The following is a 72,089-nucleotide window of genomic DNA, read 5'->3' as shown; positions in this document are numbered from 1 at the left end:
TTATTCTTATATATATTGGTATGTTTGTCCTATTCGCATTTTCATCACTCACATGTTATTATTTTTAATCAAGACCTAAGGAATTGTTCTAATATTAATCAGATCATTTAGACAACCTGCTAGGAATCTTGTAATATTGATTGCTTAATAACATACCACCAAAAATAGTCTTTTTTATGTGTTTAATCAATCAACTTTGATATGAATCCATATTTAATATAGGCTAGCGATGGGCAAACGTGGTTCATTATGACCGTGTTCATACTTCATACCCTCACGGCCTCACCCCCGAACTCACTTTTTGGTTCATGACCATTAGTGGAATCATGACGTGGAAATCTACATTGAATAAGTCCCAAAGATGTCCCTAAATTTCATAAATATTCAATTAGGTTTATCAGTCTTCCTCTAAAGACTTGTTGGCAACTTCAAAACGTATTTTAATAAACCTCAACAATGATGTAATCAAATACGAGGTCACACCGCATAGGCGAAGTAAAATCATGCCTACAATTTGGCGACTTTATTGTGGAGGATTTAAAAAATTATTTTTTTAAAATGAGTGAATGAAACTTGAAAAATACGATTTATCCTCTTTTTATGCCTTAGAATAAAATATTGTTTTCATATTCATGGCTATTGTTTAGGCCACCATAAGAGCAATATTGCCTCATTAGCGTATTATCTATGCGTGAGGCCACCTTGGGGGGTTTGCGCTTAGTCCTTCCGAAAGCTTCCTGAACGATAGTGTTGGATCTTAGTCATAAGCAAACCTACCAAACCATGGCATTGTTTTATTATTCCTGACTTGAGAATTGGAGTGCGTCTTACACATGGCCACCTTTTTATGCAAAGGTACGAAACGTGGGATCAATCTCTTAGTTATGAACCTTTTCAACCTTAACTTAAACCTAACATAGTTGATATGTAGAACTTGACTTTAGCTTGAGAACGTTTTTGCATCCATAGTATGTGACGTTTGATTGTGGTTGCGAGTATGCCTATTACTAACTTGCCAAAACGTTGATATGTATTGCACCTAAAATCGCATCTAAAAAGATCGTCATAATAGTCCAAACATTCGTCGAATTGACAAATTGCATGGCGGGGGAAATGCGCCAAACGCATTTAAGTGCACCTGGGGCACAGCTCCTGTGCCTAAAGCATAGGCTTCGTGTCGCATGGATTAGATTGGGTAGCGCATCTTATACGTCTTATGCTATTGCCACTTTGGCTATCGTTTAAAGTCCTAAAAAGATCGTTAATTAACCCGTCATTATGTCACGGTCTGTCAAAAATTGGTTGTTATGTCATGTCTGTAGTTGTGTCCTAAAATTATGTGAAATTAGCCAAAACCTTGTCTAAATCGCCAAAAAAATGTCAGGGAACAGTGCACCAAACGCATTAGTTTGCGCCTGGCGCACAACTCTCGCGCCGGACGCACAAGCTTGCACCACGCGCACCTTAGCTACGTGGAACACATCTTGTGCATCTCGTGTTTTTCTTTTTGCCGATTTAGTTGTCGGATGGTAGATTCCGTATTTTTTTCCACGTTTGCGTTTGCGTAGCTTCATGATCGTTCTATTAGTCTTTTTGGCTTAAAATGAATCTCACCTAATTCTAAAGATAAAAATCAATCCTTTTCTTTTAAGTCCAATCACTATCGAGTCTAGCTTAGGTGAATGATCATACCTAGGTTTTTTTATATTTTCTTTTTTGACAAAGTCGGATATTCTTATCCTCCCAATAAACTTATCCCCATAAAATTTCTCCCATCCTTTTTTTCAAAAACATAAATTTTCATCCATCCTTTTTCAAAAAACTCCTTATCTTTTTTCAAAAATTCATCCTTGATTTGTGAAAAACCTTTTGCCAAATCTCTATCTCATATCTCCACAAATTATTTTAACTACCTATAAGTGTCTATCTCACCACAAACTGCATCCTTATATTATTACCACAAAATATTTCCACAAAATGGCATTATCCCCTCATCATAAACTTATCCCATATCATATTCCTAAATCACAAGTCTATCACCATAACAAACTAACCTTCCCTCCACAAATATTTCCAATTTTATTTTCCCTCCTTTTGGCAGAAGTTTTGAACAAATTAAGTTATCATTTCCCTAATCTTGGTTATCATGAAGGGAAAGCTAATGTTGTTGCTGATGCATTGAGTCGAAAGTTGAGTCATTCGGTTAATGCAATAGTGATACCGAGTCAGTTTTGTGTCAAGTTTCAGAAACTATCATTGTAGGTACTGGAAGAAGGAGGTGTTGAAGAATTGTTGGGTTCTTTGTCAGTTCGACCCTCATCTATGATGAGATTAGGGGGGTCAATCAAAGTATTAAAAGTTAGAAAAGATTAAAGAGAAGATTCAGGATGGTCAGGTGTCGGATTTCAGATAGCTGATGATGGAAGTATCCGGTTCAATGGGAGGTGGTGTATACCAGGTAATAAAGAAGACTTGAAGCAGAAATTAATGGAAGTAGAAGCTCATAGCTCACCTTATTCTGTACACCTAGATGGTGGTAAGTTTTATAAGGACATGAAGCAAACGTTCTGGTGGCCAAACATGAAGCGAGAGGTAGTAGAATTTGTGGCTAAGTGTCTCACATGCCAAAAGGTCAAGTTTGAGCACAAGAGAACGCAAGGGAAGGTTCCGCCTTTGGATATTCCAAGATAAAAATGGGATTCTATATCAATGAATTTTGTGTCTGCATTACCAAGGACTAAGGCTAGAAATGATACAATTTCGATAGTGGTAGATCGTTTAACGAAATCCGCAACTTCCATACCTATGAAGAGTACTTGGTCGATGAATCAATTGGCTAAAACATATGTGAAGTGGGTGGTGAAATGTCATGGTGTGCCTAAGGACATTGTTTCGAATCGTGATTCGCGATTCTTGTTCAACTTTTGGCAGATTTTGTAGAAGGCTTTGGGAACTAATTTGTTATGAGTACAACTTTTCATCTGGCTAAAAATGGGCAAACAGAACAAACGATTTAGACTTTAGAAGATATGTTGCGATCTTGTGTTATGGAGTATAAGGGTTTATGGGAGAATTTCTGAGATTTGATAGAATTTTCCTACAAGAACAATCATCATGTAAGTATTGGTATGGCTTCGTTTGAGGCTTTGTATGGTCGGAAGTGTATAAGTCCAGTCTGCTGGAATGATATTAGTGAAATTGTGGTGCTTGGACCCGAGTTCCTCGAAGAGACAATGAAGCAAGTGAAAGTGATTTATGAAAAGATCAAGGCAGCTCAAGATCGGCAGAAGAGTTATGTTGATGTGAAACTGAGGGATGAAGAGTTTCAGGTTGGAGAGAAGGTATTATTGCGAATATCTCCAATGAAATTAAAGGGATAATGCGATTCGGGAAGAGGGGAAAGTTATGCCCAAAGTATATGGGTCCATATGAGGTGTTAAAGAAATTCGGGAAAGTGACATATAAGTTGGATTTGCCAAATAACTTAAGTCGGGTCAACAATTTTTTGTATATCTCAGTTAAGGAAGTATGTTCCGAATGTGTCCCATGTGCTGCAACTTGAGACCATTGAGTTCGATGATAGTTTGACTTACGAGGAAAATTATGTAAGAATCCTTGATAGTAAAGTTAGAAGTACTTGGACCAAGGATGTAAGATTAGTTAAATTATTATGGTCAAACCATCAGACTGAGAAAGCAACATGGGAAGCTGAAGCGGATCTGCGCAAGAAATATCCGGCATTGTTTTCCAAGGTTGGTTGTCGAATTACGGGGTCGTAACTCCTTTTAAGGGGTGTAGAATGTAATAGAGTTTTGCACTTTTACCATAATTATTGCATTTTAACATAGTTTTAAGTCATTATATACATTTTAGACATAAGCATTTGAATCAGAGACTCAAATTTTAGATTTTAATTCGTTTTTGGGGAGTGATTATGACTTTTTGTCTTATATTTCGAGGTCGAAACTTCTTTTAAGGGGGGTAGACTGTAATACCCCATATTTTTGGGTATTTATTCAATTAATTAAAAATTTTATTTTCTAATATAAGATTTTAAGCAAAGGGTGTTTTAGTAACTTCACTTGTTTTTAAAATATTTTGCCGTGAGATGACGTCAAAATTGGATTTGTTAAGCTTTTGGTTTTAAATCCTAGTCAAAATTTTATTAAATCAGTTTTCAAAAACAAAACAAAACAAATTTTTTTTGGGCCATATTTTTGACAGGATTCTATAGTAATGGGAAGGGGTTTTATTTCCTAAAAATACTAAATTTATGATGGAGGTCACAAATTTTGGTTTAATCTCCTAATTTATGGTGTAAATATTTAGTTTTGAAAATTAAGTACTTCTACTCCTATAAATACCTCATATCTTAAGCCGTCTTTTCCACACAAAAACTTTGAAGAATCCATGTTATCTTACTTCAAGGTTCTTATTTCTCTTTCTATCTATTCTAGTTTTATATTTCTTATTGAAACTCCATTTTTTTTTTTGGGTTAAGAAAAGAAATTGCATGTTTCTTACTCAAAAATATTATGCTCATGATAGGTTAGTCATGTTTAAGTTTTCATGTGATAAGTTATTTATTAGATTTTTATATTATTGGTTGGTTAGGAGATCGTTCAAGATTAAGACTGTGGAGATACTAGTAAACTTATTGTGCAAGATCAAGGTACATTATGTAGCTAGTTTTTTTGAAATGTGGTTTTATGTGGTAAAGTTTTTATTGATTCAATGGTTGGATTGGTTTGAAATTTGGTTTAAAATATTCATAGTATTTTGTTATTCACTCTTGTAAGTGAAAAGAAGGAATAATTTTATGAATTATTTTTATAGAAAATTATTGTTATCCTTTTTGGAAAATCAAATTGTTTTTACAAGGAAATCTTTGATTGGTTTTCATGAACTTTGAATAATGATAAAAAAGTTGTTTATGAGAAAAGGAGATTTCTTCATGACTTACAAGTCATATTATTATTATAAACGCTTGATTAACATGAAGAAAGGTTTATTCATGACTTATACGTCATATTATTATTATTACCGCTTGATTATTAACATCAAGAAGGGTTCATGCTTCAAAGTCTGCTACTTGTTGGCAATTATTGTTACCCCTTGAAATAGATTCGTGGTGGGATGACTAACTTGAGGGATGTACACACTTAGGAAAAGCAATAGGAGATAAGAAGTGTAATTGTTTTCAAGATTATTTTTAATCTAAGTTATTTGGAAAGAGTTTGTTCTTAAAAGTTATTCTTGAATTATTAGTTAAAGTGTTTGGAAAGAGGTTGTTCTTGAATTATTAGTGATGGAGTTCTGAAATATAAATTATTACGAACTAACAAATGTGTTACTTATCTAGTAGATTTCGTACTCGGTTTTATACTGTCGTGTATCTCTCGCTCGCACAGCACCCGACCCCCCTCGCACCCGCACTCTCGCTCGCCCCGCATAGCACGTACAACGAGTGTTCGTGCTCGTGTGCTTGTGTGTCATGTGTTTGTTGTTCGTTCGTTCTTCGATCGTTGTTTCGTTTCGATATCGTTTCTTCCGGTTAATTCTTAAACCTTCTCCTCTAAATATTATTTAATTATTATTCATATATTTTACTGATTTTAATTATTTAATGTTTTTAGTTAATATTAATAATTAAAATTAGTTGTATTATATTCTATATCGAATTTGAGAAATTTATATCGTTGAGATTATTATTATATTTCCAGAATATATATTTTATGTTTAAAGTGAGTTTTAAGCATGCATGATAATAATAGTTTTTCATATTTTTAAAGCCTATACTAGTAGTACTATGTTTCAGGGTTTGGAAAATATGATTTCCGTTGTCAAAAGGTTTTTGGAAATTGTTTTAGCATATTTATAAGTTTAGATATGCTGCTGGAATTTTAGAAAGATTATTAATTTAGAGTTATTTGTTATTTGGTAGGCAGAGATTACTCTTTAGGCAACTTCTAGTTTGAGAAAGTGGCCTCCCGTTCGGTCAACACAAGGTACGTACATTATTACGTGTTATGTGGCTTAGTATCATGTATAAGAACCTAATTTGTTCGTATATGTGATTTCTGGAAATTATTTTACATGTTTTATGCCTGTGTGCAACATGTGACTTAGAATTGTTTATGAATATTGAATTATATGTTTGTATGGAAGAATTGATGCAAGCATGTCAAGATAGTTTATTTATTAATTCGCATAAGAATTAGTATATGTTAAAGTGAATCATGTAATGCATGTATTCTTTGAGAAGTATCATTTTATTATCTTATGAGGACCGTGGACCTTATTTGGTAAGTTTACAAGTTATACCTATATAAAGGTAAGATTATTGTTGGCTAGGTTCAACAATTATAGGAAGTTAAGACTAATAGTCTTGGATTGTAAGTTGTGATCACTTGTTAAATACAAAGATAAAAGAAGTTCAGTTGTGAATGATTTTTATTTATATGTTATTGGTATGTGTGTGTGTGTCAACACAGAAATAATATGTAAATAACGTAAAGTGTAACGAGAATAGTTATAGACTTTAGACTTGTGCACGTCTAGAGTTGGACGTTAAGGGTTGGGGTTATGGTGAGCGTGCCATAGCTTTTCTAGGAATGGATTGATCACCATCCCTCTTTTATTTCAAAGGTTCATCGATATCGCAGGTCACTCTGAAATGCGGAGTCGCGCCCGCATTTCACACTAGTAGGCAAGACAACTCGTTCCAATAACTATTCCATTTAAGTAATAAAAAGATGTTTTGAGTTTAGTTCTGTAAAAATTGCCTGCAGTTTTTATATGATTATTTATTATTTATTCCTACACGTTATTGTTTAGTATCATGTTTAGGAATGTTTATGTTTGATATGTAGTACTCAGCTTTGCTGATTACGTGCTTTGTTTGTGTGTGTGATCATGGCGCATCTCATTGGGAATCTGGAGTGCAGAGACTGTGTATCTAGCATAGTTTAATTTCTGCTTTCGTAGGAACATGTTTTATTTCAGTTGTCTGAATATTTAAGTTGGTTTGTTTAGATTCTAGACATTGTCATTTATTTGGTGAGTTTTAATAAAGTTGGTTTTTGGTTAATCGTTTTTTCGCTGCAAAATTCTGAATAAGCCGATACGTTATCACACGGGCGATAATGCATGGGTAATTCTCTAAGTTTTATATTGTAAAGGTATTTCTGAAAAGAGAGAATTATCGGGGTGTTACAACCACTCACTTTATATGTCCGCTACCGCAACACGAGTGCACCACACAACCACATTTCGTCCCTCTGAAAAAAAAAATTTTTTTTTTTTTTCGGACTCCTCAACCTTTCGAAAAAAAAAAACACCAATTTCGAACCTTAATTTCCGAAAAAAAAAATTCGGTCCTTAAAAAAAAATTGATCCTCTAAATATTTTCGTCTCACTTTTCGAAATGAAACGTAGGAGCATACTAAGGTTTCCTTCAAGTAACCCATAAGCTAGGCAACTTAAAACTAAAGTCACTTAATAAGCTAGTTAGTTAGGCGCCTATAAGTCTTAAACTAACCTAAAGCTCCCAGATACCACTTGTAACACCCCGATAATTCTCTCTTTCTAGAAAATACTTTATAACAAACTAGAGAATTACCCAGGCATTATCGCCCGTGTGATAACGTTTCGGCTTACTCAGAATTTGCAGCGGAAAACTTATTAAAACAAAAATCAACTTTATTAAACTTATGAAACCAAATACAATGTCAAACTTAACACACCAACTAAATAAACCTCAAACTTAAATAAGATGTTCCTACGAAACAACTTAAATATACTAATGTCACAAAAGCCTCTCCATTCCAGATTCCCCAATGGTATGCATCTTCGAACCTGTAATGTCAATGCTTTCTTGACTCTGCTCCCCGAAGGATCACCACAGGATCAATAGGCAAAGCCATGATCACAAACACAGACAAGCACGTAATCAGCAAAGCTGAGTACTACATATCAGACATAAATAATCCTAAACATGATACTACAACATAACTTGCAGGAATAAATAATAACATAAGTAATAATACTGCAGATGACTTTACTGAACTAACTTAACTAACTTTTATTCACTTTAATGGAATAGTTATGGACGAGTTGTCCTGCAATAAAATGAAATGGGCGCGACTCCGCATTCAGATGACCTGCGATATCGAGGAACCTTTGAATAAAAAGGATGGTGATCAACCAATCCTAGAAAGCTATGGCACGCTACCATAACCCAACCCTTAGTGTCCAACTCTAGACGTGCACCAGTCTAAAGTCTATAACTTATTCTCGTTTCACTTTACGTTAATATATTTTATTACTTGTGTTGACACCACAACAACAAATAACACACAATTCAATAATCACTAATCAACAACATTCTTTTTATCTTTGATTAACAAGTGTTCACAACTTATCAATCAAGACTCCTTTTATTTCTTTTATCCTTTGTTGAACCTAGCCAACAGAAATCCGTACCTTTAATAGGTATAATCCATACTTACCAAATAAGATCCACGGTTCTTATAAGATAAATAATAATCTCCAAGAATCTATGTAACACATGATTCCAACTTACTTAAATTAATCCACTTACGAATTAATACCAAAACTGAACTTATTGCTTGCATCAAACTTCCATACAAACAAGTCATACTCATACATATTCTCAGTTTACATGTAGCACACAGGCAAGTAACATGTAAAGAATTCAGTAAATCATATAATGAACAACAAGGTCCTATACATGATACTAATAATAAAAACATCCCTAAGCATGTTTCTAACCATATAGCACGTAGACTATGTACGTACCTTGTATAAACGCAACGGTAGGCCACTTTATGCTCTAAAAGTCCCCTACAGAATTCTCCGCCTAGAAACATCAAATAATCAAGTAAATACTTGAACTAAAAAAATACAGCAACTTTAAAAACGTCCCAAACCCTTTTAAACGTCTTTAAAAATCGTTTTTATAATTTAAACTCTCGTATTTTTAATCCCTAGTATAGTACAACTATTCTAGTGATTAAAAATCATTAAAAACCTTAAAATACTAACTTTCTGAATTTCCAGCATTTATAAAATTTTCTAAACCTTCTGAAAATATTTTAAATGCATATAAAAATCGTATTCCAATCAAAATTCATATTCATACTTTAAATATACGATTTCTAGTGATTTAAAACCCTAAAAATCACATCTTTCATGATTAAAACTAAAATAATAAATCTGAAATTTTTTCTTTTATACATATGAAACCGAAATATTTTCATAATAAATAACTTCAAATCTATAATCATGTAAATAGAATAAAATAACAATAAAAATTAGACTTTAATGGAATCTTAAAGGAGAAGTAAAGAAAACAACCAAACAAGGAGGAAAGGGGCGCCGGACTGGACAGCAGCAAGGACCGGCGGCAGCAGTTTTTCGGCTTCAAGAAATGTTTGTGACGTTTCTTGTTCAACAAGAAACGTTACTTAGCGAAGAAGAAACGATTTTTGAGAGAAAAATGAAACTCACGCTCAAGAGGAAGAGGAGAGAGAAAATGTCGAGTGAGAGAGAGAGAACTCGAATCACGTGCAAGGGAGGAGAGAGAAAATAAAGTGTAGGGCAAAATATTTGGGTTTTTAGGATATTTAAATAGGCTAATCCTATTGGGCTTAGGAAAAGGAATTTCAATAATTAAAACTTTGATGACTAACAAGATGGGCTTATTAGGACTTTAGTCATCAAATATCCTTTCCCTTTTTATTACTTTTGGGCTTTCGATTCCATTAAGTTTTCTTTTCAAATATGCTTTTAATAATTAAATCTTATTTAAAACACGCTTAATTAAAATATTACAAATTTATTAAGCTAGAAAAATATTTTTAGTTGACTTTTAAAATAGTCAACCCTTTTTAAAAGTCAAATCATTTTCCAAACTCATTTGGATTTAAATATAATACATAAATACTTAATATATTTATGAAAATCCTTTAAAAATGTGGGGGATTACAGTCTACCCCCCTTAAAAGAAGTTTCGTCCCGAAACTTAACACAAAACCCTCGTACTTTCAAAAGTTTGAACTAACATTTCGAAAACTTTTGGGAAAAGGTAGTGCCTCTCGTGCACTTTCCCATTTTTAAAACACTTGTGTTACTTAGAACACTTTTCTTATGCGGAGACTCTACTTCTTTTGCACTAACATGTGCAAATTGCCCAACATAGGCATACATATACATGAAAATCTCATAAAAATAGACAAAAAGCGCGAAATTTATCGCATTCTACCCCCTTAAAGAAAACGAGTTACGCCCTCGTAACTCACCTCAAGGAATAGGTCTGGATACTTTTTCTTCATATCCTCTTCGGCTTCCCACGTTGCCTCTTCTGACTCGTGGTTAGACCAAAGAACTTTGACAATATGAACATCCTTGTTACGCGTACTACGCACTTTCCTGTCGAGAATCTTGACAGGTCTTTCCTCATAAGTGAGGCTACTATCTATCTGAACTCGTTCAGGCTCTAACACATGGCGCTCATCAGGGATATAGCGCTTCAATTGGGATATATGAAAACATCATGCATCTTTTCAAACTCCATTGGCAATGCCAATCTATAAGCTACTTTCCCAATGCGCTCCAAAATCTCATATGGGCCTACATATTTAGCACTCAGCTTGCCCTTTTTCCCAAATCTCATAACGCCTTTGGTGGGTGATACTTTCAGGAATACTTTATCACCTACAGCGAACTCATCTTCGCGCCGTTTTAAGTCTGCATAACTCTTCTGCCTATCTTGCGCAGCTTGAATTCAGCCTGAATCAATCTAACGTTCTTGACGGTCTCCTCAATGAATTCTGTCCCCAAAACTAATTCTCACTATAGTCATTCCAGCAAATGGGACTTCTACACTTCCGTCCATATAACGCCTCAAAAGGTGCCATCTTATACTCGCATGGTAACTATTATTGTAAAGAACTCAAATAATCTAATTGGTCCTCCCAACTTCCTTGAAAATCTATAGCACAAGCTCGCAACAATTCTTCCATAGTTTGGTTAGTCCTCTCAGTCTGACCATCGGTCGCAGGGTGAAAGGCGGTACTCATCTTTAATGTTGTCCCAAGGTTTGATTGGACCTTTTTCCAAAACTTGATAGAAATCTAGAGTCACGGTCGAAATAATGTCCTTTGGAACTCCGTGCAATCTCACTACATGCTTGATATAGGTTGTAGCGAGTTGCTTCTTCTTCCATGTCTCCTTAATAGGTATGAAAACAGCGGACTTGGTCAGTCTATCCACTATAACCCAAATGGTATCATTTCCACTCCTCGACTTGGGTAAGGCAGTCACAAAGTCCATAGAAATCGAATCCCACTTCCATCCAGGAACCTCTAGTGGTTGGACTTTCCCCATGGGCTCTTATGATCTATCTTCACTTTCTGACAGGTTAGACACTTAGACACATACTCAGCTACTTCTCGCTTCATGTTCGGCCACCAATATATCACCTTAAGATCCTTATACAGCTTGTCACCCCCAGGGTGCACAGAATACGGAGTATTATGCCCCTCATCCATAAGACGTCTTTTTGTGTCATTGCACTTCTGTGGTACACACCACCTCCTTTAAACCTTAGACTCCCATCATCATGAATCTTGAAGTCTACTTCCTTACCTTGCTTCATTTTCTCTTTATCTTATCTAGATGCTCATCCCACTTGACCCTCAATGATCTCATCGAAAACTGACACTCCCAAAGAAAGTTACTAAGTCTAGCCTCACTTTCCCCAGGATTTAAAATTTCTAGGTTCAACCTTTGCATATCTCTACAAACTCCTCAGGACTATCAAAGCACTCAAGCTATGACTCGATTTCCGACTCAAGGCGTCAGCAACCACATTTGCTTTCCCTTCATGATACTGGATGTCTAGATCGTAATCCTTAATCAACTCTAGCCATCTCCTTTGTCTCATATTCAAGTCTTTTTGTGTAAAATGTATTTCAAGCTCTTATGGTCTGTGAATATCTTGCAAGTTCCCCATAAAGATAATGTCTCCAAATCTTCAATGCAAACACTATGGCAGCTAACTCTAGATCATGGGTAGGGTAATTAGCCTCATAAGGTTTCAGTTGACGCGATGCATAAGCTATTACCTTACCATTCTGTTGCAATACACAACCCAAACCATTCTTCGAAGCATCACTATAGACCTCAAATCCCTCATTCCCATCAGGTAGGGTTAAGACAGGTGCAGTGGTTAAACGATCCTTCAAGATCTGGAAAGCTTCCTCACACTTCTCATTCCACTCAAACTTGGACTCCTTTTTCATCAGATTAGTCATAGGTCTTGCTATCTTTCGAGAAATCTCTCACAAATCTCCTATATAGCCAGCTAAACCCAAGAAACTCTAATGTCAGTCACACTCTTTGGAGTTGGCCACTCACTCACAGCTTGAATCTTAGCAGGATCTACAGAGACTCCTTCCTTAGACACAAAATGACCCAAGAATGCTACTTTCTCCAAACGAAACTCACACTTAGAGAACTTGGCATATAGTTGGTTCTTCCTCAAGGTTTCCAAATATATCCTCAAATGTTCATCGTGTTCGGTTTCATTCCTCGAATAAATCAAAATGTCATCAATGAAAACCACTACGAACTTATCTAAAAACTCTGAAAGATTCTATTCATCAATCCATAAATATAGCAGGAGCATTGGTTAACCCAAATGGCATTACAGTGAACTCGTAGTGACCATAACGCGTTCTAAAGGCAGTCTTAGGTACATCCTTATCAGCTACCCTCAATTGTGATATCCTGAACGTAAGTCAATCTTCGAGAACACACTGCTCCATTCAATTGATCGAATAGGTCATCTATTCTAGGCAAAGGGTACTTGTTCTTATGGTAACATTATTCAACTCCCTATAGTCATACATAACCTATACTCCCATCCTTTTTCTTCACGAACAAAACAGGAGCTCCCCAAGGCGATGCACTAGGTCTGATATAACCCTTATCCAAAAGTTCTTGCAATTGCGTCTTTAACTCACTCATCTCAGGAGGTGCCATTCTATAAGGTGCCTTAGATATAGGTGCAGTTCCAGGAACTAAGTCTATGGTAAACTCAACAGCTCTTGCAGGCGGCATACCTGAAATTTCACTCGGAAATACGTCCATAAACTCATTCACTATTGGAACATCCTCAAGTTTTAACTCGACTTCTTTACTCACATCTTGCACGCTACAGAAAAACAGCTCACACCCCTTTCTCATCAACTTCTGCACTTGCAGAGCAGAGATCACCCAAAGTTTTAGGTTTCCCAAATCGTCTATATGAGGTAAATTTTCCCGAAGGGTTTCTCAACACTACTTTCTGGACTTCACAATCGATCCTGGCCTTGTAATGACTCAACCAGTTCATCCCAAGAATCACATCTAAATCTCCTAAGTTAAACTCGATAAACTCGGATGGAAAGACACTCCCTCCTATCTTCAAAGGTAAGTTCTTAAACAACTTAGTACACTTAACGACTTCCCCAGTAGGAATACTAACAGACAAGTCAATTGACTCATACTCCACCAATCCCAGACTCTTTAAAACAGAAGGCGAAATAAAAGAATAAGTAGCCCCCGAATCGAATAACGTTTTAACGAAAACTGAGTTGATAGAGAAATTACCAGTTACCACATCCGCAGATCTCTCTGCCTCGTTATGACTCATCACGAACACTTTTCCTGCAGGTTTGTTCTGGGTAGGATTATCATTAGAGTAGGCCTACTATGGTTCCTTGGTTATTCTGACCTCCAGGCTTAGGACCCTGGTTCCCTATTTGATTAGACCCTGGTCTAGCCTGATTACCTTTCCCTGATTCTTCAATACCTTTCCTGCTTGGCGTAGCACTCAACTCTCTATGACCCTTCTTCTGGCAGTAATGACAGGTCACTAGTCTCCTTACAGTCTCCCAGGATGGTTTTTGTTGCACTCTTGCAATTGGTAACCCCTTCAGGTCTACCCTGACTACGGTTTCCTGGTTGTTCTTCCTTGGAAATTCCCATTCCCATTCCGGTTTTTCTTAAAGTTACTTTGGTTTCCCCAGTACTAACCTCCTTTCTCTTTTCACCAACTATTCCAGCCTTCTTATCCCTTCTCGATTGCAACCCATAAATATGAGAAGCTCTCCCATACACTACATCTAAGATGTAAAGGTTCACCCCCTAACCCAGCTGGATCTCATCAGTCAACCCCTTCGAACCTCTGAGCCTTAAGCTCCTCAGTAGCTACCACCTCAGGTGCAAACCTAGACAAGGTTATGAACTTACTATATATTCAGAAATAGTCAATACCACCATTCTAAGGTTATGAACTCTTGGGCTTTCTGCTTTCTCATGAAGGCAGGGTAAAACTTTCCTCTCAGCACAATCACAAAGGCTTCCCAATTGAATCCCTCAGCAGCACTCAATCTAGCCCCATTTTCTCTCCACCACAAATCAGCCTCATCCTTTAGGTATAAACAGCTGTCCTACTCTCATATCAGCAGGGCAATTACTACCTCAAACAACTTTTCAAATTCCCTAATCCAGTTTTCTAGGAAAGTAGGGTCAGCTTGTCCCTTAAAGTAAGGTGGTTTCACTTTGGACAGTCTTTCAAACATTCTCCAGCAGTCTCTGGACGTTCAACCTTGTCCTGATTCAGTTTCTCCGCCAAGAGCGAATAGCATCAGCTAGTTCAGTGTTGTTAGCCATTCTACTTCGGGACCTGAAAGTAATATAACTCTACTCAGGCTCCAGAAAACTCGTATAGTCATCTAAGCAAGACAATACTTGATTTGATCACTAAAGATCGCATCACATACAATTTCACTAAGTTTCAACATGGAATGTTCACTAATATTCATACAGTTGTTCACGTAAGTAAATTCATAGTCACATGAATTTAAGCAAGAAAATTGTAATCACATGATGAAATAATAAATAAAAAAATATTCCCCATTACGTGTCCAAAATAAATTTTTACTCCTTGAATAAACAAACTAAATTTTATTCTTCCATAGAAGGGAAAAGAAAAAGTGAAATAAAATAACACACTAGTATATATATATATTTCCTAAAATGCTAATCCATAAAAACTTTGTCTTATTGGCACATACCCAACATTATTCTTATAACTAAAACCTTATGTACGTCTATATATATATATAAAAAAAATATCTATATGTTTATAAACTATGGCACTACACTGCCATCCTTATCCTTATCTTCCTTATATTGTTGAGGTACAAAGTCTTCATCACTAACTTCGTCCTCTTCGTCAGTCTCATAGTAGTCAACGAATTTTCTCTTGATCTTAGACTGCCTAGTAGGTATGGTGTCCAAGTCTTCCTCAGGTTCAGATTCCACCCTCATACATGCATCATATATGTCTTCCCTGGTAGTACCTCTAGCATGATCCATTTCTATGATGACTTCATCATCCCTAGCATAATGTCTTCTCAAGATGCGAGCATTATCCAATGCAGTTCTTCATATTCCCTATGGTCAATGGGTGGATGATGGTCGTCGTCTTCATCGTCAGTCAGGACGATAGGGTTAAAATAGTTTCCTAAATTTGCAGCCATAATAGTAGAGCTACATCACAATAAACCAAAAGGTTTAGCACTCTTCCTTAACGTGTTCCCACCAAGAATCAAAGGGTAACAAAACAAAGGCATGTAAAATATAACATCTTAACAGGCAAAAAGGATATAACAATTAGCAGGGAAGAAAACATTCATGCATCGTTAGTAGGGAAGAAAAATAATAATGCACTTATTTGCAGGGAAGAAAATAATGATGATGCTGAACTAATTTTTCAATGCAGGCATATAATATTTCTATCCTATATGCCCTTCTATACTACCCATTCTCACAATGTCATCTATAAACCTTAAAGGCATGAAAATAATGCAGACACTTTTTATATAAACTTACTTTTGTGCCTAAAATAAATTTTCTAGGAAAAAAAATTTTGAACTCCAAGGTTACTCGAAAAAAAATGTTACTCGAAATTTTTTTTTTTTTTTTTCGAACTCAGCACGTTTTTCGAAAATTTTATTTATTTTTTTTTTTTCCGGACTCCTCAACCTTTCGAAAAAAAAAACACCAATTTCAAACCTTAATTTCCGAAAAAAATTTCGGTTCTTAAAAAAAAATTGATCCTCTAAATATTTTCGTCTCACTTTTCGAAATGAAACGTAGGAGCATACTAAGGTTTCCTTCAAATAACCCATAAGCTAGGTAACTTAAAACTAAAGTCACTTAATAAGCTAGTTAGTTAGGCGCCTATAAGTCTTAAACTAACCTAAAGCTCCCAGATACCACTTTGTAACACCCCAATAATTCTCTCTTTCTAGAAAATACCTTTATAACAAACTAGAGAATTACCCAGGCATTATCGCCCGTGTGATAACGTTTCGGCTTACTCAGAATGTTGCAGCGGAAAACTTATTAAAACAAAATCAACTTTATTAAACTTATGAAACCAAATAACAATGTCAAATTAACACACACCAACTAAATAAATGTCAACTTAAATAAATTTCCTACGAAACAACTTAAATAATACTAATGTCACAAAAGCCTCTCCATTCCAGATTCCCCAATGGTATGCATCTTCGAACCTGTAATGTCAATGCTTTCTTGACTCTGCTCCCCCGAAGGATCACCACAGGATCAATAGGCAAAGCCATGATCACAAACACAGACAAGCACGTAATCAGCAAAGCTGAGTACTACATATCAGACATAAATAATCCTAAACATGATACTACAACATAACTGGAGGATAAATAATAACATAAATAATAATACTCTGCAGATGACTTTTACTGAACTAAACTTAAACTAACTTTTTATCACTTTAATGGAATAGTTATTGGACGAGTTGTCCTGCCAATAAAAATGAAATGGGGCGCGACTCCGCATTTCAGAGTGACCTGCGATATCGAGGAACCTTTGAATAAAAAGGATGGTGATCAACCCATTCCTAGAAAAGCTATGGCACGCTACCATAACCCAACCCTTATGTCAACTCTAGACGTGCACCAGTCTAAAGTCTATAACTTATTCTCGTTTCACTTTACGTTATATATTTATTACTTGTGTTGACACCACAACAACAATAACACACAATTCAATAATCACATAATCATAACAACATTCTTTTTATCTTTGATTAACAAGTGTTCACAACTTATCAATCAAGACTCCTTTTATTTTCTTTTTATCCTTTGTTGAACCTAGCCAACAGAAATCCGTACCTTTATATAGGTATAATCCATACTTACCAAATAAGATCCACGGTTCTTATAAGATAAATAATAATCTCCAAGAATCTATGTAACACATGATTCCAACTTACTTAAATTAATCCACTTACGAATTAATACCAAACTGAACTTATTGCTTGCATCAAACTTCCATACAAACAAGTCATACTCATACATATTCTCAATTTACATGTAGCACACAGGCAAGTAACATGTAAAGTAATTCATAGTAAATCATATACATGACAACAAGGTCCTATACATGATACTAATAATAAAAACATCCCTAAGGCATGTTCTAAACCATTTAGCACGTAGACTATGTACGTACCTTGTATAAACGCAACGGTAGGCCACCTTTATGCTCTAAAAGTCCCCTACAGTGAATTCTCCGCCTAGAAAAACAAATAATCAAGTAAATACTTGAACTAAAAAAATACAGCAACTTTAAAAACGTCCCAAACCCTTTAAACGTCTTTAAAAATCGTTTTTATAATTTAAACTCTCGTTATTTTTAATCCCTAGTATAGTACAACTATTCTAGTGATTAAAAATCATTAAAAACCATAAAATTTCTGAATTTCAGCATTTATAAAATTTTCTAAACCTTCTGAAAATATTTTAAATGCATATAAAATCGTATTCCAATCAAAATTCATATTCATACTTTAAATATACGATTTCTAGTGATTTAAAACCCTAAAAATCACATCTTTCATGATTAAAACTACAAATAATAAATCTGAAATTTTTTTTCCTTTTATACATATGAAAACCGAAACTACGTTTTTCATAATAAATAACAATTCAAATTATAATCATGTAAATAGAATAAAATAACAATAAAAATTAGGACTTTAATGGAATCTTAAAGGGGAAGTAAAGAAAACAACCGAAACAAAAGGAGGAAAGGGGCGCCGGACTGGAAACAGCAGCAAGGACCGGCGGGCAGCAGGATTTTCGGCTTCAAGAAATTATTCGTGACGTTTCTTGTTCAACAAGAAACGTTACTTAGCGAAGAAGAAACGATTTTTGAGAGAAAAATGAAACTCACGCTCAAGAGGAAGAGGAGAGAGAAAATGTCGAGTGAGAGAGAGAGAATTCGGAAGTCACGTGCAAGGGAGGAGAGAGAAAATAAAGTGTAGGGCAAAATATTTGGGTTTTTAGGATATTTAAATAGGCTAATCCTATTGGGCTTAGGAAAAGGAATTTCAATAATTAAAACTTTGATGACTAACAAGATGGGCTTATTAGGACTTTAGTCATCAAATTATCCTTTCCCTTTTTATTACTTTTGGGCTTTCGATTCCATTAAGTTTTTTTTCAAATATGCTTTTAATAATTAAACTCTTATTTAAAACACGCTTAATTAAAAATTACAAATTTATTAAGCTAAGAAAAATATTTTTAGTTGACTTTTAAAATAGTCAACCCTTTTTAAAAGTCAAATCATTTTCCAAACTCATTTGGATTTAAATATAATTACATAAATACTTAAATATATTTATGAAAATCCTTTAAAAATGTGGGGGATTACACCCACCTCCTCATAATTCCTACAAGAACAACTAACAAACTTGTTGACACAATCAAAAGTGACTTGGTGTGTCCGTTGTGGATGCTTCTCAGGCCACACTTTATAAACTAATATTGTGTCATCCATAGTCAACAACTCACAAATAGTACCCAAAGAACACACAAATTCTTGCTTAAAATCCCTAAACATTGTAGCTGTGTAAATTTGACTAGCATGTTTCAACATACCCGTCATAGGAAAATAAGACTTGGGGATAGATTTAGAATCAACAAGTTCATCATTGGTTTCAATTTGTCTCCATCGTGACATAGTGTTTTGAAACATACCAAAAAAACCATACAAGCTTGTTGTATTGGAAGCTTGAAAGCCTATAGCATTATTAGTACTTTCACTACGTTGGGAAGACAAAATTCCAGCTGAGAAGAAGTCCTTACTCAATGTTGTGGACCACTTATCCTTCAACTGATACAAACGAGCAAACCACTTGTCTCCTTCTAGGCCATACTTCTTCATCATATAATCCCAACTTGCCTCAAACTCAACGCTATCATAACAACCACGAAGACATTTCTTAAAAGCATCGGAAAATGTGTCATCACTCTTCAAAGTCCCATAGTGACTAACTGCATTCTGATAAAGATGCCACTGGCATAGCCTCGCTCTCGTGTTAGGAAACACCTACATACCATAATTTTATTATAAACACATTTAAGATATCCGTACTCAGATAAATCCATTAAGTAACCATTTTATGTCATTTAATGACCAACATAACATAATCCCTAAACATTACATAATGATTAAAAGTCATAAATGTCAGTTTTCTATTAAGTACTCATTATTCCTTTAAAAGTTACCAGTTTAGTGCATTATGTGACCACTCTAAATAAAAAGACTCTGGTCTGTAAATATTGACACAGGACAAACTCCACCCATACATTTCTTGAAAACCTCAAAGAGCCAAACAAATGTATCAATTGTCTCGTCCGACAAAAAGCAACACCCAAACATTACATTCTTCCAATGATGGTTTATACCCACAAATGCACCACATATCAAATTATACCTATTTGTACGATAAGTGGTATAAAAAACAGTAACATCTCCATACAATTTATAATCATCCTTCACCATAGAATCGCGCCAAAACACATTACACAACCTACCCATGCTATCCAATTAAACCCTATAAAAAAGTCATCCTCATCAGCAACCCTTTGGCTAAGCTTATCGATGACAACTTGTGCATCACCTCCTTCAATTGCCTTCATCTTTAGCCTATTCACAAAATTGTAGTGGTCACGAGAAGTGTGACCAAGGTCCTCTGCACCACCATACTGGTGACATTCATATCGATATTGCACAGCAGGACGCATTGATGCTTCTGTAATAACAATAATTTCTTTCGCTTTGCCATCCCCAATGGCCCTTTCTGAACGGTGGTAATGTTGCCACTCAGTACGTGTAAGCTCATGATTATGCACAAGCACATGACCTATAACTTCATGCATCCCCGAATCATTTAACTTCACCCTCATCATTGCATTACACCCTGTCTTTGTAACAATAACCCTCCGTTGCTTCCGCTTTCTCTCATTGCCATCCTCATCAACAACAACATCCGGAACAGAAACAAAATCACTTTGACCATCCGGTTTTCCATGACACGAACAAACAAAATACTTTTCCTTCGTTAAATACAACATTTCCCTCAACCCTACCAATCCTAGATGTATTACTTCCTAATGCTAAAACCCAATGCTCCAGAATGCAGACGATACAATTCATACAATTCCTCAATTGTTTTCTTTTGCACACCAATAAGACTACCGCTAATATCAAGCTCGTCTTCTGCCACAAATCACAAAAAGACACCATAAAAACTTAATCAGTGACCACTTTAGGCCATAAAGTCACTATTATAACAAAATACATAATGTCATATTCAGATATAATATAACAACATATTTCTGCCAAAAAAAAAATGAAAAACGTATTCTGCCAAGAATTTCTGTTACCAGTGCATTCTTCAACAATTGAATCAACTGATTGTAGTTGATTATGAATCATTGCATCTAATGGTTCATTTTCATTATATATTGCATCAACTACTTCTAGTTGAGTATGAATGACTTGATTTGCTGATTCACTTTCATTATCTGCTGCATCCGCTAATAAAAATTCTTCACATACATTTCATAATCCATTCTAAAAAAAAATCAGCGATTGAATTCGAAAATTCTTCAAAACCGATTGCAATCAAAAATCTAACAATATAATTCAAACAAATTACTGATTTTGAACATAATAAGTTTGATTGCAACAAAATTGAACATAATACAAGCAAGAATACGAAAAAATACCTCAATCAAGCTAAAAAAGATACCTCAATCAAGCTCAAAATTGCAGCAACTATTAGTGAAGAAATTCGAAATTACATGCAGCAACTATACCCTAAAAAATTAAGTGAAAAAACCAGATTTTTATCCAGAATTGATTGTGAGGCAGAAAGCGAAGAAGATCGACATTAAATTGCAAAGAAAACGAAGAATATTGATGAATTATTGGAAGAAGATTGATGCAAGCAAACTTCCGCCGTTTTTTTTAGAGAGAAAATACTGAATTATGGTTTTATGGTTTAGAACATAATAAATATGGTAGCTGAATTTCAGGCTGAGGTGGCAAATATTTTTGACATGTTTAAGTATGAGTTGGATCAGGCTGAGAGTCATGAATTATTGGGCCTGGGCTGGTTTGAGAAGGGTTATATCATGTATTTGAAAAACTAAAATTGATTTCAAAATACCGAACCAAAGCAGACGAAACGCTTACCTAGTGTAACTTGGTCGCCAAAAGTGACCATGAAGAAGCAAAACTCCAATTCCGTTTCTCGGCCCTCTCTCCTCAATTTGGAAATCTGAATTCCCCATTCTCCCGTGTTTTGGATTAAACAAAAACAAGTATACCAGTACTACTAGGTGTCTTTGTTTCATCGATGAACGCGTCAAATTATATGGACAAGCAGATAATGGACTTGTCTCGATCAAAGAGTAATTCCCTCAACAACAACAACAACAACAACATCAACAGCAACGATTTCTTAGATCTGATGAATCCTCAGTCCGAAGAAGAAAGCGATAATAATGGAGGATCATCTTTGAAGAACAAAGATGAGATCTTACCCAACTATGATTTCCAGCCGATTCATCGTTCCACCATCGCTCTTCAGTCTCTCTCCTCCGATCCTCCTCCTCCTCCTCCTCCTAGTGCCGCCGTTAGGGCTTGGAATTCCGTCGACTCCAAGGTTAATTCCTCTCCACTAAGACTATTCTTCACTACTGCTTCTTTTCCGTATTTTGCTTGCTCAAGTTTCTTATCTGTTGTTTTTGTGTGATCCAATTGTATGTTCTGCTTTCATTTATGTTGATTTCTAGATGTTGTTTGCACTTATGTTCGAAATATTGGGTGTCAATGACGGAAATGTTACGTCAATTGGTCGGTTGGTACTAGGCGTATTGATTTACTGTCATTTTGATGTGTTTTGTTAATTTGAAGGTTGGATCGCGTAATCTGAAATTAGCGGATCACATTTCAGGGGCTACCCCAACTTAGAGGGGGTTATTTGGGAATTCTGTCTTGCCGGAGAAGTAGAAGTTAGCTAGTGACTTACTTTTAGGGTTTCTTGAGCTTGGGAGTTTTATACGTGTTTGAGAAATAATGACGAAGAAATAGTGGTGTTATGTGGCTTATTTTATATCAAGATGCATAAATTGGCTGTATAAGGTGGGTGCCAAGGGGTATAAATTTGTCATCTTCCTTAGTACTTTTCTTTTGGGGATTTTTGGTCTTTGTTTGCCTGCATAAGTGATGTATCTTGTAATCATACAAAGCAGGTTAATAAGACCGGAAGTTCACTGTTTTGACCAATGCATTCTTTCTTAAAACATGAAATTTTGTCGACTTCAGTTTGAGTGTATCTATTATCCCTTTGTCTGCTCAATATCTTCCATAAACTTTGGATACAAAGAGACAAGAAGTCAAGAACCAATTAGTAATTTGAGAAACATTTTAGAGCTTTACAGAGAGGAGACATGGAAGTTATGCTGACTATTTAGTACATGCTGAATATAATAAACTGTATCAGCCTCACTGGAAATCAATATATATTTAGGTTCCCTCAAAGTTTGGCGCATAGATGAAAACTGCTCTGCTCTTGAGAAGATAGTTATTGTTCTGCTGGGCTGCTACTGATATCAACAGATTCCGTTGATGTCTGTTGGAGCATGTACAGGTAAAAGATGGTAACTTGTTACTTCCTTAAAAAAGTATTTGGCATTTTTAAAAATAGCCACTTTCAAATTTTTTGTAGGACCTGCAAATGCATAAGTCCTGATTCCAAGTTCCCAACCAACTATCTTTCCTTTCCCTAATGGCTGATTAGGCTGTTAGCAACCCTGTTGGTTACGATGTCTGCTATTAACTTTGCCTTTGCTCGTCAATGATGACCTTTATATTAGTGCAACTTTCATCGTAAGCCATGTCGACGAGACTATTACTACATCTTAAATCCTCCTTCCTCATGATATCTGCCTTGCCACACTGTTCTTATTCATTACCAAATAGCCTTGGTATTATCTCAGATGAAAAAAAAAATAAGGATTTAAAACCAGAATGCAATCTATGATAATATTTAGTATGACGTAGCTCTGAGAATAGTTATGATACCAATGGCTTAGAAAGCTTTTTGAAAGGGCTAAATCTTAGTGATCTGTTGAGACAGTTCATAAATGAATGTGGCGAAGTCGCAAAGATGCATATGCTATGTTGGAAGTATGGACATACAAGAAAGGTTTGGTTGAGGAATGAGATAATCAGGAAGAAAGTAGGAGTTACATCTACCGAACATAAGATGCGGGAGAATAGGCTAAGTTGGTATGGACATGTAAGACGGAGACCAAGTAATGCATCGGTTAGGAGCCTTGAAGAGTCACAAAGTGATGAGATTGTAAAAGGTAGGAGAAGATATAACATAAGACGACTTGGATGACGCCGATTGAGAGTGATCTGATTCTACTTGGGACTTAGGAAAATATGATGTTGGATATGGTGGACTAGAGGGGTAGATCTATGCATATGCATATTTCCGAAAGGTGGAATGACTACCATTTTTGTATAGCTGCTAGGAAATCAGAAAGCAGGACCAACTGTTTATATTTATAGAATACTAATAATTGAGCTCTAGTTCCCTGGATTAAAATTCCCAGTTTGCAAATTGATTTGCCAACATAGCCAAGTGCAGGAGCAAATAACTAAACCAGTCGCATAAATAGTCTATTTTTGGGGGTAATGTTTGGAATAGGAAAAATGGGACTCTTATTGATGGATGGAGTTATGAATACTTTATGATATGGTGGTCCCTCTATGTGCAAGTCTACGAAACTTGGAGGAACATTGTTCAAGTAAAAGGATGATTGCCTTGCACCATCATTTAGTAGTTTGACTTTTTAAACTTGAAACTTGTCAATATCATCACTCATCATGTAACCAATGATAAAGTGAATGTTGTTATCTTCTGTGTGCTGTCAGTTATATGTGGTTCAGTTATGGTGAGATGTCTAGAGCTTACTGCTTTTGCCATTTACCACTTCGGCCTCCTTGCAGCAGTTATAAGCTAAAAATTGAATTAGTGATATTAATCTTTCTCTGATAATAGACGTAAAATTGATACTTGCTACTGCTCGTGTTAGATGGGCTAACTGGCTAAACCCCTCCCTTTCTTCTGGGATCCTTTTCTATCTTCTTTCTGATGAACTTTTTTTCCTCTGATATATGATATGCAACTTAGTGTTTACAAGTGAGACCGTGCATACTGTGTTTTTGTCCCTGAATGTCTATTCATTCAGTCTTTTGAGGTATATCATAGCTAGCTTGTTCCGGGGATCCACACCCCAAAAAAATTGCACAATATTTTCCTTAAACACACAGCAACTTTGTTTATTGGAGAGATGAATGGCAGAGCACTAGAGAAGGAAGCTCTTTCTCAGTTTAGCATATCATGGCTGCTTGAAATGTCTTCCTAGGAGAGAATTAAATTGTAGTGTGAAAATATTTAGAGTAATTCTAGAGTTCTGGGAGATATGAATAGAGAAGCTGTACAAGACGAGTAGGCTCGTTTTCTAAGCAAAGAGTTAGTGGTTTGTAGTATTTGTTGGATAAGCTTGCATTTTCTTCTACTTAGTCATGGACAATCTATGCCTATCTTCTTCATCTTCTGTCTTTTTACTACTAAAAATGTTGAATAAGAAAAAAAGTTGCTTCTTGTTCTGATTGCAGATCACACTGATTTTCGGCTTTTGTATTAATGCTGCTTGTGCAAGTACAATTTTTTCTGATAACTTTTTTATGGTTCTGTATGATGTAGAGCTACAGTTCCTTGGATCATGTGGATCACGTTGAACCTGACAAAATAATTCTGGAAAAATCTCAGAAAGCAAATGATTCAGCAATTATATCTGAGATAGATCAAACAATGAAGAGACATACTGATAGTGTGCTCCATGCTATTGATGGTCTAAGTGCAAGGCTGTCCCAGCTGGAGAATAGAACACGCCATCTCGAGCACTCTGTTGATGAACTGAAGCTATCAATTGGCAACAATCATGGAAGCACTGATGGGAAAATGAGACAGCTGGAGAACATTCTTTTAGAGGTATTTGTCTACTCTCTCTGTTTAATTATCTTTCTTTTGGGACATTGTCATCTGGATTTATGGGGGTGATCAGTTGCATGGTGGACATAATGTGTTTGGCTGTTAGGAACTTAGGATTTGTAGAAGTATGCCTTTTCCATATCTACTGGTATCTGGATGTGTGAGATGCATGGATTTTTTTTTTCCCACGGCTACGTATAGACTTTTATCTCACTGGTGTTTATGTAGATTGAAGGAAAAATAGCTGAAATAATGCAAACTTTTAGCTATCTGGGAATATAATCTGTACTGAGGCTGTGAGGACTGAGGAGCATTGGCTGCTGAATGTATTCTTGAAGAATATGATGTTTTCATTGATTTGTCCATGACGATGATGGTTCCTATTGAGAATATCGTATGAAAAAAAATTAGACCATGCCTAGAATCGTGAATTTGTAAATAGTATTTAGTAGTATGAACTATATATATAAGGTTACAGTTTTAGCCTGTAGGCGTACACATCTATATTTTGCATTTTTTCACCGCTTCATCTATGTTTGCGTTTAGTTTTTGTTTTCAAGATCCTCAAATTTGAAATTCCAGAACTTTGGCAAATGAAGTAGAATATATGAATCATAGTGCCTTCTTCTGGAATAGACTTGCAAACAAACGCGTTTGAGATAACCAGTCTGCTGCTACTGACACAGGCATCTTATCCAAAAATATATATTACCCAGTAGCCATTTCTTGTAAAAGAAGATAGTTGATAAAAAAAAAGGAAACTGAGTATTACTTCTCTAGTTCCGTAAACTCTCCTTTATTTACCCAAGAACCGTTCTTTTACTTTTACACGAAGCAACCATCAATAACATCTCTTCAACTGGTGTCCGTGTCATAAACTCAAAAACCCAAATTATGAAAGTTTGGTGTCAGCTGATGAGGAAAGAGAACAAGAGTTGGGCTCGAGGTTACCAGAGACGGGCAACCCTTGTTTGGCTTTGTTGTTGCTAATCAATAGACAGTTGACAGTGAGGGAGGGTTAGAGAGAGAGAGAGAGAGAGAGAGAGAGAGGGGGGGGGTTGTCTTGGGGAGGTGTCGTCATAGCTGTTTTTTTGGGGGGGGGGGGGTACATGCTGGATGTAAGAAAAAGCTGGGTAGGAAGTGATTTCTCTAAGGGGATTTATTCTTTTCCTCTTATTTTTTCATTCATAGCTTACACTTCAGTTTTATTTCATTCTTTAAACAATATGAAAGTCCTCCAAGTGTCAAACTAGCGTGTGCAATACCTCAGGGGTTGATCCAACACAAGCCCATTGTGGTGAATACTTCCTGCCTTCTCCCACAGCTTAGCAACATTTTTTTTCTTGAAACTGAAAATGTAGCAGCTGCATCTGAAACTAGTCCTTTTTATGTATATTTTGTCGTCATTACCAGTGTTGCACAAAAAATGCAATATTTTCTTCTTCTTGCTCTGTAAAGAAGTAAAGTTTGTTCAGGAAATTATGTTCCTTTACTATGTTACATTGCAAGTATCTGATATATTGGGTGATAGACATAGAAATTATATATTTAAGTTATCTATGTTGAGGTTAGACATTATACATTAGGTCATGAATTTTAGTCACTTTCAGATATGTTTAGGTGAAGATAGTAAGAGCCTAAGAGGTGGCCATATGGGGAAAGAATTTGACATGATCTAGTATGGGAATGGAGGTAAAGTGATAGAGACAATGGGTTAGCACGTTATAAACTCTTCGAATGGGGCTTTACTAGGTTATGGCAATTTAAAGTTTGGCGAGTCCAACTTCTCCACTAATGTTTAAGATCCTTGGTATTGATTTTTTTGCAGAAATAGGGAACACTGTCGTTTACTGTACAGTAACTTCTGCAATGCCAGTTTCAACTGTAGAGGTTTTGAGATGGCCCACATGAAAAAAACGGGACTAATAGGCATTATATGAATGATAATGTAAAATGACATGCAAATTTTGTATTCTTAAACTGTATGAAAAGTCAAACTTGGAAACTTTATTTGGAAATTTGGATTGGAAGGACGAAAAGTAAAGAGAACCAAATTGAAAGTTAAATATGTTAGAATTGAATGATAAATTCGATTTGGATTGTATCACTGTTTGCCTTAAGCTACCTTTCCTTATATTGGGGTTGGAAATTGCCATTACCAACCTCTGCGTGTCCATATTAATTCTGCGCTAGATAAGTAGAAACTAGAAAGTGCATCAATGCCAATGCAGAGGCAGGACTTAGGACTGTATAATTGAAAGTATATCTGAGCAAAGCTGACTTGGCTACCGGAATGGAGCTTAATTTGAGGATGATCTCATTGCACAGGTTCCCTGGCAACATTGCAGTTTGTTTCATGCACACCTTCAGTCTTTATGCACTTTTTTTCAGTCTGCACTGCACTACTTAGATTTTCTCCCTTGCCCATTGTTATAATTGATGTATCGTTTTTATCATTGTTAAAAGGAGCTACTTGCCAGATTTCTTCTCATGATTTTTGCTTTTTGTTTGTCTTGTTTTTAGGTGCAAAATGGTGTACAGGACTTGAAGGGCAAGCAAGAGGTCATGGAAGGTCATATGCAGCTAAAACTTAAATCATCTGAACTCTCGAATGCTCTCAATCCAGATTCTGTGCAGCAAACAGCAGTCTCTGCTCCTCCCCAGCAATCTGGTCTACAGCAGTTCTCTATTGCTGCTCCGCAGCAAGTTTCACCTCTTCCGCCTAATGTGCCTCCATCGTCTCAGCAGAATATTCATCCTTCTCCTGTGACCACTCAATTTCATCCTGGCCATACGCTGCCTGGGCCCCAGCAAGATGCTTATTTCCCATCGCCTAATCAACCTCAGGAAGCACCAAGTATGCAGTACCAAATGCCACCTCCAGCTCAGCACCAGCAACAGCCCCCTACTCTTGCTCCACCGCCTCAACAGTATCAATCATCGCTGACCCCACCCTATCCTGCACCATCCCAGCCTCCTCAACAGCAGCCCTATTCTCCAGCTTCCCAGCCTCCTCAACAGCAGCCCTATCCTCCACCTTCTCAGCCTCCTCAACAGCAGCCCTATCCTCCACCTTCTCAGCCTCCTCAACAGCAGCATCCCACTGTTGTGGGTGCTAATGCTCCTCAATTCCCACCTCCGTTGGGCCATCGCCCTGAAGAAGGCCCATATATATCATCCCAGAATTACCCACAAAATCTTCATCAGCCCGCACCCCATCCGAGCACTGTGCCACCTCACTCCCAACCATATTATGGAAGCGCATCCTCTATGTATGAGCCGCCACCAACTGGCAGATCCAGTTCCGGATTTCCGTCTACATATGTGCCACCTTCAGGGACTGGTGAACAATACCCTTATGGTGCATCTGCTTCACACTTTGGCAGTGGCTCATCCAATAAGGCACAGCCACATTCTCCTGTTGGCAGTAGCAGCAACTATCCTCAGCTTCCAACTGCTAAAATTCTACCTGCAGCCATTCCTACTGCTGCTGGTATCAGCGGTGGATCAAGTTCTGGAGGAAGTGGAAACAAGGTCCCTATTGACGATGTTATTGATAAGGTGACTAACATGGGATTTCCCAAAGACCATGTTAGAGCAACAGTTCGCAAACTAACAGAGAATGGCCAGTCAGTCGACCTAAATATTGTGCTCGACAAGTTGATGAATGACGGAGACATCCAGCCCCCAAGGGGGGGCTGGTTTGGCCGGTGACATGGTAGTGGTTGGATATGATCCCTTTGTACAGACGGCTTGATGATCATTTATCCTTTATTATCTTTCTTTTCTCGTGATTTGTAATTGTGTTAATGCTCTAATAATGCTTCTAGTCATAATTGTGGAGTTTAATTCATTGCTGCTGTTTTGATTTTTGTAACCTTTCATGTTTTGAAGAGGGCTACGAAGTTGCTTGATTTTTCTATTCGCTATTGGTTGTATTTTCTTCAAATCCAATGTGGAGCGTTACTGTTCTGCAAAGCTTGCAAAAAGGAGGGGAATTTAACAACCATGGATGTCACCAAATTTCACAATGCACTGGAAGCAGAGAGGTTCTTGAAGCATACATTTGTCTTCCTGCTGGACAGGGCAGAAACATTGTTTACCCTATAAGCTAGTTTGCAATGACACGACATACACTACAATAAAAACATGACATTTTTTAAAATTTTCTATAGAATAACGAATTTTAATAACATAAAAACAAGGTTATGTTTTAATTGAAAACTTTCATTTCATGCATTTTCCTAACTACAAAATAGGGCCTTGTACCCAACTCTGAGGTACACTTCACAAATTCTCTATCCTCTCCGGTTAGTTAGTAAACTTTCACAAGTCGTCTCTGGTTTTCTCTAAAAAAATACAAGCCACGCACAACCAATATTTAGCTAGTTTCTTCAAGCACCTTGCTGATTTTGAGGTTGTTATCTTGGAGTTATTTTTGGTTCGTCTTATTTCAAGCACAACTTTAAACACTTCGTAGTTTGCGTGGAACAGAAAATGAATAGTTGGTCGTCTAACCTTGTCTCTAAAGCTCATAAAACTATTTTTGATTCAAAGATCTTGAGGCCTTACAGATCTGTCTATTTTATATAGAGTTTTTAGTCCCAATCCCTTAGTATTAGTACTTTTTTGAACTCTTTTAAGCTCATATTTGTGCGATTTGATATGGTTGGGCTTGGTTTTATCCCTTTATGTTCTGTTGTGCAGATTAGCATTTCATGCCTTAATCCAGCCACGAAAGGAAAGTTCGATGATCACACATAGTCCGAATTAGAGGTGGGCATGGGACGGGCAAACACGCGGGTCGGTCTAGCCCGGCTCGAGCCCGCTACATGGGCCGTGAGCCTACTACGGTCAAGGAATTTTATTTTCGGCCCATCCCGGCACGAGCCCACCTATATGGCCCTTGGGCCGGCCCACGAGCCGAATGGTCCTTTTCTTTGTTTTTTAGTCTAATATTGCCAAAAAACTAAAAAAAAACAACATAAAACACGGGTTAGGCCCGCGGGAGGCACAAGCCCGGCCCGGAGTCCCGTGGGCCTGGCCGGATCGTGGACAAAATTTGAGAATTTCAGGCCCTGCTCGGCTCCAATCGGTGCCCAAAGCCCACGGGTGAAGCCCGTGAACGGGATGGGCCCGACCCGGCTCAGGTCTAGTCCAAAATCAGATCAAGGAAGTCATACAAGAGATTTGGAAGAAAAATTCACGTCAAGAGTGAAGAAAAGCTCTTGCCCGGTCGACCGGGCGGTTTGGCCAGACCAGGCAAGATGCGTTTACTGATGTGTATTTAATTAGCTCGATGGGCGAAAAGAGGGGCCAAAAACGTTTGCGCTCCCGGCCAAGCGGAATTCCAACTGAAGTCTTAAAATAATTTAGCGTCGTCCGACCAGGCAGTTTCTCGAGAACCTTATTTTTAGCATTTTTCAACCAATTTTGCAAACACTATATATAGGATAATAGAATTTTTTATTAATCCATCTTTTATTCCTCGTTTAATTAGGTTAAACGCTTAATTTCTCTCTCCAAGTTTTATATGCACTCTTTGCTTTGGAGATCATAAAGATCATTGATTCCGCTTTTGTTGTTCATCAATTACTCGGTATTGTTTCCTACTAAATGTAATCTAATGGATTCCTTTGCTTTGATTATGTTTTTATTGTGTTCTTTAACATCGTGAGTGAGTACTGTATTTCTAGGATTTAGTGAGGGAAACCATGTTTGTAACTCTTTGAATATGAATCAAAGTTCTTCAATGTTTGGATTGCATTAAAGTAATTCCTATTGATTTGTTATAATTGATTAATTCATGTAATTGTGCAATATCATGAGTTACCATTTAGCTAATTGGAGTTAGAATTGAAAGCTCATTAGACGCTTGGAGGACAGTTGCTAATATCATGTATTGTATTTTATTGTATTTTATTGTATTGTATTGTATTGTATTGTATAGTATTGTATTGTATTGTATTGTATCGTATTCTATTTAATTGTATTGTATTGTACTGTATTGTACTGTTTTGTACTGTTTTGTACTGTTTTGTACTGTACAGTATTGTAATGTATTATATTGTATTATATTTAGGAATGGCAACGGGTCGGACTTGGACCGGATCATGCATAATCCGACTCTGACCCTACAGGAAGTCGGATTTTAAATCTGAGTCCAACTCCAACTCCGACATTCGACTATGAGAATCCGAATCCGACCTGACTTAAAATCCGGACATCTGACTTAAAATTTGAACATCCGACTCCGAATTCGATCCGACTTATTTTTCTGCCAATTTTTTATAATAGAATAGTCTTCTGTAATACAATAATTTAATCATTACAATATATTATAATCATCATATTGAAACCTTATATAGTACAAATAATCTAAATATTACTATTATTTTAACAATCATTTCTTCAATTTGAAAATCCTATATAATACAATTGGCTGAAAGTCGATGTCAGATTATATATAAATAATACATTACATAAATAAGAAGAAAGAATTGATTGACTCAAAGTCGGAGTCAGAGTCGGATATCGGATTATTTTATGAGATTCGACTCGGAGTTGGATTTTTTGAATGGCGTCAGAGTCAGATTACCTTTATGTCGGAGTCGACTCGAATTTTTTCCTTCGAAACAGAGCGGACTAGGATCGGATTCGGACTGGATTGTCATCCCTAATTGTATTGTATTGTATTGTATTGTATTGTATTGTATTGTATTGTATTGTATTGTATTGTATTGTATTGTATGGTATTGCATTGCATTGTATTGCATTGCATTGTATTGTATTGTATTGCATTGCATTGTATTGTATTGTATTGTATTGTATTGTATTGTATTGTATTGTATTGTATTGTATTGTATTGTATTGTATTGGTATAAGCATGGTGGATCGAACAAATACCCTAGGTTTTAATTTTTGGATTTACATCCTTATATGATTTAGTTTACTTTAGTAAAAGTTATTATTATTCAATCTTCAGTTTTTCCTTGAAATAGTTAAGTAATTGAACATCAATCTATAGAACTCCTCTCCATATGGATCGACCCATATTTGCTAATTATCTACTAACAACAGATACCTAACACTTGCGGTATTATTTTTAAACCCATAAAGTTGTTGGTGTCGTTGTTGGGGAGACGGCTAGTTGACAAGTCGTTATATACTCGTCAAATATAACCTAAATTACCCAAGATAGAGTAAGTGTAAGTTCGAATCCACAAGGAAGTAGGGTTAATCAAGGGTTAATTAGCCAATTACAATGAGCTAAATCAAATTTTGGAGGATTTAATGAAGGTTTAACAATGACTCTAAAGTCTAATTAAACTAGAAAATTGGCAAACAAATTAATAAGTCAAGCAAAGAAGATAAATCAAGAGTAAAGGAACTGGGGGGTTAGGGGATTCACCAACATCCAGTCCAAGAATCCAAGAATCCAATAATCAATGGGGGATAACAAGGGAAAATCATGCAAATAAGAACTCTAATTAATCTCTCAAGCTAATTAGAGGAGCTTAATTAGTCACTTATGATCTATTCTCATGGCATGAGCAACTAATCTAGCTAAATCAAGAACAACATGATAATGAAGATTCCCTAAACTAGAAAATATCTATTTTCATGGAGATCCTAGTCTAGCAACCAAACTTAGTATATTCCTAGCTTCATCTCTCAATCCTTCACTAGGAATTCCAAAAATGCAAGTCAAGTGGTGATCAAGCACCCAACAAACCAAATCAAGCAAGTTTATTAACAAGTTCAACCCCAAATATTAACCCACTAACATAGATTTAGGATCCAAAGAGCTAATTAAGGTTACATCCCTTCCCCTAATAAGAAACTACTCATACATTATGAAAATAAAGCAAAATGAAGCTTGAAACAACTTCATCACTATAATCATGGAGGAAAGAGAAAATGGGAAAATCAACAACTAATAAACAAGATCTAATTAATAAAACATAACAGTAAACAAGATTAAGGAAAAAAAAGAAGAAATACACAAGAAATTACCGATTCCAAGCTTGCATAAGTGGTGAAAATGGAGTTCAAAAGCTTCAAACCTCAACTTTTTCTCTCCTAGAATTTTAAAGTTTTAATACTAAAACAAGATTTAATCTCTCTAATCTCAAAATAGACTTGCTTAACCTAAAGTAAGAGTCCCTCTTATATAGTCCTAATAATTAAACAGAGGTACAAAAGCATCAAAGTCACAAAAGCATTTCCGAAAAATAACCCGACCCGAGGGCTCGGGTGGCTTGACCCGGGTTGGTCACTAATGACCCAGGCGTGTCAGACCATCAGGATTGAAATTATACTTTCCTGCAGGCCGACCCGGACGAGTCACTTGACCTGAGCGCTCGAGTCATTTTTCAGTTTCGTTAGTTCATTTTCAAACGGCTATATCTCGCTCGTTTTGCATCGAAATTGAGCTTTTGACCATTCTCTGGAAAGATATTGAAACAATATTTCATCGCTAACTTGAATCGCTCCAAAAAGTTATCCATGCTGAAAGTTATAGCTATCTTAAGTTGACCCTTGTGCGCAAACTCTTCCAAAATAAAGCTTCTTTTATTTGCCCCTGGAACCCGGTTATGCTTCCTTGACCTTAGCTATTCGATATTAATATTCGGGTTGTGCAAGTGTCCTCCAAGCATGCTCCCAAGTCCTGAAACGAAACAAATCAGCCAAAGAAAGTGCATACAAAGAGAAACACTACACAATTTGAGGAAATAACTAACAAACTAGCCTAAACTAACAAAAAAAAAAACAACTATAATACCAACTAAAAACTGCCAAATTCAAGCTAAGTACCTCATCGGCACCCGCTCGAACGACATGGGGCTCATTAGCCCCTCATTCGAGTGGTGTTCGATCCACTTCGCCAATAGGAGAACCCCTCTCCTTTGCCTAGCCGCGCCCCTATACTTAGCCAATTTAAAGCTAAGTACTTCATTGGCACCCACTCGGATAGCATGAGGCTCATTAGCCCCTTAACCGAGTGGCGTTCGACCCACTCGGCCACTAGGAGACACTCTCTCCTTTGACGAGTCGCTCTCATACTTTGCCAAATTGCAGCTTAATACTTCATTCGCGCCTACTCAGATAGCATGAGGCTCATTGGCCCCTCAACCGAGTGGCGTCCGACCTACTCGACCACTAGGAGACCCTGTTTCCTTTGACGAGTCGTTCTCATACTTCGCTAAATTCAAGATAAGTACTTTATTGGCACCCACTTGAACGACATGGGGCTCATTAGCCCCTCATCAGAACGACGTCCGATCCACTCACCCAATAGGATACCCACTCTTCTTTGCTGACTCGTTCTTATACATAGCCAAATTCAAGCGAAGTACTTCATTGACACCCACTCGGATAGCGTAGGGCTCATTAGCCCCTCTTCCGAGTGAAGTCCGACCCACTCGGCCAATAGGAGACCCCCTCTCCTTTGTCGGTCGCTCTCATACTTAACTAAAGTTAAGTGCTTCATTGACACCCACTAGGACAACATGGGGCTTATTAGCCCCTCATCCGAGTGGCGTTTGATCCAGTCGGCCAATAGGACACCCCATATCCTTTGCTGAGCCGCTCATATACTTGGCCAAATTCAAGCTAAGTGCTTCATTTGCGTCGACTCGAACGACAAAGAGGCTCATTAACCCCTCGGCCAGACCAGCAATACCTCGGCAAGTAGCCTCTCGGCCAGCTTGAGGGAGCCTCTCGGCCAACCCGCAGTGCCTCGACAAGTAGCCCCTCGGCCAGGCATGCAGTGCCTCAGCAAGTAGCCCCTCGGCCAGCTCGAGGGAGCTACTCGGCCAGGCCAGCAATGCCTCGGCAAGTTGTGCCTCAGCCAGCTCGAGGGAACCACTCGGCCAATAGCCCCTTGGCCAGCTCGAGGGAGCTACTCGGCCAGGCTAGTAGTGCCTGGGCAAGTAGCCCCTCGGCCAGCTCGAGGGATCCACTCAGCCAGTAGCCCCTCGGCCAGCTCGAGGAAGTCACTCGGCCAGGACAGCAGTGCCTGGCAAGTAGCCCCTCGACCAGCTCGAGGGAGCTGCTCGGCCGTGCCAGCAGTGCCTCGGCAAGTAGCGCCTCGGCAAGCTCGAGGGAGCTACTCGGCCAAGCCAGCAGTGCCTCGCCAAGTAGCCCCTCGGCCAACTCGAGGGAGCCACTTGGCCAGTAGCCTCTCGGCCAGCTCGAGGGAGTCACTCGGCCAGGCCAACAGTGCCTCGTCAATTAACCCCTCGGCCAACTCGAGGGAGCCACTCGGCCAGTAGCCCCTCGGCCAGCTCGAAGGACTCAATCGGCCAGGCCAGCAGTGCCTCGGCAAGTAGCCCCTCGGCCAACTCGAGGGAGCCACTCGGCCAGTAGTCCCTCAGCCAGCTCGAGGGAGCTACTCGGCCATGCCAGTAGTGCCTCGACAAGTGGCGCCTCGGCTAGCTCGAGGGAGCTACTGGGCCAGGCCAGCAGTGCCTTGGCAAGTAGCCCCTCGGCCAACTCGAGGGAGCCACTCGGCCAGTAACCCCTCGGCCAGCTCGAGGGAGTCACTCGGCCAGGCCAGAAGTGCCTCGGCAAGTAGCCCCTCGGCCATCTCGAGGGAGCCACTTGGCCATTAGCCCCTCGGCCAGCTCGAGGGAGTCACTCACCCAGGACAGTAGTGCCTCGGCAAATAGCCCCTCGGCCAACTCGAGGGAGTCACTCACCCAGGACAGGAGTGCCTCAACAAGTAGCCCTCAGCCAGCTCGAGGGAGCTACTCGGCCAGGCCAGCAGTGCCTCGGCAAGTATCCCATCAGCTAGCTCGAGGGAGCCACTCGACCAGTAGCCCCTCGGCCAGCTCGAGGAAGTCACTCAACCAGGCCAGCAGTACCTCCTCAAGTATCCCCTCGGCTAGCTCGAGGGGGCTAATCGGCCAGGTCCGCAGTGCCTCGATAAGTATCCCCTGAGCCTGCTCGAGGGAACCGGACCTACTCGGTCAGGCTCACAGTGCCTCAGTAAGTAGCCCCTCAGCCATCTCGAGGGAGCCACTTGGCTAGCTCGAGGGACCTACTCGGCCAGGCCAGCAGTGCCTCAACAAGTATCCCCTCGGCCAGCTCCAGGGATCCACTCGACTAGTAGCCCCTCGGCCAGCTCTAGGAAGTCACTCGGCCAGGTCAGCAGTACCTTCGAAAGTACCCCCCTCGGCCAGCTCGAGGGAGCTATTCAGCAAGGCCTGTAGTGCCTCGGGAAGTAGCCCCTCAGCCAGCTCGTGGGAGCCACTCGGCCAGTTGCCCCCCGGCCAGCTCGCGGGAGCTACTCGGCCAGGCCAGTAGTGCCTCATCAAGTAGCCCTTGGCTAGCTCGAGGGAGCTATTCGGCCAAGCCCGCAGTACCTTGGTAATAGCCCCTCGGCAAGCTCGAGGGAACTACTCGGCCAGGCTAGTAGTGCCTCTGCAAGTACCCCCTTGTCCATCTCGAGTGAACCACTTGGCAAGTATCCCCTCGGCCAGCTCGAGGGAGTCACTCGTGCAGGCCAGCACTGCTTCGATAAGTACTGCCTCGGCTAGCTCGAGGCAGCTACTCGGCCAGACCTTCTCTTCTTTGTTGGCTGCTCTCATACTTAGCTCAATTCAAGATAAGTGCTTCCTTGGCACCCACTAGGACGGCCAATAGGACACCGCATATCCATTGCCGAGCCAAGTAGCGCCTCGGCTAGCTCGAGGGAGCTACTCGGCCAGGTCAACAGTGCCTCGTCAAGTAACCCCTTGGCCAACTCGAGGGAACCACTCGGCCAGTACCCCCTCGGCCAACTCGAAGGACTTACTCGGCCAGACTAGCAGTGCCTCAGCAAGTAGCCCCTGGCCAACTCGAGGGAGCCACTCGGCCAGTAGTCCCTCGGCCAGCTCGAGGGAGCTACTCGGTCATGTCAGTAATTCCTCGGCAAGTAGCGCCTCGGCTAGCTCGAGGGAGCTACTCGGCCAGAAGTAGCCCCTCCAACTCGAGGGGGCCACTCGGCCAGTAACCCATCGGCCAGCTCGAGGGAGTCACTCGGCCAGGCCAGCCAGGACAGCAGTGCCTCCGCAAATCGCCCCTCGACCAGCTCGAGGGAGCTACTCGGCCAGGCCAGCAGTACCTCGGCAAGTATCCCCTTAACTAGCTCGAGGGAGCCACTCGACCAGTAGCCCCTCGGTCAGCTCGAGGAAGTCACTCAACCAGGCCAGCAGTACCTCCTCAAGTAGCCCCTCGGCTAGCTGGAGGGAGCTACTCGGCCAGGCCCGCAGTGCCTCGATAAGTATCCCTTCAACCTGCTCGAGGGAACTGGAGCTACTCGGCCAGGCCCGCAGTGCCTCGGTAAGTAGCACCCCAGCCAGCTCGAGGGAGCCCCTTGGCCAGCTCGAGGGAGCTACTCGGCCAGGCCAGCAGTGCCTAGGCAAGTATCCCCTCGGCCAACTCTAGGGAGCCACTCGACTAGTAGCCCCTCGGCCAGCTCGAGGCAGTCACACGACTAGGCCAGCGGTACCTCAATTAGCCCCTCGGCCAGCTCGAGGGAGCTATTCGGCCAGGCCCGCAATGCCTCGGTAAGTAGTCCCTCGGCTAGCTCGAGGGAGCTACTCGGCCAGGCTAGTAGTGCCTCGGCAAGAACCCCCTCGGCTAGCTTGAGGGAGCCACTTGGCCAGTAGGCCCTCAGCTAGCTTGAGGGAGTCACTCGGCCAGGCCTGCATTGCCTCGGCAAGTACCGCCTCAGCCAGCTTGAGGGAGCTAGTCGGCCAGGCCCGCAATGCCTCTCTAAGTAACCCCTCGGCCAGCTCGAAGGAGCTACTGGGACTCGGCCAGCTCGAGGGAGCTACTCGGCCTCGGCCAACAAGGCTCGAGGGAGCTACTCGGCCTCGGCCAGCAAGGCTCGAGGGAGCTACTCGACCTCGGCCAGCAAGGCTCGATAGTCCCCCTCGGCTAGCCAGGCTCGATGGATCCCGTTAGCCAGCGAGGCTCGAGGGCACCTATAACCCTGGACTGCGACTCACTGACCAGGCAGCGAGATCCCCGTGCTTGGTTTATTCTAGCGATAGAAGATTTCCTCCACTACGATCCAGCATGAAAATTCGTGGGTTCCGCTCAACATCGACAAAAATGCAATCACCTTATTCCGCCAATCAACCGCACTAAAATAGCGATTTCCATTCCGATTACTTGGCGTGGGACTAATTATATGGGCTCATTTCTTGGACTAGCCCACCTATGACAAAGTTACTAAAATGCCCCTATATCTAGGGAAGCTAATCCTCCACCAGCTGGAGCTGAGTAAAATACTTTCATTTATTTGAGGTTTCATCCTCTATAAATAACGATATCTTATTTATCAAAAGGTAAGAAATTCTGAGCTACCAAACCCAGAACATCTCTGTCTACATTGATCACTTACTTTCTCTACCTCAATCATTTACTGACTTGAATATCGGAAAAGCGATCCCGAAACCACCACGGGGCAGGCTAACGTTATTTTGCAGGACTCCGACGTAAGGGTAAAAGAACTCAGACGTACCTTCTTGAAACCTACATCAGGTCTTTCAACATACTATAATCTCTTAATTTCTTGACGGGAACACGATGTAAATTTTTTTGACTGCAAAGTCCAACAGAATTCCGATGCATAGTAGGAGAGAGAAGTAGGAAAAATGAAAGATAAATTTTCTAAGGTGGGAGAATGTGAAGGAAAGAGAAAAAATGAATTAAAGTAGGTAGCATTAACTTTGGGAGTACAATAAAATTTGAATTTCAAATTCAAAATAATTCAGATTTTAATTTAAAATTCAAATGAAATTTTAAATTAGTAAACTTTAAACTTAAGAGTTTTGGCCAATCAAATTACTTATACAGTTATACTGCATAGTATATGTCATCTCCTATACATTCTGTGTATGTGTAACTTTTCTCGATTTAGTCAATCACAAATTTTTCTCTAGTTAAACGTATTAATCAGATCAAAAAAAAAAAAAAAATCCTTACATAAAGGACCAGAATGTTAACTTATTAAATCAAATTCGAGGTGGAAGTACAATTGAGCAAGCTCGCAAGCTAAACTTGAGCAACCCAAATGCGAAATAAATCAAACTCATGCAAGAAATATTAAATTAAAGCTGGTTCTAACTTGTATAATTGTTATTAAGAATAGCCCAAACAACCCAAACAAGTTAAATCTTGACTCTATTCTTTCGAGCTACAACTTGACCTGTTTGCAACCCAAACTCACTAGGGTAAAGCCGTAAAACTAGTCCAAATAAGTCTTACATAGCTAAAATGAAAAAGTATTTATGATCATGCTCTATTGCTTCTTGGGCAAACGCCTAGAAGAAGGATTGGGATGAGTTCCAGCACCACCTTGATCAGCTTCATTTTCGTCGCGCTTCGACTGAGGCTGGGCGGACCCAAGCTGATCAGCACCTTGAGATTGAGCTTTGTCAATATTATGGGCAGCTGAGAAGAAGTCTACTGGCTCAGACTCAGCTATTTTGCCTCCTTCTAGTGGTGTGCCGGCTTTGTATGCTACCCTTGTGGCGTCATCTTCTCTTAGCCTTGCTTGCGCCGTTCCATATTTCAAGTCTTCCTTGCTCGTCGCCATGTGCTCCTACGATGATTATGTTTTGAGGGGTTTTTATATAGGGGGAGTCGTTATCTTTTATTGCTTTATATATAAGTTTGAACTCTAAGCTCAGGATATGGAGTTGTATAAGCTTAACAATGGAATTATGAGCTGAGGGGGTTTGGGGGGGGGGGGGGGAGAGAGTAAGTAACGTGGACTGATTTCTTCAAAGTATGACACTCAGCATGATCTGCACCCTCCCACGTATGAGTTGCAGGAAAACTTCTATTGTTATGAATCGACAACTAGCGGGCACATAGTTTTTTTTTTCCGACGGGGATAGCGCCTAGCGGATTGATAATCAAATTTTTTTTTAAGGAAGTTGATAATCAATTCAGGAATCCAAGTTAGGGAGAAAACAGGGGATTATATATTTTTTGGATATTCATCATGTGTTATTATTGATTTAAAATAAATATAATTTTTTCAATTTAATTAATAGGAAAAGCTAACTCAAATAAGATATCCAAATTATATAAGTATAATTTGGGTTCTGAAATGTTTGGACCGTCTATATCACTAGTCTAAATAAAATGATTAAATGACAAAAGGTAAAAAAAAAGGATTTTCAAGTCATAAACGGGTCAAAACGCATAAATACCAAGTATATGAAAGGGATCTACATTTTCTATAAATTGATTTTCCCTCCTCTAGTTGAGAGAACCAAAAAATTATTCTTCTCAAAAGCTCATAAATTTCTCTGGAAATTCTCTCTACAAATAGTTACAAGCACATCAAATTTGTGCCGACTGCTGAGATACACTCAAACATTTTCGACTGAGATGTAAGTTTTTGTCAGCCCTCATTCAAATACATTCAAGCAAAACTATCAAACTGAAGTTGATGTTGACTGAATGTCATCCTGAACCCAAACTTAGGTTGACGTTGATAAAACGACATCTTAAATTCAAACTCAGGTTGATGTTTAGAAAATATCATCCCAAACTCAAACTCAGGTTAACATTGACAAACGTCATCTTACATTCAAATTCAGGTCGACATAAACACATTTCACTCTCCAACTATGGAAATGAATCACGGGACTTAGTTTATTTGTACTATAAACTGTCTACAGAAATTTTATACAATACATTGAAATAAAGTTTCTTTGTTACTTTATATACCGTTTTATTTATTTTGACTCGAAATTTGTGCATACAAATTTTGGCACGCTAGGTGGGACCTTCTTTACCTCTCATCTCTGTTTCACTATAAAAAAACAAATCTCAGAAATGGCTTCTAGGAAGAACGTCTCTGAATCTGGTGAAAACTCTACTGAAATCTCGCAAAAAATCTGTAACACTGAGTGACATTATGGATGACATAACTCTATCTTGGTTTTTGTATCAGAGGAATGAACAAAGTTATTCTCGTTGCTATTGTTGCTGCCAAGCTTTGCACTGTAACAATATCCTAGGTAAAGAAAACTCTTTAAGCCTCATGCTTCTGAATCGTCATTGTGCCTTCTTTCCATATCGAGCGTGAAGATTCTGTGTTTGGCCGGACTACTTTAGCTAAACACGAACCGTTATCTATTGCTTTCGACATCTGGTAGCAACTCTCATTGATAAGTCAACTAAGATAATTGTCACACCAGTCCTCTCTTCGACTCACTCTATGTGGAGAGCGACAATGAAAGAAGCGGTGATCTTGTTGCCTCATCACCCCTAAAGACTTTCGGCTTAGAGGAACCTTAGAATTCACGGTCAAACATATTTGTTGTTATGGTGACCTGACTTACTATAGTTGAGGAACAACTTGCTAAAATGAACATCCTACTCCAAAAATTAATGAATGACGGAGAGGAAAATGATGCTCATATCAAACTCCCAAACGAGCAAATCGCTGCTTTCAACGATAAACTTGGTAGAGTATCAGGCGACACATAATCAAACCAGGGTTGTAATGAAAGCGAAGACGAGAGTGGTGACAACCCTCATCGTCCATCATCAGCTCGACAGCTTGAATTGTTGATAGCTCATGGTTTGAAGAATCAACTTTGGGAAAGCTCTCAAGGTAGTCATCACCATGTATTGCCTTATACGAAGAGAATTGATAAGCTCCAGATGCCATTTGGCTACCAGCTCCCAAAGTTTCAACAATTCGATGGGAAAGGAATCTTAAGCATCACATTTCTCACTTTGTGGAAACATGCAACAATGCTGTTACTACAGACGATTTCCTTGCCAAACAATTTGTACGTTCTCTTAAGGGCTTGGCTTTGATTAGTACACAAATACACCCTACAATCAATGGATAGTTGGTATGAATCGGAGGAAGGGTTCTTATACAGGTTCTATAATACTCGACGAATTGTCAGCATGACTAAGCTAACTAAGACACACCAGTGGAAGGATGTGCCCGTCATTTACATCAATTGTTGTTGTTTTGAGCATGCAAGGTGAAGACCATTTTCCTGAAACTTCTGCATCCGAGATGTGCATCCAGGGGATGCATTGGGATTTGACCTACATCTTTCAAGGGATCACTCCCAAAACATTTCAAGAACTGACAAGTAAAGTGCACAACACGGAGTTTACACTTGCTTGTCTTGAAAATGAATCAAACTCATCTGACGCATCAATGAAGGATCTATCGACGCCATGATTATGAAAATTATTCTAGGTCTAAGATCTAGGAGGATCGAAACAAAGCCTCGTGGATACAAACAAAAGTGTTCCTCTAAAGCAAGAGGGTAAACTCCAAGTTTACAAATATTCTAACTCCTAAGCAATAGTGTGAACTGCATACCAAACAAAACAAAATAAAAACTCCCAAGCAAGAGTATAAACGGCACATAAAAAGAAAACTATCTCCAGAGGAAGAGTATAAACATGAGCAAAAAAAAAAAAAATGGAACTCCTAAGCAAGAGTATAAATTGCAAGCAAATAAAAAAAAAAACATAACTCCCAAGCAAGAGTTCCTACGACGCATAAAAAAAAAAGTAGTTATTTCACCGACAAAAAAATTACTCACCAAATACCCCCACTATTTTCAAAATTCACCATATACCCTTGACCTTTTAGAAAATTCACCAGATACCCTTTTATTGACGGATGTTAGTCCTCCATTATTGTTTATTTACAAGTTTGCCCTAAGTTAGCCTAATAATTAGCCTTAAGTCAACCTAATTAACCCTAAGTCAACCTAATTAACCCTAACTAACCCTAAAACTCTATCTTCCCTAACCCCCCACCCCTACCACCATCACCACCCCAACAAACCCAACACTACCATCCCCTAACCCTCTCCCACGTAACCGTAGTCGCACCTCCCCCTCCCCCGCAACAGTAGTCGCGCCTCCCCCGCAACTGCAACCGCGCCTCCCCCCTTTGAATCACGAGCCCACCACCCCACCCCTTCGAATCCCGAGCTCGCACCACCCACAGCTCGCATCAAATTCGGGGGAAACTAAAAAGTAGAAGAAACTTGTCGGCGAACTGGTGTTGAACTGACGAGATCGAGTGAGTGAGGGAGGTGGAGGCGCCAGCGAGATTGAGGGAGGGGGGATTAGTGTTGAACTGACGCGAACTAGTGTTGAACTGACGAGTGTGAGGGAGGGGGAGACGCGAGGGAGGGAGGGGAGAGGGAGGCGCAAGGGAGTCGAGGGGAGGGGGGCTGACGGGGAAGGGGGTCTGTATGGGGGCTACCGGGGAGGGGGGTATGTATGGGGCTACCGGGGAGGGGGAGGGGTGGGGCTAAGGTTGGGTGGTGGGGCTGGTGGGTCTAGGGTTGGGTTAGAGAGAGAGAGTAGGGTTTACTTGGGGTTTAATTAGGTTAAAAAAGGGTTTTTTAGGGTTAATTAGTTAATGGAGGACTAATGTCTGTTAGCCAAAAGGGCATTTTGGGTAATTTTTTTAAAGGTCAGGGGTATGTGGTGAATTTTTTTGAAGGTCAGGGGTATCTGGTGAATTTTTTTAAAAAAGGGGGTATTTGGTGAATATTTTTTTTGTCAGGGGTATTTGGTGAAATAACCGTATAAAAAAACTACCTAAGTCGCCTTAAAGTGAAACATTGTCATGTCAACTCAAAGTGAGGCTTTGTCATGTCATGTCACCCTAGACTTATAAATAGACCGATTATGGTGGATCGACCATCATATGACAAAATCTGATATGTTTTTCAAAACTATTTTGCAATTTTTTCATGCATAATGCTTTTCTGCCTTATATTGATCAATACATAATCATAAGTTTCCATAGGGAAAATTGATTTTTTTTTGGATGATCATCGGGAAAATTGGATGTATCAATGACTTGGTTTATCATCAATAAACTGATTATCAAAATAGGGTATTGACAATGTTTCAGTAAAAGATGTCACATCACATTTGCTTAGTCATTGAGCACTAGTAGGAATGACCCTTATTACCCTATGGATATTACTGAACTCTAATGTCCATGGCATGAACTATAAAAAGGGATATGGTTCTTCATTTCCAAATGCACCAACTTCTACTCTTCACTACAACATTCTCTCTACATTTTCTTCTTTCACACAAAGATGGCTTGACAATTTATTTACAAAGATGCTAATAAATTGAAGAATGTAAATAAGCAACAACTCTTCAGGATCAGAATTTGGAGTGTCAATCAAGACAATCCACTTCATCTTCCTGTTTTACCAAGGCATTCATGCCTTTGCTATCACTCTGTATCTGTTATGAGATGAATGCTTCATCCAAATTTTGGATGAAACTCATCATGTCTTCCGCTTTGGAGACAGAGAGATAGTATGTCATGTGGAAGAGGTCGAAGAGCTACTAGGCTTACCATCCAATGGGCCGATCATTACACCTAGGTCTTCTACTAGAGCTTGAGGGGAATTATCAACCATCTTGAGCATTCCCAATAACTTTCATGACAACTACCTACAATATGGCAAGGTACTTCTTCTTAATTTATTATTAATTTTTCAATTTGGTACTTGGCAATTCCCTAACATTGCCAACTATAAGATTGTTAGAGAAACTGCTTGTATTATTATGCTTTTTGGAAGTACCCTCACAAATGGCCTTTAAATGCGTGCCATGCACGATGCATTTCATTCATCTCTCATATTGCTGGTGGCGGTCGTCTTGGATCACTTATTTTCGGAGAAATGTTTCTTGGTATAGATGAACTAAAGCAAAACCCTCAAAGCTTTGTTAAGGGATGTCCATTAGCCCTTCACTTGTGGTTATTGAAGAAATTTAGTCTTATGAAACTCCTATAAAATCTTTCTTAATTATAAAACTAATCACATTCGAGAAATAGGTTTTCATCCCTTCTTCTATCATCTTCTTAAGAATGGTGGGTGGGAATATAATTTCCTTCAACGGAACATAAAATGGGCCACAAGTCACTTTGGTATCGATGCAATTGTATTTGCAACTCTAGTCATAGAGGGGTACAACTAACAAGGCTCTGTCATGTCGTTTTTTTTATCATGAAGATGTCTAAGGCAAATTGGTGAGACAACATCATATCCCTACTCTCCAAGATCTTTAGACGTGCACCACTTATGATGCTGATATGAGTGGTATCAAAAGAATGCCCCTACTATATGGTAGGGAGCTAAAATTATATCAGCACTACCTGAACAACCTTTTTTGACAATTGATGATGATTACCTTCAATGGATCTTGGCCGATGTTGGTGAAGATAATGATTCAGACGGGCATACTATGATAAGGAGGAAAACTTGAGGGGAGCAAAATAATTTTTATGTCCTTTTTTTCTTATTATTTTTTAAGCTTGTAGAAGCAGAGGCGTTGTGTCTCTTTAATGTATGAAATGAAGTACATCAGTTGGGATGAACAAAAATATATGTTGGTGAGAAATTCAATGTGAAAGAAATCCTAAAGACATTCATGCTTAACATTAAATATGACATGCAAATTACATAATCAATCAATCATATGACATATAATGGAAGTCAATGTAAAACTATAGCAAATTAAACATCTTAGCATGCTCCATTTTCTTTTTGTTTCTCCTTCTCCTTCTCCTTTTTCCATTTTCATTTTTTTCGTTTTTCGTTTTTTCTTTTTATTTTTTTTTTGCAGACATCTCATGGGTACCAACCATATGGGCCTATTTATTTTGGATTGGGCTAAAACTCCCATTTTATCATAACCAAGTGGAATTCAATATTCATAAACTATATGGCCATAAAAAAAATTTACAGCTACTTAGACGCCTAAGCATAATACTTTTTCAAATGATCAAGATTAGTGGAATGAATAAATTCATTCCTATCAAAATCCCTTAGCTTTACTGCTTCAGTCATAGCGATATGCTTGACCAGGAATGGCCCTAACTAATTAGGCTTGAATTTCCCCGAGGATCATGCAATGGAGCTATATTTTGTTTTAAGACTGTCACCTTATCTTTATCTCGAACCTTCTTGCTAAATGAACAAGCAATTCTCTGTTGATAGAGTTGGATGTTATGTAAAGCCTGTAATCGATGTTAATCTGCATGACGAGTTTTGTACCACTGGTCCTCTAAGATTTCACTTTTTGCTATGACCCGGAGAGATTGTATCTCCACCTCAACCGGCAGGACTGGCGCCTTCCCATGAACCAAGCAATATGGGGTTATACCTATCGGGGTTCTTATTGATATTTTCTATCCCCAAAGGGAATATGGTAGTTTGTCAGGCCATTCTCTAGTCTTCTTAGTTACATTTGCAACAATAGTATTGATTGTCTTGTTGGCTACTTCCACTGCTCCATCGGTTTGAGAATGGTAAGGTGAGGACTGATGATGCTTGATTTCATACTTTATAAGAGTCATTTTGAGATGACCCTCAAACTGCGATCCATTACTTGAGATTATTTCGAAAGGCATTCCATCCGACAAATAATGTCATGGATCAGAAACTTCGAGACTTGTTTTACTACTAGTTTTAAAAATGATGCAGCATCAATCTATTTCAAAAAATAATTAATTGCCACAAGGAGATATTGATGCCCATTTGAAGCCTTTGGATGAATTTGTCTAATTATGTCAATGGCCCAACTTAATTGAATATGGCCAAGAAGAAATTATATTATGTAATGACATGTGTGACAATTGAGATTAGAAAATATCTGGGCACTGCTTGAAACCGCAACAAAGTTGATTCAATCACTTTCTAGGGTACTATAATAGAAACATGCTCGCAGAATTTTACAAGCCAACATCCTTCCATCCATACGGGGTCCAGACATTCTCCCCCATGAACTTCTTTTATGATTGCTTGCTTCTCATTATCATTCACGCAGAGTTATAGAGTACCATTATCAAACTCTTAGTGATATAGTCTGCCTTCAATATGAGAAAATAAGCAGCTAACCTTCTAATGACTATATGATCCTTCTTGCCACTTCTCTCTGGATATTGCGTAGTTTCTAGGAAGGTCTTGATATCCTTACACCAGAAATCATCATCATCTTGTTGAGTTAGTGTAGAAACAATTTATGCCACCGTCACAATCAACTTTCTTTTCTTCAATCAAAATTGACTGGATCTTTGTATCATTCTCCCATGTCAAGTTAATAGCGAGATTGGCTAAAGCATCAGTGAAGGTATTTTGTTCTCGAGGAAGATAATTGAAATTAATTTCATCAAAATAAGGGATCGGCTCTTGAAGGTACTCTTTGTACAGGTGAAGTCTCTCATCTCGGACTCCCGAGATTCCTATTATTTGTGATATGATGAGATTAGAGTCTCCATACATAGTGAGATATCTTGCCCCAACTACTAGAGCGGCTTCTACTCCATATATGAATGCTTCATACTCAGCTATATTGTTCGTTGTTGGGAAATCCAGCTTGACAACAAACAAAATTTGGACTCCTTCAGGATCTACTAATAAGAATTCTGCTCCATTACCTCTCCTATTACAAGCTCTGTCAAAATACATAAATTATTGTGGATTGCCGATAAATAAAAAATTCTCGTCATGAAATGCAACATCATTTTCATCTCTAGACATCAATCCTTCTGCTAGGACTTTAGATATGGCTCTTCCTTTACCAGATTTCAGGTTGAGACATTTAATATCAAACTCAGAAAGCATAGTATGCCATCTTGCCAATCTTTCACTAGAATATGTTTCTTAAACAGATACCAGATTAAATCAAGCCGCGATATCAGATAAGTGGTATGAGCTTGGAAATGATGCCTCAGCTTCTTTGTTGCATAATTAAAGAGACACGTGCTCTTTCTAGCGGGGTGTATCTTGTTTCTTACTCCAAGAATTATTTTCTCACAAAGTATGTAGCAACTTCCTTCTTTATTCCCTCTTGATATAGAGCTAAAAGGGTTCCCATAGTAGTTCATGTGATAGTGAGGTACAACATCATAAGATCATGCAAACACATCGACATACTCTTTTAATAATGCAACAAACACAGACTGTTTAATTAGGGAGAGGGATGTACCTATTTTGACTTATTTCAAAACATTTTCTTTCCCAACATTAATTACAATGGACTCCTTCATGGGTTTTATATATGTTTCAGTTGTATCAGGTGATTCATCATTATTAAATTCATTATTAGAAATAATATCTTGTATGCAAATGTACTTAGATAAAGGTTCACATGCAATTTCTTTAGTATTAGGATTTTCTAACTGGGTATGCAAGGTAGATTGGCTGGAAGATGAGCTAGCAGTATGATAACCATCTAAAAGTGGCAAAAAAATTATTTTTGTGAGATGCTTTTAGAGGATGGTTTTCTAAAAACATTCTAAACTCAATAGGCCCGTCTTTTTTGTTCAATGTTTTTGCTAGAAGGTATGATCAAAACGATCGGATTGAAATCCCCTTCTTCAGAAGACTCAAAAGTGGAAAGCCTATTAAGGATTCCATGTTCCACATTATCCACCCAATTATTTTTCCTTTTCATTTCCTGATTTTTGACATACTAACTTTTGATTAAATCCAAATTTGTATCTTCATTGAAGAATATCTCCAATCCTGGTGAAAGCTTATGTTCCTTCTTACTAAGCCAAGTTCCTGGGAATTCATAATACAACTCAATATATCCTTGCAAGATGAATTAACCAAAAAGGGTAAAAGAACTTATTGATGTTATGAGAAGTTTTTGTCGGATCATATCATAATTCATAACGATTTTACTTCTCTATTATGGGCATTAGTTGCTTTATCCCCCTACTGTCATGCCCTAATCAGTTCCTTGAGTATAACCCAACCTTATCATTATTTGAAGACCTTTAGACAGAGGTTGCATGGAAAATCCTACCCTTCTTTGACTCTATTTGTGGATATGGCAAAGATATTGGTTTGCTGATGGTAATTGGTCATCCGTAAAGAAGGGACAAATTTATTCTTCTTGTACCAAAAGGTAGAAGACAAGAATTAAAAGTAAAATAAAAAGAAGCTATCTATTGCATAATGCATTGCAAAGTAAGAAGAAAAAACTTTCTAAATCAATTTGATAGTATTTTATTTAGAATGATCCACCTTTACAACTTGTTGTTTTCAAAAAAAAAAAACTTAACTATTTTTGAATGATTTTACTCTCATTAGTGTTGATGACAAATATCATTCTTTCATACCCTACTTTAATATTGGACAAACACCAAAGATTTAGAAATTAGGGCATGTATCCCCACTAATGTTTCATTACAACATCATGAAATTGTCATAATGATAATTGCATCTTGAGTTGCGATTACATCATTTGAAATACGACTGTAAATACATTCGAGTAGAAATCAAAGGTCGCCTACATATCCCCACTTAATCAATATGCATTTCGTGGGGAATCAGACTCAACGTAGTTCGTCATAAATACACTAAAGTGTTTTATTAAATAAAGCAGTTGCACTCATATTGATCTACCTATGTAACCAGTGTGTTATATAGGTGGAGTGATCTCACAGTACAACTGTACGTGTTGAGGGGGATTCAAGCTGCACATAGTTCTCTGTTACTAGCTGGTGTACTAAAAGATTTTTTTTTCATTTACGTCTCATTGATGGGATAGTCCCTTCCAGGATGTTTACTGAAGATCCTCCCCTCTGGCATCGGATAGGCATGAGACAACTAAGTTGCCTTGCTGTAAACGAGAGTTATATTGGTAATCTGCTTGATGCAGTAACTGAGGGCATGACATTGCTTTGTGTCATGACCATGCAACTGATGATCGTGGCAGTATTTCCGGAGATTCAGACCCACGAGATTTACCCTTGGGCGTCGGTGAAGTGAGTGAATTTGACCTTGACAAACCAAGTTACGAAAAATGTCAACTTGGCATTGTCGTTGAGGGAATGACTGCACTTTTTTCATATGTACCCCTTTGTGGAATGAAGTAATAACACTTGGATTAGTGAGTCTTAAAAGGAAGGAACAAAGTATCAATAACTCTCCTTTAGAATTAAACAAATCTATTTAAAATGAGGTAATCACTCCAATTAGTGATTGAAATGAGATTAAGATAAGCATCTTAATTAGTGATTAAATATGAAGGATTAAGATAACCACCTTAGTTAGTGATTAGTAAGGAAGAAAATAAGTAATAAACCTAATTATTGATTATTCGAGGAAAGATAATCACCTTGATTAGCGATTAACAATGAAGGTTAGGAAATAATCACCCTAATTGATGATTATTGAGGTTTAAGATATTCACTCTAATTAGTGATTGATTAAATATAATAAAAGGTTAAACTAATCACCCTAATTGGTGGTTAACCATGTTTTAAGATAATCACCCTATTTAGTGATTAAATGAGGAAAATACTTGTCCTAATTAACGATTCTTAGGGCTTGAAATAATCACTCTAATTAGTGATTAAATGATAAAAATAATCGTCCTAATTAATGATTATTAGGGTTTAAGATAATCACTCTAATTAGTGATTAAATGAAAAGAATAATCTTCCTAATTGACGATTATAAGGGTTTAAAGTAATCACTCCAATTAGTGATTAAAAGAAGTTTGTGTCAACTGCTATAATTAGCGATTAATCGGGGATTGAAATAACCACCTTAATAGTGATCACGTTAATGATTTTTGTGGTCTTAGAAGGTTTGCTTCCTAATTGAAGGCTTTTAATAATCTTAATTGAAGATTATTATGTCATTGAAGAAAAATGATCAATTTGAGATTGAATTTGGAAATTTGTGTTTGACTAATTGAAATTTGGCCATTTAAAGCGACACACGTGAAACAACCTAAAATCAATTTGGAGATCATTATTACCAATCTAATTATGTCAAATTATATGATTAATCCATTTGAATATGGAGAACACATTTTTAAAAATGTAATATGGATCATCATACAATCGAACTTAGTTAGATTTGCAATTTTTCCTCTTAATTGAGACTGGGTCATTTGATTCATGTACTATGATATATTGGCCCAACATGCAATATTTGTAACATTGGTTGCTCATTTTATTAAAAAGAGTTGTGGAATTATTTATGAAAATTATGCATAAACATCTCCATGTTTTTTTTATTAATTGAGTGATGCAATAACTATTTACAAAGAAACTATTATTACAACAATATGTACAAAAACTATGATCTATACAAATGTTCAATCTTGATCTTCACCATGATGCTCCTTGATCTTCACCATGATGCTCCTTGATCTTCACCTCATTGAATGGGCTTTGGAATTCATGTTTGTTTATATACTTGGGAAAATTAAATATTGATTAACCTCTTTGATTTTGTTTTTTTATGACAATTTTTATTGATTTTTATTTACATGATAAAATGAGTCATTTTAAGATAAACTTAAGGAATTCATGAATATTCATTCACATTTTTGTATGAAAAGAAAACATTTTTTATGAAAGTTGAGTTAATCATTTTATTTCACTTTTCAGATTGCCTTTTTGTTCTTGCGCTGACTTACAAGAGGTGTTACTGCTAACAGTAACTACATCAATGTTACCTCTTTTAATATAGTAGGCATGAACCTAACGAACCCAAAGCTTATCTTGCTTAAAAGATAAAGCCTAAAGTTGTTTCAATATGGCACCTTTGTTCCACAACATGCCATATTAATCACATTTAACCCCATGCAGCTTTTGGTTGCTGAATGAAGGACCAAGCCACTAAGGCTTTTTTGATTGGTATAAACCACCAGTCACAAGAACTTCCTACAAATTGCTTCAACAACTTTAATCAGCTTCTTAGGGAGAGGAAAAATTTGCCCCCAATAATTCTGCATGCTACCAAGTATAATTTTTACCAATAGCAGCCTACCAGCATAAGACAAGAGATGCACCATCCACCCTTGGACCTTAACTGTAATTCTATTTATCAGTGGTGTACACTGGGAGAAAGGGAGATTTTTTGCAGCCAAAGGCACCCCAAGATACTTGAAAGGGAGCATACCTATAGGCATATGAATATATGCTGCAAGTTGTGTAGCTTCATCCTGGCTAACCCCTGAGAAGTAGATGCAACTTTTCTCATTGCTAGCTTCAAGCCCTGAAGCCCTTGAAAATTTATGGAAGGTAGCCATACTCTTCCCTATTAATGTAATAGCCCTGTTTTTAAGAGCCTTTATTTAAAAGCTAAATATATTTATTAAGTTAATTATGTTTCGAAAATTCATATTTTATTTGAGTTGTGGAATATGATTTCTATTTGTCGTGTTTGTAATATATTTATTTGTTTAATTTTATGAGGTTATAGTTATTAATATAACAATTATTTGAGTTCTATGTGCAACTAGTTAAGTTGTATTTTCCCAAAATAGAAACCAAAACCCTAAACCCCTTGTTGGTTATTGTGCAAAATACCAAAATTAATTTACCTCCCCATTTTCCTTGGTCGGTTGAATAAACCCCAAATATCCCCTTCATTTGTCGGTCGGTTTAATGAAATAAAACCCCAACCAAACCCTTTCTTTCCTCTCTCTCTTCCCGTGAGAAATATAAAACCCCCAAATCCTCAATCCTTTCTCTCTTCCCCTGCTTTATGTCTCGTCAAAATCCGGTTGCCTCGCCGGTGTTCTTGTTGCTCGTCGGAGCTATGCGTGTGGTGCTGCTCGCAAGCCATCACACCGCTGCTGTTGTTCGTTGCTGCTCGCGAGCCATCGAGGCATGTGTTTCTCTCTCCTCTCTCGAAAATCTTGTTGTCCTCTGCTTGTGTTGCGGGTCTTGTTCTTGTCGTTTACTTACGGTAGTGCATCACTAATTTGTCGGTGCTCAATCAGCCTCGCTAGAGCTTCGAGATCCCTCTATTCTCTGTTCTCTATGTTCTCTGCTTCCTCTGTTTTTCGCTGCTTCTTGGATGGCAGAGGTATAAAATTCCTACCTCTTGTTTCTATATTTGATTACTAGTTGGTGTTAGCAAATGTTTAATTGGTTTACTTTTGTTTCTAATTATTTTATAAATTAGATGATGATTAGGAGTTTAATTATGTAGTATAGTCTACTTGAGAGGAGTTGTGGTGGTTTCTGTTGGTTGTGCTGTTGTTATTACGTTGTTGTTGTTGTTGTATTGTTGTTGTTGTTGTTATATTATTGTTGGTGTTGGGATTGTTGTGGTGGTGGTGATGTGCCACAATTATTGGTTTGTTGTTGTTGTTCTTGATTTAGGTGAAAGTTGTGAGTTAAGGTTAGTTAGTTTGGTTTTATAATTAGAATTCTCATTATGAATTAAGGATTATAGAGTTAGAATGTTAAAGGTTGATAATTTGTAAATTGGGAATTAGTTATGGTTTCACTTTGTAGTTAATTAGATTAGTTAAGATTGATTATTGATTATCGTCATAATTGTGAGGTGATTCTTGGAGGATAATTTTGGAGTGAAGTATCATTCGGGATCATGAAGGAAATTATGTTGGTGGAATTGGATTACATTTCAGGTAACTTTTATGTTCAGTAAAATCATTTACTTATGCCCATGTGTGTATGTATCTCTATTCTGTTTTTGATACTTAAGTTCGTACGATGGCCATAGTTATGAATGTGTTGATTCTGGAAACGTTATTCGATGAATATGAATATGAAACTATTTTGCTGGCTTAGTTTATGAACTGAAAATAGTAAGTGGGCAAGGTATGGGTGGAGGATGGTTACTCTTTTGACCTAATACGGTTGGCTACGCTCCATTGTGAACTTTGGGGGTAGTGTATTGCTGGACTCCATAGCGAAGCTTGGAGGTAACTTCTGTCCTTTGTCCAAAGCCTGTACTTGCCACTGATTTGTTTAAGAGAGTGAACTATGCCAGCGGTGTAACGAGATGAAAATGATTTGAGAAACAAAATGTTTATAACAGGCCGAAGTAAAGGTTGCGAGTTTTCCACTCATTTTGGAATTTTGTTTGTTTTGTATTTCTTCTCTGAATTTACAGGTTTGGTATCAAGAGCTCGAGAATGGAAGTGAAGCAAGATTATGGATTGAGTTTGTATCTAGATAGTTTATTTGAGAATAGTTATTTATATTTTGTTGTATATAATATTTGGGAATCTAGTCGACATATTTGTGTTTTTGTAAGGATTTGTTTGTGGGCCCATAACCCACATGTCCAGGATCGATTTGTAAGGTTATGTTCCGCTGCGAGTAAATAATTAATTTGAGGCTTATTAAGCATTGATTGTGATTTGTGAATCTTAAGTGTGATCAGCTAGCAGCTCGGGAATCGGGCTGTTACAATTGAGTTATGATCTACTCTAGCAAACATGAGCAGATCATCAGCAAACATAAGATGAGTCAGGTTAAGCCTTTCACATTTGAGATGATAGTTAAAGTCTGGGTTTTTCGTGATATCTCCCACGCATCTACTTAAGTACTCCATACTTAAAGCAAATAAAAAAGGGGACAATGGATCCCCTTGTCTTAAGACTTTCTTAGCACTAACAGGATTGGAAGGTAGCTCATTCAATAATATAGAGCAGGGTACAGACTTGACATAAGCCATTATCCATTGAGTAAACCTTTCAGGGAACCTAAGATCCTTAAGCATACTCTCCAAAAACACCCATTCCACTGAATCATAGGCTTTCTTGATATCAACCTTGATTACACACCTAGGAGACACATGGCTCCTATTATACCCTCTTATTAGCTTAGTTGGTAGTAGAATATTATCCACATTCTGCCTTCCTAGGATAAAACCTGTTTGAGAGCAACTATAACGGTTGTAATCACCTTTTGTAGTCTGTGAGTTAGGATCTTAGAAATCAGCTGATACATAATAGAGCAGCTGCAATAGGTCTGTAATCTTTTGCATACAAGGCATTTTCCATTTTAAGAATCAGTGTAATAGTAGTACAATTGACTGCTTTATGAATATACACCTTGTCAAAGAACTCTAGAACAACAACATAAATGTCATGTTTAATGATATGCCAAGTTTTCTTGAAGAAAACTGCATTGAAGACATCCAATTCAGGAGCTTTTGAGTCATTAATGGAAGCAAGAGCTAGGTCAACTGTGGTGGTCACAACTTGCATTAGTAGGCAGCAGAATTCATACTTCAACCTAGGACCCTCTCTCACAACCCTTAGATCAATAACCTCCAGCTGATATGTGCTTGACCCAAGAAGCTTTCTGTAAAAACTTGTAATTTCATTTTGAATAGCTGTAGTTTCAGTCAAGAGGTCACCTTGGGTACTATGAATCATTGTTATCTTATTCCTTGTATTTCTCACCTTCACTGCAGTAAAGAAGAATTTTGAATTGGAGTCCCCCAAAGTAATCCAGTTGATGCTGACTTTCTGTTGTAAGATGCTCCCTTCAATCCTAGACCATTTTCTCAACCGGTCTAGGATTAATTTTTCCTCTTGATGTGTTTTAGTATAAAATTCCATCTCAGGCAATGCTTACATAGCCGCAAGTTTCTTTCGTAGCTCCTCCACTTTGAAGTGAGCCTTAGAAAAGCTTTTAGAGTAAAAGCTTTTCAAAGCTGCCTTGACAACTTTCAACTTGTCCCATACACTCTTCATTTTATAAGCACTAGAAGTAGAATGCCAGGCTTCCTGCACCATTTCAATAAAATCTTTCTGATCAGCAAGAAAATTCATGAAACGAAAAGGCTTACCTCAATTGGCATTGACAATCTCCAGTGTCAAACAGAAGGGGTGTGTGATCAGATACACCAGCTTCAAGGTACTTAATCACAACTCTAGAATAGTGATTAATCCATTCACAATTGACAATGGCTTTGTCAATTCTTCTATAAACCTTATCCAGCCCCACTCCTTGTTCCATGAATAGAATTGCCCACAAGAAGGAGCTTCCATTAGCGGATTATCCATCATCAAGGTGCTGAAATCTATAGTTTCAACTTCAGCAGCATCCACACCATTCATTCTATCAACAACATTACATACAACATTGAAATCCCCCATCATGATACAAGGTTGAGAAATACCAGCTACAAATCTTGTCATTTCAGTCCAAAGACTTTTCCTAGCAGTAACAGAGTGTAAACCATAAACAACAACCATATAAAACATAAAAGCTCCTGACCCATTTTGCACCTCAACCATAATCACTTGTTCAGAGACAGCCTGAATAATGACTTTAGCTTCACCAATTAACCACCCCTAACCAGATTCTCCCCTTGTTAGAGTGCTCATAATTACACACCCACATCCAATCATTGCCAAAATTTTTCTGAATTTTGAGGCAGTTATGACTTCTGACTCTAGTTTCCAGTAATGCACAAACAGTTACCTTGTTAGAGTGAAGGAAATGCTTAAAGCATTTCCTTCACTTTTAGGGGATCATTCATTCCCCTAACATGCCAGGTGGCTACATTCATTAAAATACATAGGGATTAGGTCCCCTAGCACCCCCAGGCGTCCCTGAGCCAAATTGAAGCTGAATCCCACTTTGCATAACACTCTTGCCTTTGTCTTTGTTCTTTCTAGTAACCATTTTCCACATCCCCTCTTCTGGATCCTTTTCTTGAACAATGCTAGGAATAGAAATAGAAGTAATCGTTTCATTAACTAAAGTTACAATCCCTTCATCAATTATAACAGGAATACTGGGCCCAGCATTTGGATGGGTTTTCATTTGATGCTTGTTCCTGTTGAGTGGTTTTCTTAACAACCCATTTATGCACAACCTTGCCAGGAGCTTTAACCAGCCCTTTGGCTCTACAGTTATGCCCCACCATTTGTCATTTCCTGCAAAAAGGAGGGAGCCAGTCAAAAGCCACCTTCTGCTTAAATACAGCACCATAAGGGTCCTCTACATCAATCTCCCAAGGTTTAACAATCATTGGTTTTCCAAGAACAAATGAGGAGCCGCATATAAAATGTTGTCCCTCTCCTCCCTGGATTTTAATTTGATTAGGAAGAAGCCTTCCTCATGCTTAAATATAGTCGGTTCCTCCATTAGATTGCAGTTAACATTGACATACTAATTAATTACTATTAACGTAGGGTTTTGCCTTACCACATAGACAACAATACCATTCTGCCAACATTAACTCATTTTTTCCACCTCGATCTTATCAAGTTTTGCTGCTAGACTACCATTGATAATAGATGGAGCCACATATTTCAGACCCATACCTTTCTCAGAGATGCGATTGGAGGTTGTAAAGCCCTTCCAATTCTATTTAACAGCTTCCTGGTGGTTCAGTTGATCTCCCTCTGCTCCTCAAGTAATCGGTGCTATCTCCACCGGAGTTTCAGCAGCTTCCAGTTCTCGAGTTACTGTTCCATTAGATTCCCCCTCACTCACGCCCAAATTTTGTGTTTTTTCCCCTTGCATATCATTACTAGAGTCTCTTGGAGCCAATGAGCTACTCGCCTTCCCGAAGGATTTCTTTTTCCGACCCATAAACGGTACCAGCGCACAATAGCCTAACCACCTCCTCGTACGTCAGTAAGGGTTTAAGGGTTTTACCCCGACAGTAGAGATCTTTTATTAATAATTTATAGTTGCATTACAAACTATGATTAATTAATATCAAATCTTGATAAAACTAAAGTGTTTATCTCTCTAGTATAAACCCTAGTAATAACTCTCTAAACTCTAGAATAAAGCATAAGTTAAAAAACTAAAAACAAAACTATCGTTTTTTAATAAAGCTCAAATTTTCTTTCCAGAAACGAAGCGTGCCGGCGCACCAAAATGACGTGCGGGAATACGAAAAGGAGGTGCGGGTGCACCACAAGCAGGTGTGTGCGCACCTGACACTTCTACCTCAAAATTGGGATTTCTCGTCAAATGGTGCGGGCGTACGTTGTGATGGTGCGGGTTCAGCAATGTAGTGCGGGCGCACCTTATGTCTGGTGCAGGAGCACCTTATGTTTGGTGCGGGCGCACAATTGTGTGCGGGCGTCTCCAGCTCCATGCGGGCACGCCTCCAAGTTCCCTTAGTTTATGTACTTCATTCCTTAGGCCATATATCGCAATACTCGGCCCCGAAAAGGGTCATACCTGCAATGAAAACACGAGAAACATTGGGGAAAGCATATGTACTAGAAATTCGATCAAAATAGATCGAAAATCTAGCAAAATGTCACTTATCAAACTAAACCAAAAGGAGGTCATAAAGTGCGTTAGAAACGCACTTATCAAACTCCCCCAAGCTTAGCATTTTGCTTGTCCTCAAGTAAACCAAGAGTGAGAAGGAAGGAAAAGAAGAGGTGAAAGGGAGAAAAAGGAAAAAAAAATCATGCAACAAACTAACCTACATGCTCTAAATGCAAAGTTACAAACATGACATGCTAGATAAATGAGTTTATAACAAGATTTAGGAGACCAACCAAACACAAGAGGGAAGATGATAAGGAAGCACAAGAGTGACTCTAAGGACTCAATCCACTGATCAACCGAGTCTTTTTGAAAAAAGGCTTTCCAAGAGTGATTTATCACTTTCCTCCACTTCCAAGTCCCGAGTTTGACTCCTCCCTACAGATGCTCAACCATAATAGCTCACCTCTACCACATCATGACTTACACAAAATCTTGCCCTCCACTACTAAATCGACCAAGTCCAATCTAGAAGTCAAAAGGGACTTTGTTAAGGTTGTAACGGGGCTAGGTTAAAGGTGTGGATGATAATTTAGGAATGTGGTGTAAAAAGGGTAAGCGGAGTACAAACTAGGGGTAAAAACTCCCCCAAGCTAGTCCTAACACCAATCTCAATTTAAAGTCTCACACATAACCATGATTTTCACTTTGACTTTTTCACCTTTTGAACTCTTTCACTTTTTGAATGTTTTTCATTTTTCTCATCAAATTGCTTTTTCTTTCTTTTCTTTCAATATAATTCCAAATGAAACACTAAGAGCTTTCTTTCTTTCTTTTATTTCTTTTGCCTTTCCTCTCGCAGTTTTCTTTAGCTTTTGCAATCATACTTGCCTATTAATTCACTTTCAACCAAGACTCAACATCAAAATAACTCAACTCAATACAAACTAGACATGCACTCCACTTCGGGGAAAGTTTGGCCATGACTTATTATGAGGGTTAAGCAAAAATAGGATAGAAAGGCTCAAATGGGTTGAGAAGCGGATAATTATGCCGGTATAAAAGCTTTTGGCTTTGGAGCTCCTATTTCTAGCAAAAAGATATGCCCTTAATCATTCTTCTAAAGGCTCGGTCTTATGCAATCTTGGGGAGCTAAAATGCAAGTCACAAGTTAGGCGATCAATGGTGAGGGTTGTGAAGTTACGAGGTTCTTGGCCCTCCTTCGGGATTCGTCGCACAAGGGGCAAGGCAATCCAATCAACCAACTCGCCTAATTTCAAAAAGACTTTACCAAAAGTTATCGTTCTCAAGAGTCACTTAAAGTCACATCAGGGCTTCCAAAACCATCAAGTCTAATGTAGGGAAGGTCTTCCAATCAAGTTATGAACACTTTTAGCCACAAATCATGCATGCAATCAAGCTATCCTAAATGCAGAAAAATAAAAAAAAAAGAAAAGGAAAAGAATAAAAGAGAAAAATGTTTTTTTTTTTTTTTGAAATTTTTTTATGCAAAGCAAAGCAAGGCAAAACTACCAAAACAAACTATCAAACACACGTTGTACAAGTGAAAGAGAAGAAACAGGGGTTGGTGGAAACAAGACCAACATGATATGACCAATCACCGAATTACACCGAAAACTAATAGAACCCCTATATCACTAGCCACCGATGACCCCAAACTCCCAAAGACATAAGCATACATGCAAGGCCCCCAAGCTCAAGCGAAACTTCGCGCTCGAAGTTGCAAAAGGAGGGAGAGGGAGGGGGGGGGTTCATGAATAGCACCTAATACCCACCATCACCCCCATCGATAGGGGGGTTAGGAAGGAAATACCCACCGGAGTACTCGTCAGGGAAGTAAGACGGGTAGTGGGGGTAGGGGCGGAAAAAAGGCTCCTCGAATCGCCCTTCATGAGGGTCGAAGGTAGGAGGGTAGTGGGGATGGTTGAGGAAAGGGGGCTCGTGTCCGGAATGGACATTGGCGAGGTGAGTTCACCAAGCCACCCTAGACACATAGTTAAGGTCGGTGCGGATACCGGCAAGGGTAGTAGTAACCGCACGGTGATTGGCCTGCATTTGGGCGATGGCCGCGATGAAAGATCCCATATCGAAAGACTGGGAGGAGGAAGGTTCGGCCACCTCAGTCTCAGGAATGCGGTTGTCGGACCTCAAAACTCTCGGAGCCCGTGGTATGCCCTCCACAGGGGTGGACTGAATGAAGGTCCTAGCAGGGATGTCCTGAGGGGTGATATGGGAAGGGGAAACCCGCCAACTCGTTGTTCATGTAAGAATATGGCCCCCCCCTCTCCCAACAAGCCAAATGCAGTTTGGTGTCATGTAATGACGCAGAAATTTCATCTGATGCAGGAATGCACCATCCAATAGGTTGGACTGACCAACAGAAGACACGCTAGCTTCCAACCGAGCCAGGTCCTCGTCCAACCTGAGGTAAGACGTTATCCGGGTGATCATTCCACCACAAACGATCTCCCCGGATACCGTAGTTACCCCCCCGAATCTCTTGCAATCGATTAAGGAAGAGATTGGCAAAATTAATTCAGGCTCCAAGGTGGGCCCCGTTAGTGGCCAACCAAAGAACCATGAGCTCTTCCTTTCTCAATTGCCCGACTTGCTGCTTGGGAAAGATGGTATAATCAAACATCCTATGGAAGTAATGGATAGCGGTATGGATAATCTCTGATGCATTGGACGAGTTCGTCCGAAACGGAGTGGTCTCATTGGTAATCTTGGCCCACCATTCTTGTTCGTTGTACCCCTGCCAAACGGTGCCTAAAGGGGCATCACAAGAGGCACTGGAATCCATCCCAAAGGCTTCACAAAATTTGTCAAATGAGAGTGTTCTAACTTGATTGAAATGATGACATTGGATAGTCAGAACACCTGTGTCCAGCTCCCCTCTTAATTATGTTCAACGTACTCAAGAACTCAAGAGTAAGCTGATCATAAGTGGGCTCATAGACGGTGAGAAAGTTCGACAGCCCTAGATTACCTGCCATCTCCCTTATCATCGAGTCGATGTTAAGGTGAACGCAGGTAATTAATGTAGTCGTAGAATTTCGTGCGTGGGACGAAGTGGGCGCTCGGTAAGTCGTGTGAAGATTTGAAGGTGAGCCGCATTGGGGAATTTCACAGGATAGATGGGTGGGGGATTAGATCTAGAAGAGGGTCCTTGTGAGGAGGACCCTGTCTTAGCTCTCTTAGACCGAGAGGATGATCCCTCGCCACTGTTCCTTCCTATGGTGGTAAAAAAAAAGGTTTTGTTTTTCAAACGGGGGAGAATAAGTGATGGTCCGGTTCAATAGCACAAAACAAAACTAACTCCCCACACAAAGAGACACACACAAAAGAAAAAAAAAAGAAAAAAAAACTAATCCTAAAATCTATCAACTAACAATCCCACAATCAATAGCAACAAAGTTGCTAACAAGCAAGAACTAGGGCTACTATAAGATTTTCAACCACTCACAAGGTGCCTCACAACATAAATTCAACAAACCAACCACAAGTTATGAAAAACTTCTCAACAACACTTAGCAAATCATGCAATGTACTTTAAAAATATTCAAAAGATTATGAAATTATCACAAAGAACATGAAATCTCACTAGTTCATCACAATATCAAGCACAAAATTGGGCAAATTTCATGAATAATCAAAAGTTAAGAGGAAAAACAAGCATGCAATCAAAAAGAAAACACACTAGAAGTCCAAATAACAAGATTATAGATGTAAAACAAGGATTAGAAGAAGATTTACCAACATGGAGATGAAAATTCCCAAATTTGAAACCCTAGAAGTCCAAACCTTGCTAAATCCCCAAATTTTGTGCTCTTGAGTGTTGTAGAGATGAAGGTGATGAAAATTCCGGTGAGAAAGTCGGTCGGCGGTCACCGAAAAACTTGTGTGGTGGCCGGATCTAGAGAGCTTGAAGAGAGAGAAAGTGAGTGAGTGAGAGAGTGTGGTTGAAATCGAAAAAAAACGAAAAAACGAAAGTTTGGTGCGGGCGCACCAAACTTTTCTGCCAGAGTAAAATTACTGGGAAAGTTTGGTGCGGGCACACCTGGTCGAGGTACTGGTGCTCACTTGTTTTTTCAAAAATGTTTTTGAAACCGGTGCGGTTTCTAGAAATTGTTTTGAAACTTGTGCGGGGCCACCTTTGAGTGGTGCGGGAGCACCAAAGGCTTCTGTTTTCCTCAACTTTTCTTTTTCCAATTTGGTGCGGGCGTACCAAGCTCGTCTTTTTTTTTTTTTTCTCAACCCCTTTTTTTTCTACCAACTCACTCCTTTTAACTCAACTTTTCATAAGAATCATAACTCATAATGTAGCTCTCATGGCTAGCTGATAAAGCAAAAATCAAACTAACAACCAAAAGAAAAATAAAATAAAAGAAAGGGAAGAAAAGGAACGGGTTGCCTCCCGTGTAGCGCTTGTTTTAAGTCATTAGCTGGACTAAGAAGGTTATGTTCTTTACGAGATGCGCTCGGGTGAGTGAAGGATCAAACAACCAATGGTACCAATGGCGTGATTATCATGATAAAGCTTCAATCTTTGACCGTTCACCCAAAATGGATCGTTCTCCCCCAAAATCTCATAAGCTTCATAAGGGGTAGTCTTCGACATCGATCAGAAAGGTCCCAACCACTTGGACTTTAACTTTACAGGGAAGAGTTTTAGTCTTGAGTTAAACAACAAGACTTTTTCCCCAACCCGGAATTCTCTTTTTTGAATCCGATGATCATGCCATTTCTTCGTTTGCTCCTTGTATAATCTCGAGCTCTCATATGCGTCAAATCGGAGTTTCTCAAGCTCAACTAATAACCTTTCCTTTTGAGCATCTCCTGCTAAGTGAAGATCCATGTTGAGCTCTTTAATTGCACACCAAGCTTTGTGCTCTAGTTCAACCATCAAATGGCATGCTTTTCCATACACACGACGATAAGGAGTGGTGTCTATAGGTGTCGTGAAAGTCGTGAAAAGAGCCCAAAGAGCATCATATAGCTTCAAAGACCAATCCTTTCTTGTCTTATTGACCACTCTCTCAAGGACGTTCTTTACTTCGATTTGAGACTTCAACTTGGCATTGGGTTTGGGGGTGATAAGGAATACCGACTTTGTGATTTACGAAGTACTTCTTCAAAAGTGCTTCTAGTTGCTTTTTGGCGAAGTGTGAACCGCCATCATTTATCAATACTCAAAGCACTCCAAACCGAGGGAAGATGATTTTCTTCAAGAGCTTGGTCACAACTTTGTGGTCATTGGTGGGGGAGGCAATGGCTTTAGCCCATTTAGTTATGTAGTCAACCGCAACAAGAATGTACATATTTCCCAAAGAAGGAACAAATAGACCCATGAAGTCGACTCCCCAAACAGCAAATGGTTCAACCTCGATGATGTTTTGTTGAGGCATCTCATGTCTTTTTGTGATGCTACCACTCCTTTGACATCTATCGCAACTCAAATTAAACTCCCGAGCATCCTTTTGTAATGAGGGCCAAAAAATACCACATTGAAGCACCTTAGCAACAGTTTTTCTTGCTCCACCGTGCCCTCCACATGCCAAGGTATGGCAATGGTTCAACACCGAGGTCATCTCATGATTGGGAACACACCTCCTAAACACTCCATCGGCGCACTTCTTAAATAAGAGCGGATCATCCCAATAGAACCTCGAAACTTCTTTGAAAAACCATTTTCTTTGTTGGGAATTAAAATCATAAGGTTCAATCCCACAAGCCAAATAATTCGCATAGTCCGCGAACCATGGAATTTCATTGTTCAGAATGGTGAATAGCGCTTCTTCTCTCAAATCTTCTGCAATAGGGATCTCATCAAGATCCAATAGATTCTCATCAAGAGGGAGGCAAGAAAGATGGTCAGCTACCACAGTTTCTGTCGCCTTCTTCTCTTTCATCTCAAAATTGAACTCTTGAAGAAGCAGCACCCACCTAATGAGTCGAGGCTTTGCATCTTTCTTACTCATCAAATAACGGACCGCAGAATGGTCTATATACACAACAACGTTATTACAGGTCAAGTAAGATCGAAATTTGTCAAATACAAAGACTACGGCCAACATCTCCTTCTCCGTAGTTGCATAATTCCTTTGAGCGTCATCCAAGGTCCTACTTGCATAGACTATCACATGTAACCTTCCTTCCTTTCGTTTCCCAAGAACAAAACCCACTGCAAAGTCACTAGCATCGCACATTAGTTCAAAAGGCATACTCCAATCCGTAGCTTGCACAATGGGGGGCAGAAATAAGGGCTTTTTCGAAGTTTCAAAAGCCTTAATACAAGACTCATCAAACACAAAATCTACATCTTTTTGGAGTAGATTCGTCAATGGTTTTCCTATTTGAGAAAAATCCTTGATGAAACGCTGGTAAAAACCTGCATATCCAAGGAAAGCACGAACTCCCGTCACCGAGTTCAGTGGCGGAAGCTTTTCAATGACCGAAACCTTTGCTGGATCCACTTCAATGCCCTTCTTCGACACTTTAAGCCCAAGGACAATGCCTTCCTCAACCATAAAGTGACACTTCTCCTAATTCCAGACGAGGTTCGTCTCTTGACACTTTTTCAATACACACTCAAGATGAACCAGACATGTGTCAAAAGACGAACCACACACACTAAAATCGTCCATGAACACCTCAATAGAATACTCTAGCATGTCAGAGAAGATTGATGTCATACACCTTTGAAAAGTGGATGGGGCATTACACAAACCAAAAGGCATCCTCCGATATGCAAATGTCCCATACGGACAAGTAAAGGTGTTTTCTCTTGGTCATCCCCATGAATAGGGATTTGAGAGAATCCGGAATAACCATCGAGAAAGGAAAATTGTGAATGACGAGCAAGCCTCTCCAAATTTGGTCAATGAAGGTACGGGGGAAATGGTCCTTAGGGGTGGATTTGTTCAACTTCCTGTAATCAATACAGACTCTCCACCCAGCGACAATTCTAGTGGAGATTATTTTTCCTTTCTCATTCTCAACTATAGTCATGCCTCCTTTTTTGGAACCATGTGAATCGGGCTCACCCACTTGCTATCTGAGATAGCGTAGATGATTCCCACGTCACGTAGTTTCATGATCTCCTTTTTTACAACCTCTTTGAGGTTAGGATTGAGCCTTCTCTGATGCTCTATGGAGGAGGCATTACTATCGATAAGATGGATACGATGCATAGCAAGAGAAGAGCTTATCCCCTTAAGGTCATCAATCGAATACCCAATGACATCTTTATATTTTTGTAGTATCTCAATCAATTTTGATATAGAGATGTCATCAAGACTCGAATTGACAGTAACGGGATAAGTATATGCATCATCAAGAAAAACATATTTAAGACAGTATGGAAGGGGTTTGAACTCTACCTTTGGAGGAGGCTTAGAACACTCCTCTTTGTCATTGGATGTAGCTGGAATCTCATATGCTTCATCTTGTGTCTCCTCAATGGTAGTGTCAAAAAGCATGGAGAATTCTTCCACCTCTTCCATGTCCAAGCTAGGGGCATCGGTAAGCGAAGCATACAACTCACCCCCTATGTGAACCATACTTGCGGCATCCTCTATCTTATCCTCCACTAGACTTAGAGAACTCAAATACAACCCGCTCTTTGGCAACTTCAACCGTGATGGTATCATTTTTGTAGTTTATCACAGCATCCAGTGTCTTTAGAGCTTCTCTACCAATAATAAGAGGAGTCTCCGAATCTTCTACCATATCCATTACCACAAAATCACATGGCACAAACACATGCCCAACTTGAATTGGTATATCCTCCAACTCACCATAGGGGACTCTCACAGTGCGGTCCGCCAATTGAATCGTTTTTCGCATAGAATGAAGAGGAAATTCAAGGTGCTTAGCAATAGATAGTGGAATCAAATTAACACTCGCTCCAAAGTCGGCCAGTGCACCCTTAGGCTCTAAATCACTTATCTTCACCGGTAAGGTGAAACTCCCGGGGTCCCTTTGCTTCTTGGGCATGGTTCGTTGCACAAGAGCACTTACTTGGTAGGGTAGGGTGATAAGCTCATCTTTAAGTTTGCGTTTGTTGGAGAGAATTTCCTTCAATAACTTAGCATACGCCGGCATTTTAGACATAGCCTCAAGAAATGGAATGTTGATTTGCAGGCTCTTCATCACGTTGAGGAATATTGTGTACTTGTCACTCAATTTTCTCTCTACCAACCTTTGAGGATAGGGAACCGGAGACACATAGGTCTTGGTTGGTGGAGGTGATGGCAATGGAGTTCTATCTCCAACTTGAACTTGTGGCTCATCTTTTTCCACAACTTCTTCTTTCTCACTTTCCTTAACTTCATCCTCCTTCTTAACAACCTCAACTTCTTCTTCTTTCTCTAACTCCCTATTAGGCATCTGAGGACCCTCATAACTTGTTCCCGACCTCAATGGATGGCTTTGGCTTGATGGAGGTTTGGGTTAGGGATGAATTGTCTCCGAAGTTAATTTATGGGAGTTGAGGGATTCTTCTCGGCTACTTGGACGATTAGGGTTTCAAGCATTTTGTTATGGGCTTGTAGCTCTTGAAACCTTTGCTCATGGTTTTAGAGAATTTAGTTCATGGATTGGAGTTGTTGGAGAATTTGGAGAGAGGTTGGATCGGGGGATGGAATGGTTCGGGATTTTGTTTGGGGAATGGAGGATTAAAGGGAGGTTTTTGGGTATTGACTCTTTGATGTGGAGCTTGGTAAGTGTTCGACCTTGTGAGGATGAACAACCTTGGTTATAATTTTGGTTATACCCTTGCACATACCCTTGGTTTTGAGCTTGGTTATACCCTTGTTGAGGTTGATTCCATCCTTGTTGAGGTTGGTTGAAGCCTTGGGTGTAGTTTTGTTGAGGTTGTTTGCAACCCCCTTGTTGATTGCTTCTATACCCTTGGTTCCGTTGATATCCATCTCCTCTAGAGTTTATCGTCGCTACATGCTCCGAATGGGTACCTCGACAATAATAAGTATCATGGTTAGTGCCACCACAAATATTACAAGAAAAAGAATTTACCTGTGAAAGATTAGATGAGGCGAGATTGATCTTTTAAAGCTTCTTGTCAAGTTGGTCCATCTTGGTTTGAATTTGATCCATGGGATCTAATTCAAACTTCCCGCTCTTCTAGGGTGGAACACCTCTTCATCGTCCACCCCATGAATAGTTCTTAATTACTTCCTCTATAGTGGACTCAAGTTGATGTTGTAGGATCTTATAAAGTTGACCTCCCGCTCCAGCATCAAGGTTTGGCACGTGATATAGGTTCAAGGCATCATAGAAAAACCGCATAAGGAGTTTTTTATTGAACTAATGGTGAGACATGAATGGATCATCTCCTTATACTGCTCCCAAGCTTCCGCAAGTGTCTCATCGCTCTCTTGCTCAAATGGGGAGATCTCCTCCTTATGTCTGCTGTCTTCCACTCCGGGAAGTATTTCTTCAAAAAGGCCATTGTGACTTCTTCCCATGCAGTGAGGGAATTGGCAGGCAAGCTCTTGAGCCATGATTTTGCCTTTCCGGTACGAGAAGATCGGAACAAATGCATCTTGATATAGCCAGGGGAGACGTGATTTGTTGTTATCATAGCACAAATCTCAAGAAACCTATCAAGATGGTCAAGAGGATCCTCATTCGACCCCCACAAAATTGCTCTACTTTCACCATCCTAGTATACTGAGGATGAATGCTGAAATTTGTAGTTGTGGTGGGAAGTCGAATACCACCTTGAAGAACATAGGAACTCGAATTTCTGAAAGCCCTAAAGAGTTGTGGAATTTCTTCACCCATTTATGCTTCAACTTCACTTGTTGTACTTGAAACTGGTGAAGATGGTTCGGTACCCAAAGACAAATCTTCCAAATTTTTCTGAACCTTTTGCAATATACGGTCAATTTCAGGATCTAAAGGCAAAGTGGGTGAATCGTGAGCTTTCTTTCTCATGTAGCACAACACAGCTAAGTAGAGAATTAGCAAATAACAACCACAATTAAAAAGAAAATAAAATAAAAATCAACTAAGCAAGCTAAACTAAAATAAACTTCAATTAATAGCACAATTTCCCCGGCAACGGCGCCATTTTGATAAGAGGTATTTAGTGTGTCGTCAAGACACCATAAATCACTTTTCAAACAATATTTATAAATTCTAACAAGCGATTACTAAGAACGTAGCAAAGGCAAGTCAAGGGTCGATCCATGTGGAAAGAGGGACTAATTAAAGTCTATCAAGTCTAGATCACTTAATTGAAGGGTTTTTTTTAGGGGGGGAGGGTTTGAAAAGAATCGTCAACAACTGTGACTAGCTGATAACAAGAACTAGCAAATAACTCGAATTAATGAATCAGATAGGAAGACACTAGAGTTAAGGTTACTAATATGAATAAGAACGGACTATGATTGTTAATGCGATTGTGAAGCAATGGAGACGATTATGCAAGGTTTAGTTTTCCTCTAAAATACTCGAGTCCTCTCTCGAATGGTCCTCAAGAGTAATCACTTAATCAATCAACTAAATTCTCTCTCGAATGGTCTTTGGTTAATTGATTAAGAGATTCAATAAATTCGAAAAATCCTAATGAAGGATCCCCTTAATTTCTACCCAATATCTTGGCCTAGATATTAAGTTGATTCTTGGGGATGATAAAAGTGTTCAAAATTCGATTTAAGAACATTTGAATCCAAAATACCAAAGCATAAATGTGATCAATATCTATCCTAAGGTCTCAAAACACAATGATCAATGCATAAACTTCATTAAAACATCATATTGTTGTTTCACTATTTTGATAATGACAAATAATTAACTTTGTTTAATATTAGTTTCGTTTTTATTCGTATGTTCCTAGTTTATTTTGTTAGATTTAATCACATGTGTTTTAACTTACTTTATAGTTTAGATTTATTCTTTTAGTTTAAATTTAATGTAGTTATTTTAGATATCACAAATAATATGTTAAATAACTTATGGAGAATTGATTCGGAGATTAATCAAAAATTAAGTTGTTAATCTTTATTTGTGACAAAACCGTTTATATTATGGAGGTAAAAATTATGATATGTTGTGATTCCATAATATTCTATTTAGTTAGTTTGTGTGCAGCCCTTTGTATATTCCATAACAAGAAGCCGCCAAAATCTAACCTAAACAAGCTCCTAAGAAGAATGCGTTGTGGTAGTTCCTAGATTTTAGTAACCACAACAACCCACCTACTAACAAGGCGTGGGGAAATGGGAATGCGCGTGTTAGTGGCTGAATTTGTGGAAATTAACCAAATAACTTCCAACAGATATATGCAACGGAAGATCATGGAAGAAGTGGCTGAATACAAAGCTTCATTGTGGAGAAGGTCATGGAAAAGATCGTGGGAATATTGTCCTCTACAAATAAGTTTTTGTAACAATCTTTTTTATGTATGCTTTCAGAATTTTAAGTGTAATATCTTAGTGAAAGTGTATTCGATTTTACTCTTCTTTCATTATTACTTAGAGTATTATAGATTGGGTTGAGTGAATCTAAATCTGTAATCATTTTGAGAGAAAAAGAGAAAGAGAAAGAGAAGAGAGAAAGAGAAAAGACTTCGAGCAAAGTCAAGAGAGAAAGTCAACTGTTCAGGGAGAACAAGTTGACTGGGAACCAGTTCCTAGAGGAACAGAGTAGGTCCGAGTTTAGGTTGTACAAAAGTGAGTCTTTTGGCCTAAAGTTATTAAAAAGAATTGAGTCAAAATCCCTCGTGGTCAAGGTTTTTCTTCCTGTTGGGTCTAGGAAGTTTTCCTTGTAAAAATCTCGTGTTCCTATTTCTTTCTTGTTTATGAAATTACTTCTTTCTTATTCAATCATTCTTTTATTTCCGCAAAAAGTTTGAAAATCTCCCCAACTACAATTCACCCCCCTCCTCTTGTAGTTGTTTAAGTGTTCGTACTCGACTAACAATTGGTATCAGAGCCTGGTTCCCCCAAAATCAGTTAACACTGAGGAGCTAGTTTCTGGAAATGATGAACACATCAGGAGAAAGATTGGAAGAAGGTTACTCAACTCAGCGTCCACCCATGTTTAATGGTAAGTACTATCCATACTGGAAGAATCGTATGGAAATTTTCATTAAGGCTGTAAATTATCAAGTTTGGAGAGTGATAGAGATTGGTGACTTTGAAGTCACAGTGAAAAATGAAAAAGGTGAAGACATCCCCAAACCTCTCTCCAAATATGACAAAGATGACTTCGACAAGATGGAGATGAACAACTTGGCCAAAAAGATTCTCCACTGTGGCCTTGGTTCCCATGAACACAATCGAATCATGGGATGCAAATCAGCCAAGCAAATGTGGGAACTTCTTCAAGTTACTCGAAGTCTACCTCAGGATGAAAAATGGATGGCAAAGGTCACTGCTTTGCTTGAAACAAAAGATTTCACCACATTCAATATCGAGCAACTTTTCGGTTCCTTGTTGACTTATGAAATCCATCTAGGAACTCTTGAGGTTGACTCTAGTTGGCCTAAAGCTTTGGCTCTCAAGTCCGATGATCTGGAGGATTCAGAAACTGATGATGAAGAGGAAGCATTGATCGTGAAAAGATTCAAGAAGTTCTTCAACAAGAATTACAAGGGAAAGAACTTAAAAAAGTCCGGGAAGCAAGCTGTCACAACTGTGGAAGTCTTGAACACTTCATAAAGGAATGTCCTCTCTGGGAAAATGACAAAAGCAAAGGAAAATATAAGGAGAAGGGAAAGGAACAACAAAAACCTTTCTCAAAAGTTGATATGAGAAGGCCATGGTTGCTGCCTGGGGAGAATCGATTCAAACGAGGAGCAGGAACAACCAGAAGAGGAAATAGCTCATTTGTGTCTCATGGCAAAGACAGACGAGGAAGAAGACTTGCCAAACAACAAGGTACGCATTAATGTTATTGAAGAAGAGTTAAAAGAACTTTCAAAGAATCAATTAATAAAACTTCTTTTGGAAACTTTGGATGACTACAAGGCCATTTGCATTAGAGAAGAAAATTTAGAAAAAGCCTTAGAAGTCACCAAAGGTCATTCAAATTGGTTTAAAACAGTGAATGCAAATATTGAGGAAAGATTCTTTGAAGTTTTTGATGAAAACCGACGTATTCGAGAAGCTTTTGAAAATGCTAAAAATGAAAATTATTTCTTGAATATGGAAATGGCTGAATTGAAATTATTTGTTCCTGAAGGAACCAGTTCCTCTATAAATACCAGATCTGAGTTCGAAAAGTTAAAATTTGAACATGAAAAGGTTTTAAGTATCTGGTACTTAAAGAGAAAATGGATTCTTCAAGAACATAACTTCCTGATCTAGTAAGTTGGATACAAAAGTATAAAAATGAAGGAAGAAGTGGGTTAGGTTTCAATCACAAGAAGAAAAACAAAATGAAAAAAATATGTTGATCTTCCAAGCAGCCGAATATGCTCTTACTGTGGGAACAGTGGACACCTAGTGTCTGACTGTTCCTCAGAGAAGA

General features: G+C 38.7%; 5 protein-coding genes and 1 long non-coding RNA gene across 6 annotated transcripts; 2 read left to right on the top strand and 4 right to left on the bottom strand.

The window, feature by feature from the left end:
• Nucleotides 1-19,751: 19,751 nt before the first annotated feature.
• Nucleotides 19,752-21,785, bottom strand: LOC104907664 (protein FAR1-RELATED SEQUENCE 5-like). The gene is made up of 2 exons (XM_019252646.3): nucleotides 21,673-21,785; nucleotides 19,752-20,691 (listed from the first exon to the last, which is right to left on the bottom strand). Exon 2 carries the CDS (start codon nucleotides 20,544-20,546, stop codon nucleotides 19,968-19,970), a length of 579 nt encoding a protein of 192 aa, XP_019108191.2. The 5' UTR covers nucleotides 20,547-20,691; nucleotides 21,673-21,785; the 3' UTR covers nucleotides 19,752-19,967.
• Nucleotides 21,627-29,471, top strand: LOC104907652 (uncharacterized). Its single transcript, XM_010696610.3, has 3 exons — nucleotides 21,627-22,144; nucleotides 25,262-25,549; nucleotides 28,073-29,471. The coding sequence occupies exons 1-3, from the start codon at nucleotides 21,836-21,838 to the stop codon at nucleotides 29,261-29,263; spliced, it is 1,788 nt and encodes a 595-aa protein (XP_010694912.1). The 5' UTR covers nucleotides 21,627-21,835; the 3' UTR covers nucleotides 29,264-29,471.
• Nucleotides 29,472-39,649: 10,178 nt separating this feature from the next.
• On the bottom strand, nucleotides 39,650-40,279 carry LOC104907651 (hypothetical protein). Its single transcript, XM_010696609.3, has one exon. The coding sequence runs from the start codon at nucleotides 40,140-40,142 to the stop codon at nucleotides 39,846-39,848; it is 297 nt and encodes a 98-aa protein (XP_010694911.1). The 5' UTR covers nucleotides 40,143-40,279; the 3' UTR covers nucleotides 39,650-39,845.
• A 12,710-nt stretch (nucleotides 40,280-52,989) lies between these two features.
• Nucleotides 52,990-54,740, top strand: LOC130591243 (uncharacterized). The gene is made up of 2 exons (XR_008968986.1): nucleotides 52,990-53,995; nucleotides 54,484-54,740. It is a non-coding gene; the product is annotated as an uncharacterized LOC130591243 (long non-coding RNA).
• Nucleotides 54,741-55,312: 572 nt separating this feature from the next.
• On the bottom strand, nucleotides 55,313-55,942 carry LOC104907663 (uncharacterized). Its single transcript, XM_010696623.1, has one exon. The coding sequence runs from the start codon at nucleotides 55,940-55,942 to the stop codon at nucleotides 55,313-55,315; it is 630 nt and encodes a 209-aa protein (XP_010694925.1).
• A 10,228-nt stretch (nucleotides 55,943-66,170) lies between these two features.
• On the bottom strand, nucleotides 66,171-66,980 carry LOC125496573 (uncharacterized). Its single transcript, XM_057394004.1, has 2 exons — nucleotides 66,494-66,980; nucleotides 66,171-66,313 (listed from the first exon to the last, which is right to left on the bottom strand). Exons 1-2 carry the CDS (start codon nucleotides 66,978-66,980, stop codon nucleotides 66,171-66,173), a joined length of 630 nt encoding a protein of 209 aa, XP_057249987.1.
• Between the last annotated feature and the right edge of the window lie 5,109 nt (nucleotides 66,981-72,089).

The sequence above is a fragment of the Beta vulgaris genome, chromosome 4 (assembly GCF_026745355.1).
Source record: "Beta vulgaris subsp. vulgaris cultivar EL10 chromosome 4, EL10.2, whole genome shotgun sequence".
NCBI classification, from domain to species: Eukaryota; Viridiplantae; Streptophyta; class Magnoliopsida; order Caryophyllales; family Amaranthaceae; genus Beta; species Beta vulgaris.
This window is presented reverse-complemented; position numbering and strand designations above follow the sequence as displayed.

Bases quoted from the DNA above. Each gene is read 5' to 3' on its own strand.
- LOC104907651 (XM_010696609.3), bottom strand. From the start codon at position 40,142: ATGGCGACGAGCAAGGAAGACTTGAAATATGGAACGGCGCAAGCAAGG.
- LOC104907664 (XM_019252646.3), bottom strand. From the start codon at position 20,546: ATGTTGTATTTAACGAAGGAAAAGTATTTTGTTTGTTCGTGTCATGGA.
- LOC104907663 (XM_010696623.1), bottom strand. From the start codon at position 55,942: ATGGAATTTTATACTAAAACACATCAAGAGGAAAAATTAATCCTAGAC.
- LOC104907652 (XM_010696610.3), top strand. From the start codon at position 21,836: ATGAACGCGTCAAATTATATGGACAAGCAGATAATGGACTTGTCTCGA. The intron at 22,145-25,261 runs GTTAATTCCTCT...TGTATGATGTAG, and splicing joins GGAATTCCGTCGACTCCAAG to AGCTACAGTTCCTTGGATCA. The intron at 25,550-28,072 runs GTATTTGTCTAC...TCTTGTTTTTAG, and splicing joins TGGAGAACATTCTTTTAGAG to GTGCAAAATGGTGTACAGGA.
- LOC125496573 (XM_057394004.1), bottom strand. From the start codon at position 66,980: ATGCCTAATAGGGAGTTAGAGAAAGAAGAAGAAGTTGAGGTTGTTAAG. The intron at 66,314-66,493 runs GTGTTAATTTGA...TGGATATGGTAG, and splicing joins ACTGGCCGACTTTGGAGCGA to AAGATTCGGAGACTCCTCTT.